This window comes from Nicotiana sylvestris, chromosome 5 (assembly GCF_000393655.2).
Source record: "Nicotiana sylvestris chromosome 5, ASM39365v2, whole genome shotgun sequence".
Classification (NCBI taxonomy): Eukaryota; Viridiplantae; Streptophyta; class Magnoliopsida; order Solanales; family Solanaceae; genus Nicotiana; species Nicotiana sylvestris.
Window position 1 is genome coordinate 152,102,447 of NC_091061.1, and position 72,089 is coordinate 152,174,535.

Sequence of the window (72,089 nt, forward strand, 5' to 3'; positions counted from 1 at the left end):
ATCACTGTTTTTAGCCGAAGATTAGTCTTGTTGCTTATTGAGTACATTGGGTCGGTTGTACTCATTCTACACTCTGTATTTCGTGTGTATATGCAGTACATCTGGACCCAGTGGTTGCTAGACTTGGAGCATTACCTGCTTGGAGACCATTGAGATAGCTGCTTGACGTCCGCAGACCTCGACTCTCATTCATTTCAGTTTATTTAGCACTGTCCTATCTTTCTACACACTTGTATTAGAAGTATTGACCATGTTATCATTTCGTAGCTCACGTACTCAGTGACACCCGAATTTTGAGGAATTTTGTATTGCTTAGCAGTATTTCTTATCGGTTATTTATGAGATTTTTATTGTTAAACATATTTCATAATGTTTTCAACTTAAAATGCATGATTTTTTTTGGTTGTCAGCTTACCCAGTACTGCGATAGGCGCCATCATGACATGTTGAGCTTTGGATCGTGACACTACGACATGGAAAGCATAGTCATTGAAGCCACAAAATACAATAAAAAAAATTTCCACCTGCATGATGTAACCCAATGACAATGCATATATACTCGTCACCTTACATATACGCCATCCCCACACATAATTCATGTGGCAAATAGACCAACAAGTCCTAATTCTCTCAAGTCAAGTTTAACCACGACACTTACTCACTCTGCAACCAAGTCAATCAACCAACCACGGTCTTGCCTTTTGAACAAGCCTCTAAACCAACCAAATCTAATCAATTATTGATCAAACATTTCAAAAATAAGCTTTAGAAACTACTTATGAGTGAAAAAGATTCGATCTTTAATAAATCTGAAAAAAGCCACCAAAAGTCAACCCCGGGCCTGCTTGGTCAAATCCAAGATTCGGACCAAAACTTGATTACCCATTCATCCCCCCAGCCCGGTTATGTGATTTATTTTGAAATCCGACCTCAATTTGAGGTCTAAATCTCAATTTTATAAGATCCCCAATTTCTTCACAAATTCTTAATTTCTACTATGAAAATCCTAGATTTGAAGTTGAAAACGCATGAAAAGTATTGGGTAATTGAAAAAAAATAGATTAAAGTTGGTTACCAATAAATTGTGGAAGAAACATATCTTGAAAAATCGCCTCTAGAGTGTTTAACTTTGAAAAATTGTGTAAAGTGAGCTACGTCCCAATTTTCTCCTTTTTTATCCAGCTGCAAATGTCGCAACTGTGACCATTGCAAATTCAACACACAAGTCGCAAATGGGAACTATGCGTCAAATGCCCATAAGTTTCAAATGCGATAATTTGTTCAAAAATGTGAATTGCCCCCTTCGCAGAAATGGCCAAAGCATAGCAAATGTGAAGCTAGCCTATGTTGCGAGGAGTTGCAAATACGATCAAAATTCTCGCAAAAGTGGCCCTAGCTTGTTCGCAAATGCGAACCATTTCCTTGAACTTGCAAAGTCACCTAGTCCTTACTCGCAAATGCGAAATCATGAGCGAGGATCGCATTTGCGAGCCACTGAAAGCACACTGGCTATTGCATTTCATCCAAAACTCATCTGTGACACCTCCGAAACTCACCCGAGCCCTCTGGATCCAAACTAAACGTGCACACGTCTAAAAATATCTAAAACCACAAATCAAATACCAAAACGTATGAAATTCAAAGGAAAACTGAAGAACCTCTAGAATTGTAATCGAGCGTCTGAATCCTATCAAACCAAGTCCGAATTGCTCCAATTTGTAGATAGTTTCAAATATAAAAATGGACCTATTCCAACCTTTAAAACTAAAATCCGAACCCAATAATCATAAAGTCAACCTACAGCCAAACCTAGGAAATTTCCAAACTTTCAAATTGCTAACCTTCGGCAAAACAAGCCAAATCAATCTAGGGACCTCTAATTTCAATTTTGGGCATATGCCCTATTAGGAAGCATGTCAGGCTAGTAGAAGGGAACAAATATTTAAAAGAGAAAAGCAATAAACTGCACAAGACAAGATTTACGTGGTTCGACAATTTTTGCCTACTCCACAGTCACACAAAGAATAGCTCTTTATTAATTGAAGAGAAAGAATAAGTTGAGGGATGATCAGCAAATGAAAAGGTAGACCCCTTTATAGGCATTTGAATGCCATGCTGACATAAGCACTTATGTCATAAGAAAAGAATTCAACATGCCGACGTAAGCGCTTACATCATAAGAAAACCTATCGTTTTTCTTCTCTCTTTGACTTTTCTTTCTTTGTTTTGTCTACTTTTCTTTCTTTCACATACAACAACAGGTTTGCTCCTATCAACCTCCCCCTCAAACCTATGTTACATCAAGATAAAAATTTATAGTAAAAAATGATTTGCTATTCTCTGGTGGCGTCATCATGTTATCAGTCTTAAAGGTTAACTGAGGCAATACACAGCCTTAATTTGTCAACACCGACAACTTTGGTTAACATGTTTGACGGGTTCTTTGATCCCGGTATCTTCTACAGGGAAAGAGTTCCTTCACTTATCAAATCTGGGATATGATGATACCTCAATTGGATGTGATTTGATCTTCCATAAAATACTCGATTCTTGGCAAGATGAATTGCACTCTAGCTATCGCTGGAAAGCTCACAATCATCCTGCTCTTTACCTAGCTCTTTAAGTAAATTCTTGCGCCAAATCATCTATTTTCTAGCTTCTGAGATTGCCATGTACTTTGCTTCAGTGCTAGATAGAGCAACACTTTTCTAAAGTGTGGACATCCAGCTAACAACAGTACTACCCGAGGTGAAGACGTAGCCTGTGGTACTTTTTCGACTATCCAGATCGCCGCCTAAATTTGCATCAGCAAAACCTTGTAAGATAATATTGTTCTTTTTAAAATAAAGTGTCATACCTGAGGTGTATTGGAGATATCGCAATATCCATTTTACACCATCCCAATGCTCCTTTCCTGGATCTGACATGTATCCACTGACAACTCCACTGCATTGGCTATGTCAGGTCTAGTGCAAACCATAACATACATCAAACTTCCTACTACTGAAGCATATAGAACTTTGGACATGTACTTCTTTTCTTCATCTGTCTTTGTGATTGGTCCTTTGGCAGATTAAGATGGCTTCCGAGTGGAGTATTTCTGGTCTTTGCATCATGAAGACTGAACCTTATTAGTACCTTCTGAATGTATTTTTCTTGAGACAACTTTAAGGTTCCTTCCAACAATTTTTTGCTAATCCTCATCCCAAGTATTTGCTTAGCTGGTCCTAAGTCTTTCATTTCAAACTCATCCACTAGTTGTTTCTTAACCCTATTTATCTCATTTATGCTAGATCTTGCAATTAGCATATCATCAACGTACAACAGTAAAATGATATAGGATTTATTAAGATTTTTTATATAAAAGCAATGGTCCATCTCACATCCTGTGAAACCATTGTTATGCATGAATCCATCAAATTTCTTGTACCATTGCTGGGAAGCTTGTTTCAAATCGTACAAACTTTTCTTCAACTTACACATAAATTTTTCTTTACAAAAAACTTGAAAACCTTTAGGTTTTTTCATGTAGATGTCTTCTTCAAGGTCACCGTGCAAGAAAGTGGTGTTTACATCTAGCTACTCCAAATGCAAATTTTCTACAGCTATGATACTTAGCACCAACCTAATAGTAGTTAATTTGACTACAGGAGAGAAGATCTCGGTGTAGTCAATTCCTTCCTTCTGCTAAAAGCCTTTTACTGTTAATCATGCTTTGTATATCTTCTTACCATCATGCTCTTCCTTGACTCTGTACACCCACTTGTTCTGCAATGCCTTCTTTCCTTTTGGTAACTCTGTAAGTATCCATGTTTTATTCTTTTGAAGAGAATTCATCTCTTCTTTCATGGCTAGCTTCCACTTATCAAAGTCTATCACCTGCATTGCTTCAACAAAATGCTCTGGTTCTCCAGCATCAGTCAGAAGTAAATAGTTAAGAGAGAGAGAGTTAACCTATCTGGAGCATTCGTGACTCTTTTATGTAGGTTCAAGAGTAACTGATCCCAAATTTAATTCAAGTCCTTACTCTAGATTTGGTTCTGCATTTGATTTTATCTCTTGTTCCGATTCTGGTTCTGATCTAGATTCGGCTTCTGGTTCTTCATCTTCAATTTATGAATCAGTTGTAATCCCTCTAGCCACTTTATTTTATGAGATTTCTTCTCACTCAACTGTTTCACATGTCTGTTTGCTGGTGCTGGTTGGTTCTTCTTCAAGCTTGTCCTTGTACATCACATTTTCATTAAATGTGACATTTCTGTGTCTTAGAATCTTTCTATTATGATCATCCCAAAATAGATAACCAAAATTATCATCACTATAGCCAATAAAGAAATATTTTTGGCTTTAGGATCAAGCATATCTCTATCATTAGATTTTACATGCACATATGTAACACAACAAAAAAAATTAGATGTGAGAGAGTTACCTCCTTTCCTGTCCATACCTCCTCAGGAATTTTAAAATTCAGCGGTACAAAGGGTCCCCTATTTATGAGGTAAGTTGTCGTGTTAATAACCTCGGTCCAATAATACTTCGACAATCCAGAATTTATTCTCATACTTCTGGCTCGTTTATTCAGGGTTCTGTTCATCCTCTCATCAATCCAATTTTGTTCTGATGTTCTAGGAACTATCTTAATCATTCTGATCCCATTCTCATAGCAGAATGCTTTAAACACTTGTGTAACGACCCGGCCGGTCATTTTAAAAATTAATGCCCCGATCCCCTATTAACTACATTCCCCATTTTTTTCTGCTATTTTGAGTGCCGGGATGATTTATTTGGAATTTCGAAGAGTTTTGGGACACTTAGTCTCTAAATGAGAGTTTAAGTTTTAGAATTTGGATTGTAGTCGAAACAGTGTGAAAATAACCTCAGAATGGAATTTTGTTGGTTCCGTTAACTCCGTTGGGTGATTTCAGGCTTAGATGCATGTTTGGATTGTCTTTTGGAGGTCCGTAGCTTATTTAGGCTTGAAATGCCGAAAGTTGAATTTTTAAAGTTTCCGGTTCGATGATGAGATTTTGATCTAAGGGTCGGAATAGAATTTTGAAAGTTGGAGTAGCTCTGTAGTGTTGAATGTGATGTGTGTGCAAAATTTTAGGTCATTCGGACGAGGTTTGGTAGATTTTTTGATCGAAAGCGTAATTTGAGAGTTTTGGAGTTCTTAGGCTTAAATCTGATGTTAAATTGGTGTTTTGATGTTTTTTTGAGCATTCCGAAGTTTGGAACAAGTTTGAATGATGTTTTAGGATTGGTTGGCATGTTTGGTTGAGTTGCCGAGGGCCTCGGGTGAGTTTCGGGTGCCTAACGGAAGTTGAATTGGACTTAGGAAAAATTTGATGTTGGCTGAACCTGTCATAACCGCACCTACGTGAATGGGACCACAGGTTCGGCGCTGCAGAAGCGGCTAGGTGACTGCAAAAGCAGAATTTGGTCCAGGCTCCGAAAGCCGCAGGTGCGAGAAGTGGAACGCACCTGTAAGACCGCAGGTGCGGAAAGGCAGTCGCAGAAGCGGAAATTTGGGTTTAATGAAAAGTCGCAGGTTCAACTTGGTCTTCGCAGAAGCAGGACCGTAGGTGCGGTCCCAGAGCCACAGATGCGGTTTCACTAGTCAGAAAAGGGGCAGAATCGAGGGTTTAGTCTCAAAACCTTGGAAAATTAATTTGTGAGCTCGGGATTGGCGATTTTGAGAGAGATTTTCATCTGGGTGTTTTGAGTAAGTAATTCTTACTCGGTTTTGATTAATTTCCACGAATCTATGCTTAAATTCATCTTTTAAATTCGAATTTGGGGTGGAAAACTTGGAGAAAAATTGGAAAAGTTCTTAGGCCTAATTTTGGAGTTTTAATCTAGATTTTTATGTCAGATTGGAATAATTTTGGTATAAATGAACTCGTGAGAGTATGAGGATTCCGAATTTGTAAATTTAACCCGATTTCAAGACGTGGGTCCGGGGGTGTTTTGGTCATTTTTTCTAATTTTGTGTATTAACTTAGAATTAATTAGTGGAATCAGTTACTTGAAGTTATATTTACATTATGCAATTAATTTAAATAGATTTGGGCCATTTGGAGTCGAGTACTCGTGACAAGAACGTGGTATTGAGTTGATTGAGCGGGTTTGAGGTAAGTGGCTTGGCTAACCTTGTGTGGGGGAACTCCCCTTAGGATTTGGTATTGTTGATATTTGAAATGCCTTGTACGCGAGGTGACGAGTGCGTACTTGTGGTAATTGTTGAAAATCATGTTTTCATTAAGTAACTATAATTGTGTTTCCTTTCCTGTTTATATTACTTGCAATTTAAGCCTGCTGTTAGCTTAGGGAAGCATGTCTAATTGACTTAATTGCTTTACTTGCTCAAACTACCTTATTTTGATTATGTGCAGCATGCTAGGTTAGAAATACCTTTTTTGCCTTGGCATGAAATTTGAATTGAATTGAGTATTCTTCGTGTTGCTGATGTGTATTTACTTTGGGACTACGGAACAGTATCCCGGGAGATCCCCTGCCTGTTTACTTTGGGACTACGGATTTGTATTCCGGGAGATCCCCTGCACATATTGAGGATATTAAGAGATCCTCAGGATGCCAAGAGATCCCCAGCACATATATTGAGGATACTAAGAGATCTTGGGATACTGAGAGATCCCCAGAGCATATATCGAGGATACTAAGAAATCATCGGGATATTGAGAGATCCCCTGTTGTTATCTCTGTATTAAGTTGTATTTCTTCTATGATTATTTTGTCTCTGCTGTAGTCGTTATTATTCTTATTATTCTGTTTTACTTCATACTGTTAGCATTTAATTATATTGTCGTATTCTATACTGTTTTACCTCATTTTTCAGCTATAATCAGTAAGGCCCTGACCTTCCTCGTCACTACTCGACCGAGGTTAGACTTGGCACTTACTGAGTACTGCTTTGGTGTACTCATGCCCTTTTTGTGCATGTTTTTCATGTGCAGATCCAGGTACTTCGACTCAGTCCTACCAGCCTTGAGGCGAGGAGTCCCTTTCCATTCTCTCTTATAGTTTTAGCCCTTCTGTATCTTGATTTAGACATTTTGGAGTTAGAGCACAATGTAGTATTCATAGATTGTGATTTCATGAGATTTCGGATTTTGGGAAGTTGTTCAGTTTTGAGATCTTGTATTAGTATATGCCGAGCGACATCTTAAACTTTTCTATATTTGCTTATCTTCAGTTTTATTAGTTTTTCCGCATTTTTTTATTTTTCCGCAATTGTTAGCTTACCTAGTCATAGAGACTAGGTGTCGTCACGACAGTTCATGAAGGGCGAACTTGGGCCGTGAAAAGTTGGTATCAGAGCTCTAGGTTCATAGGAGTCATGAATCACAAGCTAGTTTATTAGAGTCTCTCAGATCGGTACGGATACGTCTATACTTATCTACGAGAGGCTATGTAACCGTTAGGAAAATTCCACTTCATTTGATTTCCCTATCGTGCGAGATTTTTGACATAACAATCCTAAACCTCTATCTTCCATTCTGTCACAGATGGTAAGGACACGTGCTACCGGAGGTGAACAGACACTCGCGCCCCCTACAAGAGCTGTCAGAGGTCGGGGCCGGGGTAGAGACCGAGAACGCGCACGCGGTGCAGTCAAGGCACTCGCGCGAGCTGCTGCAGAGGAGCCCTCAGCATTTCCAGCTGGAGCCTAGGCGCCTTATACGCCTACTGCTACTACTACTCTATCACTTCAGGAGACCTTAACACAGTTCCTAAGCATGTTTGGTACATTGGTTCAAGCGAGATTAATTCAGGTTATAACAACTACTTCACAGATCGGGGAAGGGACCCAGACTTCCTCCGCCCCCACTCTAGAGAAGTGAGTTCGCATTGTTCAGGTTCCAGGTGCCATGGCGACATAACCTGTGGTCCCAGTTTAGCAGGTGGTGAGGATCTCTCGCCGAGTGGAGGACAGGTAGGTCCAGGAAAGAGAGTACACACGAGGTCAGGAGAGAGAGTATAGGTAAGTGAGGAGACCTCGTAGACCGGAGAGACCCACTGGTCCTTATTTTGGAGGAAGATTACGGCATGGTAGAGGTTTTATGGGTCAACCAGTTTAGTTTGTGTCTCAGGCTTCACACAATATTTTAGGTGTTCAGAGGTCTCAGAGTACCCGTACCGCACAGTTCTCACTGCCACGTCAGCCGCAAGGTTGTTTTGAGTGTAGTGACATACGTCATGTGGTGAGGTATTGCCATAGACTAGGGAAGGGTGCACCTCTACAGACTTCTCAGCCACAGTGTGCCTCGCAGAGTTCTCAGGCTATGGTTACAGCTCCAGTTGCTACCCCACCTACTCAGCCAGCTAGAGGTGGAGGTCGGGGAGGTATGGGTCGCCCTAGGGGAGAGGCCAGGCCAGATATTATGCCCTTCCTGCCCGAACCGAGGCCATCGTCTCTGATTTTATCATCATAGGTATTGTCCTGGTTTGTCATATAGATGCATCGATTTTATTCAATCCAGGCTCCACCTATTCTTATGTGTCTCTTATTTTGCCCTGCATTTGGGTGTATCTCGGGATTCTTTGAATTCCCCTATTTATGTTTCTACTCCTGTGGGAGATTCTCTTGTTGTGGACCGCGTTTATCGATCGTGTGTGGTTGCTCTTAATGGTTTTGAGACCAGAGTTGATTTATTATTACTCAGTATGGTAGATTTTGATGTTATCTTGGGCATGGACTGGTTGTCTCCCCATTATGCTATTCTTGATTATCATGCCAAAATTGTAACACTGGCTATGCCAGGTGTACCACGAGTAGAGTGGAAGGGTACCTTAGATCATACTCCCAGTAAAGTTATTTCATTCCTTAAGGCTCAATGTATGGTTGAGTAGGGGTGTGATGCGTACCTAGCTTATGTGATAGATTTCAGTATTGATACCCCTACAGTTGATTCAGTCCCAGCAGTACGGTATTTTTCTGATGTGTTTCCAAAAGACCTTTCGGGCATGCCGCCCGATAGAGATATTGATTTTGGCATTGATCTGTTACCGGGCACTCAGCTCATTTCTATTCCTCCATATCGTATGGCCCCTCCTGAGTTGAAGGAGTTAAAGGATCAGTTACAGGAATTGCTTGATAAGGGTTTTATTTAGCCTAGTGTATCACCTTGGGGTACTCCTATCTTGTTTGTGAAGAAAAAGGATGGTTCTATGCATACGTGCATTGATTATCGCTAGTTGAACAAGGTTACAGTGAAGAACCGTTATCCTTTGCCTCGTATTGATGATTTGTTTGACCAACTTTAGGGTGCACGAGTGTTTTCTAAGATTGACTTATGTTCAGGTTACCATCAGTTGAAGACTCGGGAGCCAGATATCCCGAAGACTGCTATCAGGACTCGGTATGGTCATTACGAGTTCCTTATTATGTTATTTGGGCTGACCAATGCCCCAGCAGCCTTCATGTATTTGATGCATAGTGTGTTCTGGCAAAATCTTGACTCATTCGTCATTGTATTTATTGATTATATTCTGGTATACTCCCGAAGTCGGGAAGATCATGAGCAGCACCTGAGGACAGTGCTTCAGACTTTGAGGGACAAGAAGTTATATGCAAAGTTCTCGAAATGTGAGTTTTGGTTGAACTCCGTGGCATTCTTAGGTCACGTGGTATCGAGTGAGGGTATTCAGGTAGATCCGAAGAAAGTGGAAGTAGTGCAGAGTTGGCCCAGACAATTCTCAGCTACAAAGATCCGTAGTTTTCTTGGCTTGGCAGATTATTATCGTCGATTTGTTGAGGGGTTTTCATCTATTACAGCCCCTATGACCAGGCTGACACAGAAAGGTGCTCCATTCCAGTAGACGGAAGAGTGTGAGGCAAGCTTTCAGAAGCTCAAGACAGCTTTGACTACAACCCATATTGCCTACAGGTTCGGGGTCTTATACTGTCTATTATGATGCCTCGAGGATTGACCTTGGAGCGGTATTGATACAGGACGGTAGGGTGATTGCCTACGCGTCCAGACAGTTGAAGGTATATGAGAAAAATTATCTTGTCCATGATCTCGAGTTAGCTGCTATTGTTCACGCCTTGAAGATCTGGCGTCATTATTTGTACGGTGTGCCTTGTGAGATTTATACTGACCATCGGAGTTTGCGGCATCTGTTCAAGCAGAAGGATCTTAATTTGCGTCAGATGAGGTGGTTAGAGTTGCTGAAGGACTATGATATCACTATTTTGTATCACCCGGGCAAGGCCAATGTGGTGGCCAATGCTTTGAGTCGCCGGGCAGAGAGTTTGGGGAGTTTGGCTTATTTACTAGCAGTCGATAGACCTATGGCGATGGATGTTCAGGCCTTAGCCAGCCAGTTTGTGAGATTGGATCTTTCGGAGCCCAGTCGAGTTCTAGCTTGCGTGGTTTCCCGATCTTCCTTATTCGATCGTATCAGAGAGTGTTAGTTTGATGACCCTCATTTGCTTGTCCTCAAAGACAAGGTTCTGCACGGTGATGCCAGAGATGTGACTATTGGTGATGATGGGGTATTGAGGATGTAGGGTCAGGTATGTGTACTCAATGTTGATAGGCTTCGGGAGTTGATTCTAGAGGAGGCCCATAGTTCGCGGTATTCCATTCATCCTGGTGCCGCGAAGATGTACCAGGATTTGAGATAGCTATATTGGTGGAGGCAGATGAAGAAAGATATAGTTGGGTTTGTAGCTCGGTGCCTCAATTGTCAGCAGGTGAAGTATGAGCACCAGAGACCGGGTGGGTTGCTTTAGCATATAGAGATTCTAGAGTGGAAGTGGGAACGGATCACCATGGACTTCGTAGTTGGGCTCCCACAGACTTTGAGAAAGTTCGATGCCATTTGGTGATTGTGGATCGACTGACCAAGTCCGCGCACTTCATTCTTGTGTGTACTACCTTTTCTTCAGAGCGACTGGCGGAGATTTATATCCGGGAGATTGTTCGTTTGCATGGTATTCCAGTTTCCATCATTTCAGATAGAGGTACTCAGTTCACATCACGGTTTTGGAGGATCGTATAGCATGAGTTGGGTACTCGGGTGGTGTTGAGTACAGCATTTCACCCTCAGACGGACGGACAGTCCGAGTGCACTATTCAGATTCTTAAGGATATGCTCTGTGCATGTGTGATTGAGTTTGGAGGGTCATGGGATCAGTTCTTGCCATTGGCGGAGTTTGCCTACAACAACAGCTATCAGTCCAGCATTTAGATGGCACCGTACGAGGTCTTATATGGTAGGCGGTGTAGATCCTCGGTGGGTTGGTTTAAGCTGGGTGAGGCTAGATTATTGGGCACAGACTTGGTTCAAGACGCTTTGGAGAAGGTTAAGGTGATTCAGGATTGACTCCGTATAGCCTAGTCCAGACAGAAGAGTTACACGGACCGGAAGGTTCGTGATGTTTCCTATATGGTTGGAGAGGGGGTTCTGCTTTGGGTTTCGCCTATGAAGGGCGTTATGAGATTTGGGAATAAAGGGAAGTTGAGTCTGAGGTTTATTGGTCCTTTTGAGATATTGCGGCGTGTTGGGGAGGTTGCTTATGAGCTTGCCTTACCTCCCAGCTTGGCAGGAGTTCATCCGGTATTTCATGTTTCGATGCTTCGGAGGTATCACGGTGATCCGTCGCACGTGTTGGATTTTAGTTCAGTCCAGTTGGACAAGGATCTATCTTATGTTGAGGAGCCAGTGGCGATATTGGACAGGTAGGTTCGAAATCTGAGGTCAAAGAACATTGCATCAGTAAAGGTTCAGTGGTGAGGTCAGCCGGTCGGGGAGGCAACCTGGGAGACCGAGCAGGATATTCGCAGTTGTTACCCTCATCTTTTCACTACTTCAGGTATGTCTCTATGCTCGTTCGAGGACGAACGAATGTTTAAGTGTAGGAAGATGTAACGACCCGGCCGGTCATTTTAAGAATTAATGCCCCGACTGAGGAGTCCCTTTCCATTCTCTCTTATAGTTTTAGCCCTTCTGTATATATCTTGATTTAGACATTTTGGAGTTAGAGCACAATGTAGTATTCATAGCTTGTGATTTCATGAGATTTCGGGTTTTGGGAAGTTGTTCTGCTTTGAGATCTTGTATTACTATATGCCGAGCGGCATCTTAAACGTTTCTATATTTGCTTATCTTCAGTTTTATTAGTTTTCCGCATTTTGTTTCTTTTTCCGCAATTGTTAGGCTTACCTAGTCGTAGAGACTATGTGCTGTCACGACAGTTCATGGAGGGCGAACTTGGGCCGCGACAACTTGACTATTATACTCTCCTCCATTGTCAGACTTCAGATATTTTAACTTTAGACTTGTCTGATTTTCAACTTCAGCTTCTCATCTTTTAAAGGTAACAAACACTTTATATTTATTTTTCAGAAAATATACCCATACCTTTCTTGTGGAATCATCAATGAAGGTGACATAATAGCGTGAGCCTCCCAGAGAAGTTACAGGAGCTGGTCTCCACACATCTGTACGCACTAGTTCTAGCTTCTCTTTCTTTGGCGTCCTTCCCACCTTTGAGAAACTAACTCTCTTTTGTTTCCCGTAAATACAATCTTTTCACAAACCTAATTCAACATGTTTTAGGTTTGACAACTTTTCTTTGAATGCCAACAACTTCATTCCCTTCTCACTCATATGCCCGAGTCTCCGGTGCCACAATGTTGTATCACGACCATGATCAACTGTTGCTATATTATCTCTCTATATTGCAATTGCACACAATGTTCCCTTCTTAAAGCCTCGTACCACAACCAAATTTCCTTTGGTTATCTTCCACGATCTGTTACCGAATGTTGTTTTATATCCTTTACAGTCAATCTGACCCATAGATATCAAATTTTTTTTTAGGCCAAGAACATGTCGGATATTTTGCAATTTTCATAGTGTGCCTTGTGAAGTCTTTATATGAACTTCACCTTTCCCAACAATGTCCAGAGGTTGCACAACAAATTAGTGCATCACCAACTTGTTCAGCAATTGCATTTGCTGAATTTTCCTCCTTCTTCTTCTTTGGTTCTCTACATTAACTACTGTTAGAGGTGATAGTAGAATCAATGTCTTCTTCGTCATCAAGTGTTATATTAACATAACTCAATTGAGTTAATATTATATTACACTTATTGATATGTTCCGTGACAGATCCACCTTTTGTCATCTTTAAGTTGAACAATCGACGCATCAAATAGACTTTATCTAAAGTAGATGACTTCTCGCACATATTTGATAACGCCATCATCAGGACTACAGTGGTCTTCTCGTTAACGATGTTAAACACCACATTTCGTGCTAGCGTCAAACAAATCACACTAAGAGCTTGGCAGTCTAATAGATCTTAATCCGCTTTGGCCATATTCTCTGGATTTACCTCGATTAGAGGTAAGTATAATTTTTTCTAGTACAAATAATCTTTTATTTGCATTTTTCAGAATCTAAAATCTTTGTCATTGAACTTGTCAATTTTAACCTTCCCTTCTTCTGATGCCATTTTCACAAAAACGATTTATGTGAGTAGTGTCTGTGAATAGTAATGATGATCAATAGTGTCACACTATTCTTGTGAATAGTACCTACACCAATACTGTACTTTTCTACCAGATTTACATTGTCTATGCTCTGATATCAGTTGTTGGGGATCGTATCAGGCTAATAGACGAGAATTTTTTTTTAACAAAAAGCAATAAATTGCACAAGACCAAGACAAAATTTATGTGGTTCGGCAATTTTTGCCTACTCCACGACCACACAAAGAATAGTTCTTTATTAATTGAAGAGAAAGAAGAAGTTGAGGAATGATCTGCAAATGAATATTTAGACCCTTTTATAGGAATTTGAATGACATGCTGACGTAAGCAATTACGTCATAAGAAAAGAATTCAACATGTCGACATAAGTGCTTATGTCATAACAAAATAATTCAAATATGTCTATCATGTTTCTTCTCTCTTTGACTTTTCTTTCTTTTGTTTTGTCAACTTTTCTTTCTTTCACATACAATAACAGGTTTGCTCATATCACGCTGAAGTCAACATCACAATACGAACCTACCAGAATAGTCACAACACCGATCTAGGGTCATTTAATCAAAATATTGACCATAGTCAACTCTAGTCTCATTTTTAGTTAAAATTTTTATTTTTAAAAAGATTTCATATAAAAGCTTTTCAAAAAGCTATAACGATCCAAAAACTACCCCTATCGTGATGGCGCCTAACGGGGTACTAGGCAAGCGACACATAATCAAAATAAACTGATATTTGCAGTTCAAAGATAATCCCATAGCTATTTAATATAAAACCTTCATAAGGAAGTTCAAAACAAAACAAAAGTACGGAAAGGAAAGCCCGACATGGGGATGTCACTAGTCATGAGCATCTACTACAATTTGTCTGACAATATAGAGACTAATATAGTCTGGAAAATAACTAAATATAGCTAAAGGAGATAAGGGGGACAAGAGCAGGGCTGCGATCGTCAGGCAGCTACCTTGCTATCTCCGAGAAACCTGCAACTGGAATAGTCAACAACTGCTACCGTGTCCAGATACGCTTGGATCTGCACACAAGGTGCAGGGAGTAACGTGAGTACGCCAACTCAGTAAGTAACAACAATAAATACAGGCTGAGAAGTAATGACGAGCAACAATGCATGTAAGGTTCATTTCACAATAACTCAGTAAAGTACAGTATGCCTTTAAAACCATAGTTTAAATCAAATCAACTTGTTTAAATCCAGTTCCCATAAAATAAATTTGAAAACATCTTTCAACAGTTTTAGAACAAGGTTCAATGCTCAAGTGAGAAAAATGGTGAAAACATAAATAGCCCATCGGGCGAACATATCTTGTAAACAGCCCCTCGGGCAAACCTCATCATCACTCATATACATCCCCCCGGGAAAACCTCACCATCGCTCATGCCTCCCAGTCACTCGGCACTCGACACTTGGCATTCGCACTCAGTAGGTATCTGCACTCACTGGGGATGTACAGACTCCGGAGGAGCTCCTTTAGCCAAAGCGCTATAACAAACCAATCATGGCATAAATCAATCAGGACCTCGGCCTCACTTAGTCATGAATCAGTAAAATATGTTGCAGCGTGCAACCCGATCTCATAAATATCCTCACAAATCAGGTCCTTGACCTCACTCGGTCATAAATCTCTCCAGCCTCTCGGACTCTCAAAATAACAAAGTTTTCAGCCCAAACAACATTTATATGATGCATCAAAAGTAGAGTAATAGAGGTTGAGTTATGAAATCAATAAGTATAAACATGACTAAGTATATATTTCCAATTGAAACAATGAGAGGATAGCAATAAAAGACCTCTACGGTCCAAACAACACTGGCATAAGGCCTAAACATGGCATCCAGCCTAATTTACAGAAATTCTTTCTAAAACAATTGAGTGGCATGTAGTTTCAACAAAATATTCAACTTTACAAAAGATACAGGATGGACCAAGTCACAGTCCCCAACGGTGCACGCTCACATGCTCGTCACTTAGCATGTGCTTCACCTCAAAATAGTCACATGACACAAAATCTGAGGTATCATACCCTCAGGACTAGATTTACAAACGTTACTTACCTTAAACCGATCAAATCTCTACTTTGCGATGCTCTTGCCCCTCGACTCGGCCTCCAAATGCTCCGAATCTATTCACAACCAGTGCAATACCATCAACATGTGCTAATGGAATGAATTCCACAAGAAAAACTATCAAAATAGACCAAGAACCCAAAATTGGTTCAAACCCGGCCCCCAGGCCCATGTCTCAAAATTTATTCCACTATAGGTTAGAATCACTTACCCCAATATTGCTCCTTGAAATCCTTCGAAAAATCGCCTCTCTCTTGAGTTCTTCAAACTCAAAATCAAAAATGGAGAACAAAACTCGAGCTGGGGTTTTCTGCCCAGTAAAACCGCAACTGCGGTCCCATTTCTGCATCTGGGGATCGCTTCTGCGAAGACCTCTCCCCTTTTGTGGAATTTCATTAACAGTCTGCTTCCGCTTCTGCGATTACCTGACCGTTAACCATCCAAAATTTCCAAATTTCCAAACTCTCCGTTAACCATCCAAAATTATCCTGAGGCCCTCGGGAACTCAACCAAATATACCAATACATCCCATAACACCATTCAAACTTAGTCGAGCCTTTGAATCACTCAAAACAATATCAAAATACCAAATTACCCTCGGATTCAAGCCAAAGAACTTCTAAACTTTCAAATTCCGCAAACGACGCCAGAACCTACCTAATCACCTCCGAATGACCTAAAATTTTGCGCACACATCCCAAATGTTACTACGAACCTACTCCAACTTCCGAAATTCCATTCCGACCTCGATATTCAATTTTCCACTGCCGACCAAAATCGCCAAATTTCCAACTTTCGCCAATTCAAGCCTAATTCTACCACGGACCTCCAAATCACATTCCAGATGCGCTCCCAAGTCTAAAATCACCTAACGGGGGTTACTGAACCATAAAACTCCAAATCTGATATCGTTTACTCATAAGTCAATATTTGGTTGACTTTTCCAACTTAAGCTTCAAAATAGGAGACTAAGTGTCTCATTCCACTCCGAACTCACTCCGGACCCGAACCAACCAACACGATATGATAAAATATAGCTAATGAACACAAAAAAAAAAAGCAGAAATGGGGGAAACGGGGCTATAACTCACGAAACGACCGACCGGGTGGTTACATCCTCCATCTCTTAATGAAACGTCCGTCCTCAAACGAGTCTAGAAACATACCTGAAGCCTCAAATAGGTATGGATATCTGCTATGCATCTCCTCCTCGGTCTCCCAAGTAGCCTCATCCATTGACTGACCTCTCCACTGCACTTTCACTAAAGTTATACCCTTTGATCTCAACTTTCGGACCTGCCGCTCCAAAATAGCCACTGGCTCCAAATCATAAGTCAAATCACCATCTAACTGAACCGTGCTGAAATCCAAGACATCAGACGAATTGCCGATATACTTCCGGAGCATAGAAACATGAAATACTGGATGCACACCCGACAAGCTAGGTGGAAAAGCAAGCTCAAAATCCACCTCCCCAATCCTCCGAAGCACCTCAAAAGGCCCAATAAATTGAGGGCCCAGCTTGCCCTTCTTCCCAAATCTCATAACACCCTTCATGGGTGAAATCTTTAGTAGAACCTTCTCCCGAACCATATAAGACACGTCACGAACCTTTATGTCAGCATAACTCTTTTGTCTTGACTGTACTATACGAAGCCGCTCTTGAATCACATTCACCTTGTCCAAAGAATCTTGTACCAAGTATGTACCCAAAATCCTAGCCTCGCCCGGCTAAACCAACCTACTAGAGATCTACACTGTCTCCCATATAAAGCCTCATACGGAGCCATCTGAATACTCGATTGATAACTGTTGTTATATGCAAACTCCGCGAGCATTAGAAATTGGTCCCGTGAACCCCCAAAATCAATGACACAAGCACGTAACATGTCCTCCAATATATGAATAGTGCACTTGGACTGTCCGTCTGTCTGAGGGTGAAACGTTGTGCTCAACTCAACCTGAGTACCTAACTCTCGCTACACGACTCTCCAAAATTGCGATGTAAACTGAGTACCTATATCTGAAATGATGTAAACTGGGACACCATGCAGGCGAACAATCTCTCAGATATAAATCTTAGCTAACCGCTCTGAAGAATAGGTAGTACATATAGGAATGAAGTACACGGACTTGGTCAGCCCATCCACAATCATCCAAATAGCATCGAACTTTCTCAAAGTCCGTGGGAGTCCAACTACAAAATCTATGGTGATCATATTTCACCTACTGACAATTGAGACACCGAGCTAAACCCCACTAAATATTTCTTCATTCTCTTCCACCAATAATGTTGTCTCAAATCCTTGTACATCTTCGCGACACCCGGATGGATGGAATACCGCGAACTATGGGCCTCCTCTAGAATCAACTCCTGAAGCCCATCTATATTAGGCACACATATTCGGCCCTGCATCCTCAATACCCCATCATCACCAATAGTCTCATCTCTAGCATCATCATGTAGAACCTTGTCCTTGAGAACAAGAAAATGAGGATCATCATACTGACGCTCTTTGATACGATCAAACAAGGAACACCAAGAAACCACACAAGCTAGGACCCGATTGGGCTCCAAAATATCCAATCTCACGAACCAATTGGCCAAGGCCTGAATGTCAACTGCCAGAGGTCTCTCCCCAACGGGAAGGAATGCAAGACTACTTATACTCACTGTCTTTCTACTCAAGGTATCGACCACCATATTGGCCTTTCCCGGATGGTACAAGATGGCAATATCATAACCCTTTATTTGCTCCAACCATATTCGCTGCCTCAAATTGAAATCCTTTTTCTTGAACATGCGCTGGAGGCTACAATGATCAATAAACACCTCACAAAACACACCATAGAGATAATGTCTCCAAATCTTCAATGCGTGAACAATGGCAGCCAACTCCAAATCATGAACAGTGTAGTTCTTCTTATGGGGCTTCAACTGACGAGAAGCATAAACAATCACTCTACCCTCCTGCATCAACACACACCCAATGTCAACCTGAGAAGCATCACAATATATCGTATAAGAACCTGAAGCTGATGGCAAAACTAACATTGGAGTTGTGGTCAAGGCAATCTTGAGCTTCTGAAAGCTCGCCTCACACTCATCCGACCACTTGAAAGGATCACCCTTTTGGGTCAATTTGGTCAAGGGTGATGCAATAGATGAAAATCCCTAACTGAACTGATGATAATAACCCGCCAAACCAAGAAAGCTACGAATCTATGTGGCTGAGGATGGTCTGGGCCAACTCTGGACCGCCTCTATCTTCTTCAGGTCAACTTGAATACCCTCATTGGACACAAAGTGCCCCAAGAACACTACTGAATTGATCCAAAACTCACACTTGGAGAACTTTGCATGAAGTTTCTCCTCCCTCAACCGCTGCAATACAACTCTCAAATGCTCGGCGTGCTCCTTCTGGCTACGAGAGTACACCAGGATATCATCAATGAATAAAATAACAAACGAATCGAGATAAGGCCGAAACACGTTGTTCATCAAATGCATGAACGTTGCTGGGGCATTGGTCAGCCCAAAAGACATCATAAGGAACTCATAATGACCATATCGGGTCCTGAAAGTTGTCTTAATAATGTCTGAGTCCCTAATCATCAGCTGGTGATACCCTGACTTGAATCAACTTTGGAGAACACCCTCGCTCCCTGAAGCTAGTCAAATAAATCATCAGTACGAGGCAATGGATACTTTTTCTTGATTGTGACTTTGTTCAACTACTTGTAATCAATGCACATTCTTATAGTGCCATCTTTCTTCTTCACAAATAGAACAGGCGCACCCCAAGGTGACATACTATGTTGAATAAATCCCTTATTAAGGAGTTCCTGAAGCTGCTCCTTCAATTCCTTTAACTCCATCGGTGCCATACAATACGGTAGAATAGAAATGGGCTGAGTGCCCAGTACCAAATCAATACCAAAGTCAATATCCATGTCCGGTGGCATGCCCGACAGGTCTGCATGAAACACATCCAGAAAATCCCTCACCACCAGAACTGGATCAATGGTAGGAGTCTCTACACTCACATCCCTTACAAAAGCCAAATAAGAAAGACAACCCTTCCCAACCATCCGCTGGGCCTTCAAGTATGAAATTACTCTACTGGGGACATAATCCGACGAACCTCGCCACTCAATCCGTGGCACCCCGTGCATAGCCAATGTCACTATCTTAGCATGACAGTCCAGAATAGCATGACACAGAGACAACCAATCTATGCCCAATATCATATCAAAACCAACCATACTAAGCATCAAAAGGTCTACTCGGGTCTCCAAACCCAAAATAGTCACCACACAAGACCGATAAACGCATTCCACAACAGTAGTATCGCCCACAAGAGTAGATACATGAACAAATGAAACAAGAGAATTGCGGTGAGTATCCAAATAATGAGCAAAATATGACGACAAATATGAAAAAGTGGAACCAGGATCAAATAATATAGAGGCATCCCTATGGAAAATTGAGACAATACCTGTGATCATAGCATCTGAAGCAATAGCATCTAGTCTAGCTGGGAGTGCATAGAAACAGGGCTGACCACCACCTAATCGACCTCCCCCTCTAGGGTGACCCCTAGCTGACTGACCTCCACCCTACATGACTCGGTGGGTGGTAAGTAACTAGTGCTGAAGTCGATGGCTGACTCCTCCGCTGAGGTAGACCGCCATGACGACGAGGAAACTGCTTCTACATACGCCCCAACTCCCCACACTCAAAACAACCCCCTAGTGCTGGTGACGGGGACTGAAGGGAACCCCTAGCACCGAGATAACTGGTAGAAGAACCCGGCATGGAGGAGACCTAAATTGATGAAGCACGGGACAAACTCTAGGCTGGGAGGGCACTAAGTGATAAATGGTCCTGATGAGAATTGTGGGAACCATGGCCCAATAATGCACCACGGTGAACTGGGCGCGCTGACTGAGCATGTCTGAATAGAAGGCCTCTACCGTGCTGGAACTGACCCACATGAGGAGCACCACCAAAACTACCGGATCCACGAGGCATCTTAGACTCCCTCTCCACTCGCTCCTGATGGCTAATTGACACTATATCTCGAGAAATGTCAACAACCTCCTCAAAAGAAGTACCAGACACCCTCTCCCTAGTCATAATAATTCGTAGCTGATATGTGAGGCCATCAATGAACCTCTTGATCCTCTCTCTGTCTGTGAGAACCAACCAAATAGCATGACGGGCTAACTCAGAGAACTTCATCTCATACTACATAACAATCATATCATCCTGACGCAATTGCTCGAACTGCCAGCGCAGCTCCTCTCTGCGGGACTACGACACATACTTCTCCAGAAAGAGAACGGAGAACTGTTGCTAGGTAAAAGGCGCTGCACCAACAGGCCTACGCCTCTCATAAGCCTCCCACCAAGTAAAGGCAGCTCTAGAGAACTGAAAGGTAGTGAACGAGACCCCACTGGTCTCCAGAATACCCGTTGTACGGAGAATCCTCTAACACTTCTCCAAGAAACCTTGGGCATCCTCGCCCTCTATACCACTGAATGTCGGAGGCTGAAGTCTACCAAACCTTTCCAATCTACGTTGCTCGTCATCAGGCATGACTGGTACCACATAATCCTGAGCAAGTGCAACTGGTTGGGGCTGGTGGTGCCTCCGGTGTCTGAAGTCCCTGACCAACCTGCTCGAATGTACGGGCGGCGGGAGTCTGAGTGCCTCCCCTGGACTGGGAAGTATCTGCTGTGGTAGAAATAATAACCGCCTGAACAAGACTGGTGCACACGATCATAATCTGAGCTAAGGTCTCCTGAAGACCTGGGATAACAATAGGCACAGCCGGTGCCTGGGCTGGTCCCACTGGTGCATCCACAATTGGGACCTGATCATGAACTCGGGTGGCTAGTGGATCTGTAAATGCTGCCCTAGCTATTGTACATGCTACACCCTTGCCCCTACCACGGCCTCGACCGCGACCTCGACCTCTCTCGGCCCTAACTGGTGGTACTGGTGGACGTCTGTACTAACCGGTGTCACATGTCCTCACTAACTGTGAGAGAATAAAATAACAGAAGTTTAGTTACCAGAATCAACAGATTTGCACGACAGGAATTCAAGAATGTGAAGTTTTCCTAAAGGTTCTACAGCCTCTCGAGGGTAAGTACAGACGTCTTCGTATCAATCCGCAAGACTCTACTAAACCTGCTCATGATTCGTGAGACCTATGTAACCTAGGCTCTGATACCAACTTGTCACGGCCCAAAAAGCAACCCTATTGTGATGGCGCCTAACGTGGTACTAGGAAAGCCAACGCATAATCAAAACAAACTGATATTTGCAGTTCAAAGATAATCCCAAATCTATTTAATATAAAACATTCATAAGGAAGTTCAAAACAAAATAAAAGTGCGAAAAGGAAAGCCCGATATCAGGGTGTCACTAGTCATGAGCATCTACTACAATTTGTCTGACAATATAGAGACTAACATTGTATGGAAAATAACTAAATACAACTAAAGGAAGATAAGGGGGAGAAAAGCAGGGCTGCGATCTTCAGGCAGCTACCTTGCTATCTCCGAGAAACCTGCAACTGGAACAGTCAATAGCCGCTACCGTGTCCAGATACGCCTGGATCTACTCACAAGGTGCAGGGAGTAATGTGAGCACGCCAACTTAGTAAGTAACAACAGTAAATAAAGGTTGAGAAGTAGTGACGAGCAACAATGCATGTAAGGCTCATTTCACAATAACTCAATAAAGTACAGTATGCCTTTAACACCATAGTTTAAATCATATCAGTTATTTAAATCTAGTTCTAATAAAATCAATTTGAAAACATCTTTCAATAGCATTAGAACAAGGTTCAATGCTCAAGTGAGAAAAATGGTGAAAACATAAACAGCCCCTAGGGCAAACATCTCTCGTAAACAGCCTCTCGGGCAAACCTCACCATCACTCATATACAGCCCTTCGGGCAAACCTCACTATCGCTCATGCCTCCCAGTCACTCGGCACTCGCACTCAGTAGGTACCTGCACTTACTGGGGGTGTGCAAACTCCAGAAGGGCTCCTTCAGTCCAAGCACTATAACAAGCCAATCATGGCATAAATCAATCAGGCCCTCGGCCTCACTTAATCATGAATCAGTAAAACATGTTGTGGCGCGTAGCCGATCTCATAAATATCCTCATAAATCAGGCTCTCGGCCTCACTCAGTCATAAATCTCTCAAGCCTCTCGGGCTCTCAAAATAACAAAGCTTCAACCCAAACAACATTTATATGATGCATCAAAAGTAGAGTAATAGAGGCTGAGTTATGAAATCAATAAGTATAAACATGACTAAGTATATATTTCCAATTGAAACAATGAGAGGATAGCAATAAAAGACCTCTAAGGTCCAAAAAACACTGCATAAAGCATAAACATGGCATTCAACCTGATTTACAGAAATTCTATCTAAAATAATTGAGAGGCATGTAGTTTCAAAAAATATTCAACTTTATAGAAGATACGGGGCGGGCCAAGTCACAATCCCCAACAGTGCACGGCCACACGCTCGTCACCTAGCATTTGCGTCACCTCAAAATAGTCACATGACACAAAATCCGGAGTTTCATACCCTCAGGACTAGATTTACAATCGCTACTTACCTCAAACCGATCAAATCTCTACTCCGCGATGCTCTTGTCCTTCGACTCAACCTCCAAATGCTCCGAATCTATTCACAACCAGTGCAATACCATCGATATGTGCTAATGGAATGAATTCCACAAGAAAAACTATCAAATTAGACCAAGAACCCGAAATTGGTTTAAACCCGGCCCCGGGCCCACTTCGTAAAATCCGACAAAAGTCACAAAACTAGGAAACCCATTCACTCACGAGTCCATACATACGAAATTTATCAAAATCCGACTCCATTTGGCCCCTCAAATCCTCAAATCCAACTCTCCAATTTTCAAGCGCTAAATTCTAAAATTTCTAGCTCAAATTCTAATTAAATGTTTAATAAAGCCATAAATTCATGAAATTTATACCATTGTAGGTTAGAATCACTTATCCCAACGTTGCTCCTTGAAATCCTCAAAAAATCGCCTCTCTCCTGAGTTCTTCAAACTCAAAATCGAAAATGGAGAACAAAACCTCGAGCTGGGGTTTTCTACCCAGCAAACCCGCACATGCGGTCCCATTTCCGCATTTGCAGGACCGCTTCTGCAGAATTTCATTAAAAGTCTACTTCCGCTTCTGCGATTGGATGACCGCATCTGCGGTCATCACAGATATAGGAACCAAGCCGCACATGCGATCTTAGCTACGCACCTGCGCCTCAAATCCACTTCTGTGAACCTCGCACCTGCGGTTCCCACTCCACAGGTGTGGTTAAGACAGAACCAGCAGCTTCAGCTACATTTCCAAATTTCTAAACTCTCTGTTAACCATCCGAAATCATCCCGAGGCCCTTAGAACCTCAACCAAACATACCAATACATCTCATAACACTATTCAAACTTAGTCGAGCCTGCGAATCCCTCAAAATAACATCATAATACCAAATTACCCTCGGATTCAAGCCAAAAAACTTCTAAACTTTCAAATTCCGCAAACAATGCTGAAACCTACCAAATCGCCTCCGAATGATCTGAAATTTTGCACACACATCACAAATGATACTACGAACCTACTCCAACTTCCGGAATTCCATTCCGACCCCGATATCCAATTTTCCACTGCCGACCAAAATCGCCAAATTTTCAACTTTCGCCAATTTAAGACTAATTCTACCACGGACCTCCAAATCACATTTCGGACGCGCTCCCAAGTTGAAAATCACCTAATGGAGCCAACCGAACCATAAAAATCCAAATCTGATATCGTTTACTCATAAGTCAACATTCGGTTGACTTTTCCAACTTAAGCTTCTAAATAGAAAACTAAGTGTTTCATTCCACTCCGAAACCACTCCGGACCTGAACCAACCAACACGATACGACAAAATATAGCTGAAGAACACAAAAGAAAGCAAAAATAGGAGAAACAAGGCTATAACTCACGAAATGACCGGTCAGTCGTTACAAAAGCGACATGAACCTTGTACGCAAACCAAGAAACATCAAATAAAGCTAAGGGAGGTCCCAGAATACGAAATTAAAGGCTAGTGCTCAAAACGACCTATCGGGTCATCACAATTCAATTGGAGGCGAACATAAAGCACAACCACAATTAAACCTAAAATTAACACATTACATTAGATACTATTTTTTCCCAAAACTCCTACAATTAATTATCCATCCAAGATTAAAACATCATGAGTAAACTACATAAAAAACTTAGTACAAACTATAAGAATTTAATATGGAGTTTTAATATATAGAAAAATATAGTTCGGGGATTTTGGGGACACTAGATAGTTTAAGTTGGTAACTGGAAAAAAAATAGCTTAGGAGGTTTTAGGCTGAGTTAAATAGCCACGCGTAGTGCCACATAGTATATTTTTTAGATAATTAGGAGCGTGTACTAGATGCACCTCTAAAAATACAACGAGAGATTTTTAATATGAAGGACAATATAGTTCAAGGGGTTTTGGGGACACCGAATAATTTAAATAGGAACCTAACAAAAATTTGATAGTTTCACGATCTATTCATTCTCACTTTCCCTATGTAAACTAAACAAAGTTAAAAATGTTTGCTCCTTGAGTTTCTCTTTTTTATTCTACTTCCACTCATCTTCCTTTCCTAAGGTTCGAAACACTCCAAATTAAATGCTTTGATTAGATGTGAGTTTGCAGAAAAAATGTCTCGCACTCTTAATTAGTACGTACTACAAGTACAGCACAAGTTTTGAAATGTCGGTTCAGATTACTCACCAACCCATTACTATAAAGAGAGATATTGTTCAGTACTTAGTTATCTTTATATGATTAATTTTTTATGTACCACTAGTTGAAATATTTGCCCTCCACAAAGGCACAAATAACATCCTCTTCCTCCCTCTAGCAATATGTGCGTGTGGACACAATCTTCCATTATTAGACGTCATTATTTTTGTATTAATCTATATTATATTAAAAGCACGAAGGCCCTTAGCGAAATATCGTTCGCTTTTTTTAATATTTAAATTTATATTTCACATTGGACAAAATTGTAATTTTAGTTTTTTCCGAATATTTAGAAGTTTTAAATCAACTACAATATTACGTATTAAATTTTTCCTTATTTGAACTACTCCTAATAATTGTGAGTTCAAAATCAATTAGGATTTACCTTATATAAATTATTCCTTACTTGAACAACAAAATTACTAATCTATGTGTATGTATAAAGGAATAGTCGGACAGAATTTCCTCATGGCCTTCATGTACTCTAAAGTAAAAGAACCACCAATGTAAGTAATTTTTTACACCTTTTCTTATTTTTTATTTTTTGTTTTTATCAAACACTACGTCTTATAACTTTAATCTGGTATAATACTTGAATGTGTATCCGGTTTTCTGTCTTGTTCTTCGATATTCTCTAGTTATTTGTTTGTTTCTTATTTATTATTGTTTGTTTTAATTTTTGATTCTATATACAACAATACTTTCAAAAGGTTAAGGAAAATTAATGATGATTTAATATCCGTGAATTGAGACGAAAAGGCAGGTAATCTTTATACAAGAAAGCTTAGTTGGTTATCAACTTTTAATTGATTATCTTATTTGGTGATTGTAGTTTGCCCGAGGAAGTTGGGAGCTATAGGTTGCTATATTAATGTTTGGATATTTTAGCTATGTGTTTTTTGTGGAAGCATTGATGGATATAGAGTAGCTTTTTGGGAGCGTTTTATCCCTCAATGTGAAATTTTTCGTTGCTAATTCAAATTTCATCGGACCTTAATGCAATCGGAGCGAAAATTAAAAAAAAATTAATATTACTATTGTTGAAATATTTCAATCATGTTTTCTTTGCTGGTATATTTTAACTATGTGTTTGTGCAGTCGTAATACGTACCCGACTTTAGTTTCTTCTCAATTTTCGATTTACTCGCACTTGGACAATAATGTTGGAAAACGTAATATGATGTATTATTTGTACTTTTATGTTTTATTCAAATAACTCTTTAAAGAATTATAATAAAAATATTTTTGTATTCTTTATTTAGTATTAGATCACAAAATAACAACATGGTTCATAAAATATTCCTTTATAACTCATCCGAAATCACAATAAGACATATGAGAATTCAATGCGACAAGATTTCTTTCTTTATTGAGCTAGTTAGATTGGATCAAATTATAATTTTCATAGATTTTGTTAACGGTATATAGTGATTCTTATTTCTTTAAGATTTACAAAGAATTTCCATTTGCCCTTGTTTTGGGAACATGTCCCGCATGAATGATTTTTCACCTATTAGACTTTTTTACTATTTGAAAAAAAATTCTTAGTGAATAAAAATATAATTACAATTAAATACTTAAATATTTTTCAGGAATTTACACTCTATTTTATAATTCAAATATAATATTTTAAATTCTTTTACTCATTTAGATAGGTTACACGCGCAACGCGCGTATCATAAGATTAAGACTAGTTTATATGAATAGGAATAGGAATGAATTGCTACCATTGAAGCTAAAGATGGAAGCAAACGATTATTTTTTTGGGTATAAAAACGATAGAACTATATATAGATATTTTGCATCATATATAACAAAATACTGGGTTCGAGCGAGTTTCTGGTTGAGTAGCTATTAGTTACAAAAATATTAGAACCGTCTAAAACTTGTCTGTAGTTCCTAACATGTCTGCTAGATACATTTCATAGACAAACACGGGAGGAACTTTTAGATGTATTATACGATCACACAACTGTCTTTTGACTTTTTCTTTTGCAAGTAAGTCCGATACCGTTTTCTGCTCCCTCTAGTTAACGCTGTAGCTCAGGGTCTCCAAGGAACTTCATCAAGTGCCTGCATTCATTATTTCTATTATATAGAAGAGGCAAAGATGGTCAACCAAGGGCAGAATTGTCATTATACCTGCCACCATCTTTGCCTTTTTGGTAGAAATAATAATAATAATAATAAATAATTTTTTCTGCAGACCTATACAATATTCTAGAAATCTCCCCAATTTCATCTGCTTTTTTCTCCAACCAAACCCAACATACAAGAAGTCTCCCCCAGTAGAAATATATTTATCCCAGTCAGTACATTTTGAAGACTTGTGTAGGATTAATTCATCTTCTCCCCAAGGTCAGTTCTTTAATTTTCTTCCAGTTCTTCCCAAAAAAATAAAATAATTTCATGTTCAATGAGTGTTCCAATTCCAGACCTGATTTTCTTCCAATTCTTTCTCTCAATTTTTTTCCCAAACCTGCTACCATTTCAAAATTTCATGACTGAAATATATGGATCATTGTATTTGAAAGAGATTATTTATGTCAGATTATCTCCCCAATGTTCTTTGGCTTAACCCTCTTTCTTCTGTTATTTTTGTATGATCTTAATTTATGTTTTGAATTTTAGTATTAATAATGTCTACTATATAGAAAAGACAAAGATGGTAGAAATTCGAAAAAAACATAAGTATGAGGGAATTGCTAAAATTAGAGGGAAAAAAGGATTTTTCTAAAAACTTTTCTATTAGAGATCCAAAGAAAGAGTTTTAACCAAAAGAGAGAAAAAAAAAAGACTCAATAATGACTGGGGGAACTACTTTTACGATGGTGGACTTTGTAGAAATCCTAATTGTCCATGACCATGGTTCTAAGTGTTTCTAATTAAAAAAATTTTTAGTCTTTTGATGTAGTAAAATTGGTAATGTAGACATTGAGTACTTTGTATGGTCATTGTTTTATTCTTTATAAAACTTTTATTTTTTGGGAGCTAAGTTAGTGCAAGCAAATGTATATCGTCTTTGGACTTTGTATGAAAAGTTTTTCACCTTTCTTTTTAGGCTTCCCGTCTTTGCATAAAAATGTTGTTGGGAAGAGAATGGAGCGGTGATAATCCCTCTTTTAGATGTAACATTGTAGCTGTTTGTTTGCTCCTGTCTTAGGAGCCATATGTTTATCAATGTAGGAGATTCAAATGTTGTGGTTTTCCCTTTTAGTATTTGGATTTTTGGAAAACATGAAGACTTCTCATGGTAAACATCTAAAAAATTAAGTTATTGTGACGACCTGGCCCGTCGTCTCATGGGTTACCGCTCCATTTTTTTTCCCATTCTCAGCTTCTTTATGCTTTATTATCCGTATCTTATGTGATCGAGTTGGTTTGGAGTGGTTTTGATAAGAAATGAGACACTTAGTCTCTTTTAAGAAGGCTTAAGTTGGAAAAGTCAACCTGATGTTGACTTATGAGTTAGAGGGCTCAGATATGAATTCTGATGATTCGGTTAGCTTCGGGGATGATTTGTGACTTATGAGTGTGATCGGAAGTAATTTTGGAGGTCCGGTGTAGAATTAAGCTTGAATTGGCGAAGTTAGTATTTTGGCGAATTCCGGTTGATAGGTGAGATTTTGATCCAAGGGTCAGAATAGAATTCCGGGAGTTGTTGTAGCTTCGTTAGGTGATTTGGGATGTGTGTGCAAAATTTCAGGTCATTCGGACGTGGTTTGGTCAGGTTTTTGATCGAAAGTGTATTTCGGAAATTTTTAGAAAATTAGGCTTGAATTTGATGAGTTTTGGGTAATTTGATGTTGTTTGAGGTGTTTTGATTATTGGAAGAGGTTTGAATAATATTATGAATTATGTTGGCATGTTTGGTCGGGGTCCCATGAGGCTCGGATATGTTTTGGAAGAGTTTTTGGAAGATTTTTGCCGTTTGAGCATAAGCATGTAATGATCCAAATGTCCATTTTTAGTTCTAGAGATCGAAATTTTATTTCGAGATTTCCAGAATTTAAATAATGAATTATAGGAGTGATCTGGAAAGTTTGGTCTAATTTCATCAAGTCGCGATACATGAGTTAATTGTTTAACGAGCGAAATGGATATCGCACTGAACAAACAAGCTCCGAATTGAGTTTCGATTGAAGGACTATGTTCGTATCATTATTTGTGACTCATAGGAACAAGAATCATTGAATTCCGAGTTCGTATGATGGAGTTAGAGCCATTTTAGTAAAAAGAAAAGTGCTGCAATTTCCTTGGCTGCTGCTGTTTTTTTTAGCAGCGTGAACAGTAACCGCGCGGGTGAATAATACTTCCGAAAAATTCTGGGCAGTGAGTTTAATAAACATTTCACCCGCGATCCAAGTCCCATTTCCTCTATTTTTGAGCAACCTTGAGAGCTTTTGGACGAGGATTGAAAGGGGGTTCGACAGGAAGTGATTGGAGGTAAGTCCTATGAACTAAAAACACGTTTATTGTGAAATTGATCTTGGAATCCATGGAAACTTAGCAAAAGAGGAAGAACTAGGGCTTGAGTTTTAATATTTCAAATTTGGATTTGAGGGGTCATTTGGACTCCGATTTTGGTAAATTTAATATGTATAGACTCGTGGCGAGATAAGGAATCCGGTGATGTCAATTTTCCGATTTTTCGAGACGTGGGCCCGGGGCTCGGGTTTTGCCAAATTCGTGAATTTTGATATTTTTCGAGTGCTTTCGATTGGGTATTGCCTCTTTAGCATTATGTGACATATTCGTTGCGATTTTGGGCAGATTCGACGCACGTGGAGGCCAATTCGAGGGGCAAAGGCGTCGCGAATTAAAGAAATAGCCGGTTTGAGGTGAGTAATTGATGTAAATGATGTCCTGATGGCTTGAAACCCCGGAATTTCACATCGTAACGCTTTATTGAGGTGACTTGCACGCCAGATAATGGGCGTAGGGTAGAGCACCATTGGGGATTGTGACTTGGTCCGTCCCGAGAGATGTTTTTACCGTATTTTCTATTTGAACTAAATTGAAAATCATCCTTACTTGGATTTAATTGTTACATTTGGGCTTCTTGCCAATTATTTGAATCCTTCAGGGATTGACATCACTGTTTTCGCATACATGCATATCATTTGATCTCAGTCCAAGGTTTTAAATACTGTTTTGCAAACTCAGCCATCTTTCTAAGATTTGAAAACTTAAATGATATTTTGGGCTGAGAACTAATGTTTTACAAATGCCCAAGAGGCTTATGATGATTTCTGGACTGAGCATGGATCGGGCTGCGCGCCGCAGCAGTGTTATATTGATATTGAGGCCGAGAGCCTGGTTGATTACATTGATATTGAGGTCGAGGGCCTGGTTGATTACATTGATATTGAGGCCGAGATCCTGGGTAAGTTTACTTATATTGATATGAGGCTGAGGGCCTAGATTTGATGCCACGAGATAGCTTTATATTGCGCTTGGGCTATAGGAGCCCCTCGGAATCTGTACACACCCCTAGTGAGCACCGTCGACGATAAATAAAATGGATGGCTCGGGCTGCACGCCGCAGTGGGTACTAAAGAGTACCATCATATGCATTGCATTGCACTCATGCATAGAGTGTATCATCATATGCATTGTATTGCACTCATGCATTTGTTTTTATCTGTTATACCTGTCTCAGTAATTGGTACTCTGATTTAATTGACTTGTTGCTTCACTAATTGTTGTTCGAAACTGCCAATCATAGTTTACTTTGTATTTTTCCACGATTTCTTATTCTCAGCCTTTATTTATGTTTATTACTCACTGGGTCGGAGTACTCACATTACTCCCTGCACCTTGCGTGCAGATCCAGGTACATCACAGGCTAAGTGAGGATTTGTTAGCTGAGCAGCAGTATCCGGGAGTATTGAGGTAGCTGCATGGCGTTTGCAGCCTTGATCTCTCCCCTCTATCTCTATCTTTTATTCCGCATTTTTCCTAGACAGACTTGTAATAGGTGGATATTCTGTATTAGAGGCTCATATTCGTGACACCGGATTCTGTTGGGCTATGGTGTGGTATTTTAATTGAACTTCCGCAGATTTTATTATTAATTATACACTTGAATGAAATGACTTAGTAAATTCTCTGTGATATTTATCTATAATCTGAATAAGAATTTGGGATAATGTTGTTGAATGGTCGGGCTTGCCTAGCAGTGTGTTGGGCGCCATCATGACCGGGGTTGGGGTCGTGACAAGTTGGTATCAGAGCCTAGGTTAATTGGTCTCGCGAGTTATGAGCCAGTTTAGTAGAGTCTCACGGATCGGTACGGAGACGTCTGTATTTATCCTTGAGAGGCTGCAGAACCTTTAGGAAAACTTCATGTTCTTGAAATTCTTGTCGTGCGACTTTGTTGATCCGAACACTAAAAATTTCTCTCATTTTATTCTCTCGCAGATGGTGAGGACTCGTGCTACTGGACGAGGTGGACGACCACCAGTGCCACCCACTGATGCCACCAGAGGCCGTGGACGCGGTCGTGGGCGTGGCAGAGGTAGAGTAGCATGGGCAGCACCTGTTAATCCACCAGCTGCCCCAGTTCCAGATCAAGCTCCAGCAGCTGTACCAATTCAAGCACCTGCTATGCCTATTGTGATTCCGGGTCTTCAGGAGACCTTGGCTCAAATTTTGACAGTTTGCACTGGCCTAGCTCAAGCGGTCTCAGCCACTACAGCTGAGATATGTATTAGAGATCCAAAGAAGAGAGTTTTCTTTGTAGGCCACCTCTCTGTTCCTCTCTTACTCTGTTCTTTTACATAGTTACATGATTATTTTTACTTCAGGTCTTTATAATTAATGTTTCTTTGTCATCATTCTTCTCTGTAATATATTCAAATGTATTTGTTAGTGTTAGTTCTCAGAAAATAGTTGGCCTTAAAAAGTTATTGTTGGTTAGTTATTGGTAATTCTTTAACGTATTCATTGGCTAATTGTTGTTATGACTTCTTTGACCAAAAGTTGTTGGCTATATCTGATGAGTTCATACCTATACACTAATTTATTTTCTCATTACCCTGTAAATAAAATATATTTTTTCCCTCAGCATATAGAAACCACTTATACGATATCATTATTGACATTTTTATATTTTGGTTTGTTCTGTTTTAATTACAGGTTTTTCTCTTTGTTGTGTTATAATAGCTATCTGTTCGTGCGGTTTAGTAGCAAATCACTGGTGGTAAGTACTCATCTTTTGCGGGATTTAATTTTTCCCACTTTCCCTCTTCGTATTAAGGAGGTGTTGGTCATTTTATTTATTTCATGTCGTCTCAATCGTACTTTAACTCTTTTCGATTACAAGGTAATATATTCTATCCAAAATTAGTTATGTAGCTATGCATATAATAGAAATATCTTTAGTTGAGATTTTTTGCTTTATGGTATATGCCAATACAATTTAACTTACATACCTTGTACGCATATCATTCATCAATGATAAACATATAGCTAAAATTATAATTTTTTCCTTTTTTAAGCACCGGTCATTAAAAAAATACTCAGGCAATAGAAAAGCTGCCTTAATGGCGGATAGAAATCATGAAAATGGCCAGACCTTTGGAAAAACACACGATGACAAAAGGGCTAGGAGACGCGAATTATATAGACTTATGCCACCTGATAAAAAAGTGGCCCTTTTGGCACGATGACGTGCAAACGGAGCTGAATTGAAAAGACGGCGGCTTACTGAAAGTTCAATTAGTGTTGATGCTGCTAATGCATCATCATCTAATGCTGCCATGTTTCTGCCATCCAGAGGTCTCTTAATATAAAAGACTCATTGCCCTTTTCAAGAAGAAGAACAGGTAAGATTAAAATTCAAAATTTGTTTAAACTACATCTATTAAGAACAATAGTAATTACTTCTTTTCCAGGTTAATAATATCCTCATAACTAGAGTTCTCATATGCAGGGTATGTTTTCACAGAACCTGGTTGTTCGAGTAGTATGCAAGCAAAAAATACGTATGTCAAATTAAAGGATGTAACGAAATGCCAATTTTGTGGAGCAAAAAGGTTTGAATATGAACTGCCTGCATTTTGTTGTGGCAACGGTTCTATTCAATTAATATCCCATGAAATGCCAACAGAGTTAAGAAACCTTTATCTAGGAAATAGTGAAGAATCAAAATATTTTCGAACTTACATTAGAACATACAATAACATATTTGCGTTCACATTCCTTAGAGTAACATATGACAAAGAGCTAGCAAAGAGAAATAGTAGTATTTATACATTCTGTGTTCAAGAGCAGGTGTATCACTTTATAAATGACTTGATACCAACTGATCAAAAAGGAAAAAACCTTCAGTTATACTTCTTTGATAATGAAAATGAAGTAAGAAACCGAATGACATGTTCAAACAAACTGAATGAAAATATTGTAAAGAGTTTGATGGATATATTAAAAATTAATCCGTACTCAATGTTTTTGAAATCCTTAATAAATATTTCACAATTATCTGATTTTTATATTGCGCTTAAAAGTGATGCTGGTTTAGATCAACGAGTATATAATTTACCAACCGTATCAGAAGTTGCGAGTATATGGGTTCAACATGATATCAATAACTATATTCATTCACCACATATTCGTATATATACAAAAAGGGATAAAAGTCAACTGGTAAATTATAATTATGGCTGTTACGATCCATTACAGTATCCATTGTTGTTCCCTTACAGTCAAAATGGATGGCATTGTGGTATTAAAAAAATTAAATATACTACTGATAAATCAACAATGCGAATATACTGTGAACACGAATAAGAGTTAAAGTATGATTGAGACGACATGAAATAAATAAAATGACCAACACCTCCTTAATACGAAGAAGGCAAGTGGGAAAAATTAAATCCAGCAAAAGATGAGTACTTGCCACCAGTGATTTGCTACTAAATCGCACGAACAGATAGCTATTACAACACAACAAAGATAGAAACCTATAATTAAAACAGAACAAACCAAATATAAAAATGTCAATAATGATATCGTATAAGTGGTTTCTATATGCTGAGGGAAAAAATATATTTTATTTATAGGGTAATGAGAAAATAAATTAGTGTATAAGTATGGACTCATCAGATATAGCCAACAGCTTTTGGTCAAAGAAGTCATAACAACAATTAGTCAATGAATACGTTAAAGAATTGCCAATAACTAACCAACAATAACTTTTTAAGGCCAAACATTTTCTGAGAACTAACACTAACAAATACATTTGAATATATTACAGAGAAGAATGATGACAAAGAAACATTAATTATAAAGACCTGAAGTAAAAAGAATCATGTAACTATGTAAAAGAACAGAGTAAGAGAGGAACAAAGAGGTGGCCTACGAAGAAAACTCTCTTCTTTGGATCTCTAATATAGAAGTTTTTAGAAAAGTCATTTTTTCCTCTTATTTTCGCATTTCCCTCATACCATGAGAAGTCTTCATGTTTTCCAAAAATCCAAATACTAAAAGGGAAAACCACAATATATGAATCTCCTACATTGATAAACATATGGCTCCTAAGCAGGAGCAAACAAACAACTACAATGTTACATCTAAAAGAGGGATTATCACCGGTCCATTCTCTTCCCAACAACATCTTTAGGCAAAGATGGGAAGCCTAAAAAGAAGCGTATGCATTTTGTGGAGCAAAATGCCAATTTTATGGAGCAAAATTCACTATCAAGGATGTACCGAAATGCCAATTTTGTGGAGCAAAAAAGTTTGAATATGAACCGCCTGCATTTTATTGTGGCAACGGTTCTGTTGACAGTTATACTTCTTTGATAGTGAAAATGAAGTAAGAAACCGAATGGCATGTTCAAACAAACTGAATGAAAATATTCTAAAGAGTTTGATGGATATATTAAAAATTAATCCATACTCAATGTTTTTGAAATCCTTAATAAATATTTCACAATTATTTAATTTTTACATTGCGCTTAAAAGTGATGTTGGTTTAGATCAACGAGTATATAATTTATCAACTGTATCAGAAGTTGCGGGTATATGGGTTCAACATGATATCAATAACTATATTCCTTCACCACATATTCGTATATATACAAAAAGTGATAGAAGTCAACTGGTAAATTATTATTATGGCTGTTATGATCCATTACAGTATCCATTGTTGTTCCCTTACGGTCAAAATGGATGGCATTATGGTATTAAAAAAATTAAACATACTACTGATAAATCAACAATGCGAATATACTGTGAACACGAACAATTACCGAGTGTAATGAATATGTGCTCAATTCATGGATTGCTCGATATGGAAGCTGAAGTTATGCAAAAAGGAAAACGAAAAAGAGACACAGTTTCTTGTCGTGAATATTACTGTTACAAACTTCAAATAAGAGATGATGAAAATATACTTTTACATGCTGGCAGATTATTTCAGCAATATACTGTGGATGAATGGATTAAAATTGAAAGCCAAAGATTAGATTTTGCTTCTTTAAATCAGGATTTATTCAGAGTCGATTTATTAGGTGGGCTTTTAGATGTCCTACGCTGTGGGGAAAGAGAAGCTTCACATGTTGGAAAACAAAAAATACTCCCACTTAGCTTTACGGGAGGCCCAAGAGATATGCGCCGAAGGTATATGGATGCTATTGCATTAGTGCAACGCTTTGGAAAACCTGATATATTTTTGACTATGACCTGTAATCCTTCTTGGCCTGAAATAAAAGAAAACCTCCTATCAATAGATGAAACACAAAATAGACCGGATTTAATAAGTCGAGTATTTCGAGCAAAATTAGAAGAGTTGAAAAAGGATATTGTCAAAACACAAATATTTGGCAAAGTCACAGCATTTATGTATACAGTGGAATTTCAAAAAACGGGGACTTCCACGTGCTCATTTTCTTATAATCCTTGATGAAAAATATAAGTTACTAACTCCTGAAGCATATGACCATTTTGTATATGCTGAATTACCCGATGAAAAAGAAAATTCTACTCTATATTCACTTGTTACAAATCACATGTTGCACGGTTCATGTGGAGAATTAAATCCAACAAATTCTTGTATGAAGAAAAAAATAGGTCAATGTAAATTTAAGTATCCTAAAGAGTTTGCAGAACAAACAACTAAAGGAAAAAATTCGTATCCAATATATAGAAGGCGAAACACAGGAAAGAAAGTAAAAATTAGAGGACACCTTCATGATAATTCATGGGTTGTTCCTTATAATCCATATTTACTTTATAAATTCAATTGTCATATAAATGTTGAGATTTGTTCTGATATTAAAGTTGTCAAGTACATCTATAAGTATATTTGTAAAGGACATGATAAAATTGTATTTTATATACATGCTAATGATACAAATGTAGAAATAGATGAAATAAAAGAATACCAATCTGTTAGGTGGGTTTCACCGCCTGAGGCTACATGGCGTATATTTGCTTTCCCTATTAGTGAAATATTTCCAAATGTATATCATCTTCAGCTACATCTTGATGGACAACAACTTGTTTCCTTCAAGAGTACAGACAATATTAGTAAAATTGTGAACAATCCTATGATTAAGAAAACAATGTTAACCGAGTTCTTTTTAATGAATAGAGAAAACAAAGATGCTAAGAACCTGAATTTATTATATCGAGAATTTCCCGAATATTTGTATGGTCATCAACAGATAAAACATGGACACGCCGTCAACGAGGAAATGCTATTGGTCGCGTTGTGACATGTCATCCAACCGAAGGAGAAAGATACTATCTTAGGCTACTTCTAATGAATGTATGAGGACCAAAATCATATGAAGATTTGCGAACAGTAAATGGAGTATGTTGTACCACATTTAGAGAAGTTGCAGAAAGAAGAGGATTACTACTTTGTGATAATAATTTGATAGAATGCATGTCTGAAGCTGTAAGTTACCAAATGTCATCCAGTTTAAGACAATTATTTGCTATGTTATTGATCTATTGTAATCCAACTAATCCAAGAGAATTATGGGAAAAATTTGAAAGCCCAATATTCAAAAGAAATCTGAATATAGATGCAAGGGAAATTCGTTACAAAGTGTTAAACCATATTAATAATATTCTTCCTTCAATGGGGTGTGATATTAATGAATTTGAACTAATTTCAGAAGTGATAAAGCCATATGCAATAGCAAAAGAAGCTAAAGATGTTGATTTCGAGAGAAATATCATTGTTAGTGATGAAGATTTACTGTTGAAAAATAAATTAAACATTGAACAAAGAAGAGCTTACAATATGATTCTCGATAGAATATTTTCAAATAGATCAGGGGCATTCTTTATTGATGGTCCCGGTGGGACTGGTAAAAGCTTTTTATATCGTGCTTTATTAGCTACTGTGAGACACAAAGGATTTATAGCTTTAGCAACTGCAAGTTCCGGTGTTGCAGCTTCACTTCTTCCTGGAGGTTGAACTGCTCATTCTCGCTTTAAAATTCCTATTGATGCCAATGAGAACTTCAGCTGCAATATTAGTAAACAAAGCTCATTAGCGTCTTTAATACGAGATGCAAAACTAATTGTATGGGATGAAATTTCAATGGCCAAAAAGCAAACGGTGGAAGCATTTGATTTGCTTTTAAGAGATCTAATGGAAACAAATATACTATTTGGAGGAAAGGTAGTTTTCTTTAGTGGTGATTTTAGATAAACTCTTCCCATAGTTCGTAGTGGCAAAAAGGAATATTTCATTCGTGAAAGTTTATTATGCTCTGAAATTTGGAATCAACTTAAAAAATTACAACTATCTGAAAATATGCGTGCTAAAACAGATCTTGCCTTTTGTGAATATTTAATAAGAATTGGTGATGGAAAAGAACAAAAAAATGACCGTGGGAAAATTGAAATTCCTCATTCCCTCATTATTCCTTATACTTCTGAAAAAGAATCCTTGAATTTGCTCTTCCGAGTTACTTATCCCGATTTATACAAATGTCATTCAAATGCTTCCTTTATTACTTCTCGTGCTATTCTAACAACCAAAAATGATTTTGTTGATAAAATAAATGACATGCTGCTTGCTCAATTTCCAACTACTGAAAAAGTTTACATTTCTACTAATGAGACAATTGATCCAAAAGATCAGAGTGAGTACGAAGATTTTTTGTACACTTTAAATCATGCAGGTCTACCTCCTTATAAATTATCTTTGAAGAAAAATTGCCCCATTATGTTAGTAAGAAACCTGAATCCCAGTGAAGGTTTATGCAATGGAACACGGTTAATTTATAATGATTTTAAAACCCATGTTATCAGTGCAACAATATCTAGCGGCGATTTTAAAAATAAACATGTATTTATTCCGCGAATACCACTCATGACATCAGAAGATGAGAAATTACTTCTCCCTTTTAAACGAACGCAATTTCCAATACGATTATGTTTCGCCATGACAATAAATAAAGCACAAGGTCAAACATTAGATTTTGTGGGTATCTATTTGCGCGAACCTGTCTTTTCTCATGGTCAATTGTATGTTGCTTTATCAAGAGCAAAAAGTTCTAATTGTGTGAAAGTATTAATTAGACCACCTACTGCTGACGACGACGATGATCACTTTACATATAATATAGTCTATGATGAAATTATTAAAAAAGCTTTTTCCCGACCTCTTGCTATAATTTCTTATGGTAAATCTAATTATAACTTGATTTTCTGTATTCTTTCATTTTATATTAAACTCATTCTATCTTTATTGTTAATGTATACTCTTTTACTAATATTAGCATGTTGCAATTGCAGATTAATTCCAATATGGGTGAAAGGTTAACTATCAATGCAATCACTCCCAAAACGGAAGAATGGACTTGTAAGATCCAAGTAGTTGATAAAGGTTGTCCCAAAGACAACAAAGAGAAAACCAAAAAATATCAACTCATGACATTACAGGATGAAGAGGTATTCTTTATTAAATTCATAATTCTCCCAACAATAACCAAATTAAATCATCGTTAGCTCATATATGAGAGCTTTCTAATATTTAAATTTTGTTTGCTCTGGTGCTATAATTTCTGCCAATTTGTTTGAATATAATAATATTAACTGTATCTTATTTTCTTACAGGAAAATCAAGTCCAAGCAATCATGTTCAATGCTGATATAACACATTTTGAAGATTTATTTGATCCTTTCCATACTTACTTGGTGTCAGTTGCACAAGTGAAGGAGATCTTATTTGTATGGAAATCCAATTAACATTTTCACTTGGACAATTGATAGAAGCACCATTGTCGAGCCAATTGAAAAGGTCACTCCTCCAGAGGATCCATTACCGCCGCCAACGCGGCTAACTCTTACCGCATTTGACACCTTTGAGTATCAAGCCAAAGAATCTGAATTTGGTATTTAAAGATTTAATTGTGTATGTTTGTGCATATAAAATCCCTTTATTATACCTTTTCAATAGTCTTTATCTTATTATTATTATTATGACACAATATGTTTCATGATGTATTAACTTATTTGTTATTTGTTTTAATGCAAGATGTCCTTGCTATTGTGGTTAACGGAGGCCCTTCAACATATGCTGCAAATGGAAGAAGAATTCAAGAATTTATTATTATGGATAATCAGTAAGTATATATCTCCTGCTATTCTTATCCTCCATTTTTTCTGCTGCTCCTTTTCTTCCTGCTCATCTTCGACCTCCTCTCCTCTTTCGACTGCTTCTACTGGTTACTTCATACAACTGTCAAAACTTCAGTATTTTAACCACTTGTAGCATGTTAGTTTGAAATTTATTATTCAATGTGTTTGTCCAACATTCCATTTTTCATGAAGCTTTAATATTTTATTTGAGCATCTTCTTTTCATGATTTACAGGAAAAAACCAACAAAATTTACACTGTGGGAAGATTTTATTGATCTTTATGGGAATAAACTTTTGAAACAACTTAATGAATACCCAGTTATTCTTGCTAGAAAAATTGGCAAATCATTATCAGGTATACTGCACATATATTTTACCTTTTTCCTTTTCAAATGAAACAATGAAATTAAACCTTAATATTTGAATGCATGCAGGAGGATCGTCGAACAAATTCAATGGACTTTCAAGCAAATTTAGTACAACAATCCAATTCAATCCTCCATATCCACAAGCTACTGAGTTGAAGTCATGGTACTATGCATTTATTTCTTTCTGAATAATGCATATCGACAAATACGTTGTTCATATAATGCATGAATGTGTACAAGAACAAATTTTTAAATTTTAACTTGCTTGTAGGGCCAAAACAATTGAACCAATGCTTACTGCATACACGGCGAAGATACATCTTCATCAGGCTCTGTTATGGTGGTTCCCTTTGAGGATGAAATCATAGCTATTTCCAATATTCAAGCGCAACCTCGGGTAAGAACGACAACAAATTATGTTATTCTACAAAAAATTAATTATTTTTTGTGATCACAAAAAAGAAATCTGTTCCAATCTTGAATTTGCTAGGGACAAGTATTTTATGTCGAGGCTGAACTTTCTCTGCCAAATGAGAACCAACGCTTTTGTGTGTTAGCTTGTTCTGACTGTAAGCAATTGTTCACGAGATCTTTCTCTCAGAGAACAATTTACTGTACAAATTGTCAGCGGTCCACACATCTCATTCCAAGGTATAAATGCTACTAGAATCTTCTCTGATGATCAAAGTTTACAAATTATTTTGTTATTTATTCATCTAACCAACCATTTGCTTTACATCAAAATAGATGTCAATTTGAAGTCACTGTTAGAGACAATAGCGGTTCTGCAACAGCTATTATTTCTGACAAACCTGCAGAAAAAATATTATTCCTCAACTCAGAAGAAATTTATGACATCTACCATGTCAAGTTACATATTACATACCATTGTTAACTTCAAAAAGATACAGACAAGTATCATTGGCAAGATGACTCTCTTTTGATATATAACTAACTGATTTCGTCCTCCCAGAAACAACTTTTACCCCTTGCAGATGTGCAAAAGCAATTGTGCGGAAAAACATTCAAAATTCAAATGAAAAAATTGTTTACAAGAAGTCAGGATGCAATGCAAAAGTTATCCATTTTATCTTACATGAACAAGGAAAATGAGATCCACCAACAGTTTACCCCAACCACGATGGATGTTATCAAAGGGAGCAAACGTAAAATTGAACGTCTTGGCTTAGAGGAAAGAGAACCTCAAGATACAACCAAGCGTAGCTTGGAAATGAAAACTCCTCATTTGAAAAAATAATTTTAAAGGTATTTGAACTTTTTAATTTAGTCATTCCTTTATTTGCTCATATTATAAATTTTGAGATGTAATTAATACAATAGTTTTAAAAAATAGCCCAATACATGTATAGTTTCTACATACACCTGTTCTTACATCTTTTAGCATTGTTTAATTTTCTCTTGCAAAGTTCTAGCAATTTTAATTGATGTGCAGCATATTTACTTAGTTTTATTTGCTTTAATCTCAAATTACAAGTGCGTAAAGTAATAACTCTAAAACATTCCAATTATTAGTTTTATGGATTGGTTCATCGAATTTTAATTTTATAACTTTTTTATTAAATGCTTTGTTTTGTCCAAGGTGACAAAAACGATATAGATAAAAATGAAATTGCAACCAAGAATTATGAAAGAAAGAAGTTTGATTTCGTGTAACCATCGATCTCTAGCTTCTAATATAAAGTTATAGTGTTTAAAATAGTGCCAGATTACTACTAGCACAAAGGCACCACAGTAATGTGATCGGGTTTTTGTATATATATATAGATACATACATATATATATATATATATATATATATATATATATATATATATATAAAATATATGTGTGATGGAAGAGTACTGTCACGACCCAAAATCCCAACCCGGTCGTGATGACGCCTCTCGTGAGGACAAGGCCAGCCAATCAACAAAACAGTACATCTCTTTATAATTACTTAGCAGGAATAAGTCTAAATCATGGGCAATATAATCTTAAATGCGAAATAAACATGATAAAACAAGAAAAACCCTCCAAACTCAACCCGAAATCGGGGTGTCACAAGTTATGAGCTATTACAGAGTTTATTAATATTTTACAAAGTCTGGAATTATCATAAATAACAAAGATAAGGGATAAAACGGGGTTGCGGACGTCAACAGCTACCTCGTTACTCCTAGTCACCGCCTGGTCTGGAAAGAATCAACGCTCAGGAGCGAACTCAGCTCTGCCTGTATCTGCACACATGGTGCAGGGAGTAATGTGAGTACTCCGACCCAGTGAGTAATAAAAATAAATAACGACTGAAAACATGAAATCTCATAACGGCACAATATAGCGCTATCCCAAGCAGTAAAATCAGTTATACAGTAAAATAGTGAGTATCAGATAATTCTTCTTTTAAAACAGTAAAGACAAATAATTTCCACAGAAAGGATAAATCAAAAGCTTGCCCCTCGGGCTCAATATGTAAATCTCAGTATAGTATCAGCCCCTCGGGCTCACTCCCAACTCACCAACACACAACATCAGCCCCTCGGGCTCACTCCCAACTCACCACACACAAGCAACGGCCTCTCGGGCCCACTCCCAACTCACCTGGGTACCCTGCGCTCACTGGGGGTGTGTACAGACTCCGGAGGGGCTCCTACAGCCCAAGCGCAATATCAATAGGCCTGAAAGCCTTCACACATCACACACGAGGCCTGAAAGCCTCCTCATATAACACTCGAGGCCTGAAAGCCTCCTCACATCACTCAACATATCCTCACGTATGGCCCTCGGCCTCAATCAGTCCAGAAAATAATCATAAGCCTCTTGGGCATCAGTAAAACAATAGTGCTCAGCTCAACAGCATTATAAATATCATTAAATCTCGAGTTGAGTATAAATGTAGCTGAGTTCACAAAATAATATAATTCAATTGGACTGAGTTCAAATAATATTTCAATTCGTGAGGAAAATAGTGATGTAAATTCACAAAAGATTTCAGATAATTGGCACGAAGCCCAAATATGGCAATAAGCCCAATCATAGTGAAAAACAATAAATCTTTATCAATTACGCGATAAAAATATCAACTGGGATGGACCAAGTCACAATCCCCAATAGTAAATGACCCCGCGCTCGTCATACAATGCGTGTCTCATCTCAACATAGCAGTATGTTGTGCAATCCGGGGTTTCAAACCCTCAGTGCATCATTTAAAATCATTACTCACCTCAAGACGGTCCAACGTCTACTCCGCTATGCCCTTGCCTCTCGAATTTACCTCTTCGCGCGTCGAATCTGGTCAAAACCACAACGAATACATTACAATAGGCTAAGGGAATATAACCCAATCGAAAAGACTCGAAAAATATCGAAATTCACGAAATTCGCAAAAGCCGAGCCCCGGGCCCACTTCTCGAAAAATTACGAAAGTTATATCACCGGATTCCTCGTCTCGCCACGAGTCCGTACATATAAAATTTACCAAAATCAGAGTTCAAATGACCCCTCAAATCTTCAAATCTTATTTTCAAATCCCTAGGCCTAAATCTTCAATTTACTCCTCAAAAACATGTAATCTAGTCGGATTATTCGATGATAATTCAATATTATAGAGTAGAAATAATCACAAGTGACTTACCTCAAGATTTCCCAAGATTTCTTGCTAAAAATCGCCCAAAATCCGAGCTTGGAAGTCAAAAAAATGACCAAACTCGGACTGCTGGACATTAAATCTGTCCAGAAATTTTCGGTACAGTTCACGCGGGGGCACTGTTCATGCGCGTGAGGTCACTGTTCAATGTTCACCCGCGCAGTTACTGTTCACGCGCGGGTACTGTTCACTGCTGCAGAAAATACAACAGCTTTTAAGAAATTTGCAGCACAGCCATTTTTCACTAAAATGGCTCTAACTCCACCATACGATCAGTCCTATAATTCATGATTTAAATTCTGGAAGTCTCGAAATCAAATTTGGATCTCTAGAACTAAAAATGAACCTTTAGATCATTACATTTATGCTCAAAACGGCAAAAATCTTCCAAAAATGACCCGTTGGGCATCCGAAACACACCCGAGGCCCCCGGGACCCCGACCAATAATACCAACCAGTCCCAAAATACATTACGGACTTGCTCGAGGCCTCAAATCACATCAAACAACGCTAAAATCATGAATCAACCTCCAATCCAAGTTTTATGAACTTTAGAATTTCCAACTTCTATTTCCGATGCCGAAACCTATCAAATCACGTCCGATTGACTTCAAATTTTGCACACAAGTCCAAAATGACATAACGAAGCTACAGAAATTCTCGGAATTCCATTCCGACCGTCGGATCAAAATTTCACCTATCAACCGGAAATCGCCAAAATACTAACTTCGCCAAAATGAGCTAATTTCTTCACCGGACCTCCAAAATTAATTCCGATTGCGCTCCTAGGCCTTAAATCATCCCCCGAAACTAACCGAATCATCGGAATTCAATTCCGAGCCCTCTAACTCACAAGTCAACGTCCGGTTGACTTTTCCAAACTAATTCTTCCTTAAAGAGACTAATTGTCCCATTTCATACCAAACTCGATCCGAATTGACTCAAATTCACCAAGTACACATATTGAAACATGAATAAGCATTTAACGGGGAATACGGGACGAAAATACAGGAAACGACGGTTCGGGTCGTTACAAGTACTCATGTATGGAAGTTTTTCTTGAGGACTCATATATTTTATAATTGAAAGCAGTTCTGTTGTTGATTTGGAGTGTTGTGGCAGACCTATTTACAGCTATTTTTACCATTGTTGAACACATTTTTGTTGCCACTTCTAAATATTACAATAGACGCCTTTGCTGTTGTTTTGCGTTGTAGTTGAAGCCACTTTTTGCTGCTATTTTTGGATGCGATAAAAGTTATCCTGTTACTATTTTGGGATGCGGTTGAAGGCATTTTGGTGCTGTTTTTGGATGTTGCTAAAGCCATTTTTGCTGTTGTGATTAGGTAAGTTTACTTGATTACTATCTGTCTACAGTACTACCCTAGCTCTCATATTACTCAATTAACTCATTTTCCAAGTACCACATATTTTTTTTCAAGTGTTAGATTTACTATCGTGTCTCCATAAGAACATAATAACTTAGTCTTTAATTTTAATCTTAGAACTGCATCAGGCCATTCCATCTTTTTAGAGGCAAAGATTGACTTATTAGTAATGGAGTAAGCATTCTTCATATGTATTTATTGAACATTTGAATTTATGGAATGACTTAAAGTTATCATTTAATTAATAGATAAAGCTGTACTTGTCACTTTGAAAGTTGTCTTGCAGCTGACTCCTTTGTTTGTTGATTTGTTTGGCTTTTTTGGTATTGTCAATATTGTTGTCCTCTTTAACTTTTGTTGATTAAAGTTCTCAGCTCATTACATGAAATTTCTTTTTCAAACAGGCACAATTACAACTATATGTGCAAAGATAGACAATATTTTAAAAGGTATGTAATTCACAGCTAAAATGTGCAAACATCTATTACACTTCCGTTTATCTGAATAGATAGTTGTTACTAAAGAAGTTTTTTTAAAGATATGTGGAAAGATTAACCCATACTGCCATTATCTCTTCTTTAAAGATGAGAGGGAAGCTTAATAACACATACTACGATTATCCTATATTTACATACCTATTATTACTACCAAACATGGGAACATATTACTCCACCAACATAGAAACTGAAATCCAGGACGATGAAGAGGGAATATCTGAAATATTGTAAAAATAATTCTCATGGTTGTTGTAATTGAACATTTGTGATTGAAACAATGTTGAAAATAAGGTATTGAAGGGCAACTGTGTTTGAAAGTTTTAAAAGGATTTATTGATTTTCACTGAAAATTTTAATAAGGGACTAGATTATGTCAGCTTTCGGTGTTGAAGTTTGTTGCATTTTTATATTGTCTTCCAAGTGTTTACATCTGGTAGAGAGACCATTTCCAGATTTTTAAAAAAAAAAAATCAATTGCATTGCTATTGCCCTTAAACATAATACATTATGCTATATGGGTACTGAAACATGATCTTTTTCCTGTGATTTTGCAGATGTCAATGCAAATACTTTTGTTGCACTGCAAAGGAGAAGAACAATTATAGTATGGAGAAAAAATCACCTTTTATGAATATACGTTGTACTTTCATGGATGTAAAAATTGAGATACTTTCGTAGTAAAATGCATCTCATTTTGTCAAATATGTAAATAAATATATGTATATATGTGTATTCTCATTGATATGAATATTGTGCTACTTTCCAATGATGCCTCAATTTCCTGTCTTTTTTTGCAGTTTCATATTAACATAAAATTAATCACAAATAATGGTTCCAAACTTCATAATATTGGGCCCGTGCTATGCACGGGCAATACCTATCTAGTATTTAAAATAGAAGCAAAGAGAATTGAATAGTCGTGGATTAATATTAACGGGAGTATATATGTTTAAAGGAAATATTCTTTTCTAGATTAATGATCTCTAAGTACCCGATGAATTAATATTACAGGAAAATTTTGTCTAATTAAATCATGAATTCTTTGGCTCAAATGACCAATATATTGATTAACGATTTATTTTTATTTTTGTTCTGAGTAAAATAGTTGTAGATCGGACATGAGGATTATATAGACCTCTTTTAATTTATTAACGATATTTATAGGTAGATACATGAAGGTGGCCGGAGACATAATCTGGAGTATATAGTCAAGAAATATAGCCATTCCCATTCTATTGAAAAAAGTACTCTTTATGATTTACTAATGCGTCTTCACAATTGGATCAAGATTTCAGAAATCTAAATATATGACAACATCAATAGCATTTTAATGAGATAAAAGACCACCTCTATAATACTCACAAGGGAGTTCATTAAGTTTATTCTTCCATCTGTTCAAATTTTGATGGACACAATTATCCGATACTTTTATTGGTGGGAGTTAGTAAATACGGCGTGAAATTAACCGACGCATAAGGTGATCTAGAGACCACGATAATCATGCATTTGGAGTGCTTGTCCATGCTTAGCTAGTGCATTCACTACTTTGTTAGTTATCTAAGACAACGTTGAATTCAAGATCCTACTTGGTTGTGTGATGACCCAATAGGTCATCACTTGTTTTAAAAGTAAATTCTGTATTCCGAGGCCTTAAAATCTCTTTCTGTCTCACCTCAATTTGCGTGCGCAGTCCGGGCGCGTAGCCGGAAAGCCATTATGTGAAAATCTGTGAAAAATGATGAATTTTGACTTTAAATGAATTAAGTTGACTTCGGTCAATATTTTTGGGTAAACGCACCCGGACCCATCCCGGAGTGTCCGTAGAAAAATATGGGACTTGGGCGTATGCCCGGAATCGAATTCCGAGGTCCCAAGCCCGAGAAATGAATTTTTAAAGAAAATTATTTATGAAATATTTATGAGTTTTTGAAAGAGAAATGTGTTTAAAGATTGATGGTATCGGGGCCGTATTTTGGTTCCGGAGCCCAGTACAGGTCTTATATGGGATTTAAGATAAGTCTGTGAATTTTGATAAGAAACGGACTTGAAATGACGTGAACGGGTCGTATTTGAGAAAAATTAGAAAATTGAAGTTCTTAAGAAATTTCATGATTTTGATGCTAAATTCATAGTTGTTGATGTTATTTTAGTGATTTGAATGCACGAACGAGTCCATATGATGTTTTTAGGTTAGTGTGCATGATTTGGAGCCCCGAGGGCTCGGGTGAGTTTTGGATAGGCCACGAGGTGGATTTTGGACTTGAGAAATTGCATGCTTCAGCTGTTTCATTGCAGGCCTACAGGCTTCGCATTTGCGAAGTTTGGCTCGCAAATGCGAAGGCTGAGTCGCAAATGCGAAACAACCCAGGTCCGCCCTTCCTCGCAAATGCGAGACTTTTCTTCGCAAATGCGATAGCTCCCCATTTGGGCTTGTCTTCGCAAATGCGATAGGATGTTCGCAAATCCGACTTTGCAAATGCGAGTGTAGCAGATTCTGGGTTCGCAATTGTGAACCCTGGTCGCAATTGCGATACCTGCAACCTGTAAATTCATAACTTAGATGCATTTCAACCATTTTTCACACTCTTACCAAAACACTCTAGGGCGAATTTTCAAAGACAATTTCTTCCCCAAATCAACTGTAAGTGATTTCTAACTAGTTTTATTCAATCATTAACATCTTTTCACATAATTTCAACTCAAAATCAATGATTTTCATGGGGGGGGGGGAATTGGGTGTTTTGGGTAGAACCTAGGTTTTTTAAAAAAAATTGGAGATTTGGACCTCGATTTGGGGTCAAATTTCAAAACAAATTATATATTTGAGTTCATGGAGGAATGGGTGATCGGGTTTTGGTTCGAATCTCGGGTTTTGACTATGTGAGCTCGGGGGATTTTTGACTTTTTGGGTAAAACTTTAGAAAACTCATTTTCATGCATTAGAATTGATTCATTTAGCGTTTACTGGTGTAATTAAGTAACTTGTGGCTAGATACGAGCGAATTGGTGGTGGAATCAAGGGGTAAAGCGATAGTTGAGGCTTGAATTGTGTTCATGACATCGAGGTAAGTGTTTGGTCTAACCTTAGCTTGAGAGATTAGGAGTCGTGTCTTATTTGCTACGTGTTAATTGTGGAGTCGACATATAGGCATGGTGACGAGTATCTATACGTCGGTATCAAGCATGCCCATGAGTCTTGTATTGTAATAGTTATGACTCCGTTGTGGTTTATTGCGTTTCACATGTTATTATCATTATTGTTCCCTTGCCAGGATGTTATTATCATTATCGTTCCCTTGTCGGGATGTTATTATCATTATTGTTCCCTTGCCGGGATGTTATTGTCATATTATTGTTCCCTTGGCGGGATGTTTGTTTGATATTATTGATCCCTTACTGGGACCCTTTGTTTTTGATTGGTGTTGATAAAAGAAATGGGAGCGAGTTGTACTCCTGCAACGAGATATATGAAATGGGAGCGGGTTGCACGCCTGCAACGAGATATATGAAATGGGAGTGGGTTGTTGCACGCCTGCAACGAGATGTATGAAATGGGAGCGGGTTGCACGCCTGCAACGAGATGTATGAAATGGGAGCGGGTTGCATGCCTGCAACGAGATACATAAAATGGGATCGGGTTGCACGTCTGCAACAAGATGTGAAATGAAAGTGAATTCTGCATTTGTTTTCTTTATCCTTGTTAGCAATTGTATTATGGTTTCCTTATATTCCTCTTAATATTCTGTTGTTATATGTTATTCCCCGAAGCATGTTTTCCCCCTCCCATCTTTAACTGTAATTATCTGCTTTTATTTTTCCGATGTATATGATTTAACTGCACATGTTTATTTGGTAGTCTGGTCCTAGCCTCGTCACTACTTTGTCGAGGTTAGGCTAGGCACTTATCAACACATGGGGTCGGTTGTGCTGATACTACACTCTGCACTCTTTTGTACAGATCCCAGTGTTGTAGGCTTCGGACCGCAGTGAGGTTGCTGCCTTCAGTCCAGCAGGCGACCCGAGGTAGTCCTGCAGGCGTCCGCGGGCCTTGGTGTCACCTCATATCTTTCCTTTATCCTGTTTCCTTTACTTATTTCAGAAACAGTGTATCTTTTATCTTTCAGGCTTTGTATGTAGCATTCTTAGACCGTCTGTAAAACTGTAACACCAAATTTGGGTAGAGTTGTATTTAGACTTCCGCAGTTTGTATTAAGATAAATTATCAGATTTTGTCTTCCTCTTAATTATTTCCGCTATTTGCATGATATATACTCATCACTGATAATGGTTTAAAACTGAAAAAGGTTAAGTAATTAGAAAAATTTGGCTTGCCTAGCTTTCACCAGTAGGCGTCATCACGACTCTCAAGGGTGGAAAATCTGGGTCGTGACAGGTTGAGTCAAGTATTATGTCTTTTAATTCAATAAAATGGCAAGCTTATTTTAAAGTAGCTAGTTGAATAATGTCGACATGCTTAATTCAAAAAATCGTACTGAAAAATATGATAAACATTGTTAATTATTTGGTATGGAAGAAAATATTTTCTAGAAGCATCAATTCAATGATCATCCTTTTGTTTTTGTCTCTCTGGTGGTATATTATGCATCTGTAGATCATAACTCCATTGACAAGTTGAAATTAGCAAGATTTAATTATATTCTTGTAACGACCCGACCGGTCGTTTTGAGCTCTAGCGCGTCGTTCAGCAGTTGGAAGTCATGAACAACTTCATTTCAGGTATATTGACTTGTACGTATGGTCAGAGTTGAATTTCGGGAAATTCGGAGTCAAATTGGAAAGAAACTTTTCATTGCGGCAACCTTAAGTTGAAGAAAATGGCTAAGATTGGAATTTTGAGTAAACGACCTCGGAATTGGGATCTGAAAGTTCCAGCATGTTCGAATGATGATTTCGGACTTGGGCGTATGTCCGGATTTGGTTTTGGATAACCCGTGAGCATTTCGGCGTATATTGTGGAAGTTAGTATTTTAGAAGAATTTCATAAATTTGGGTTGGAAGGCATTTCAGAGTTATAGATGTCCGTTTGGGATTCCGAGTCTGGGAATAGCTCCGTATGGTGATTCTGGAGTTGGGAGCGCGATCGGAAGTGAATTTGGATGTCCGGAGGTCATTTTGAAGTCATTTGGCTAAATATAGAAATTTGAAGGTTTTTGAGAAAATTCGACCGGAAGTGAAAATTTTGATATCGGGGTCGGTATGCGATTCCGAAAGTTGGTGCAAGTCCGTAATGTCGAATGTGACTTGTGTGCAAAATTTGAAGTCATTCGGACTAGTTTTGGTAAGGTTTGAGACACTTAGTCTCTTTTAAGGAAACTTAAGTTGGAAAAGTCAACCGGATATTGACTTATGTGTTAGAGGGCTCGAAATACAAATTTTATGGTTCGGATAGCTTCTTTAGATGATTTGGGACTTAGGAGTGTGTCCGGAATATTTTTGTGATGACCGGTGTAGAATTAAGCTTGAATTGGCTAAGTTAGTATTTTGGCGAATTCCGGTTGATAGATGAGATTTTGATCCGAGGGTCGGAATGGAATTCCGAGAGTTGATGTAGCTTCGTTATATCATTTTGGACTTGTCTGCAAAATTTGAGGTCATTCAGACGTGGTTTGGTTGGGTTTTTGATCAAAAATGGAATTTGGAAGTTCTTGAGATTCATAGGCTTGAATCCGATAGTGATTTGATGTTTTGATGTTATTTTGGTTGTTCCGAAGGTTGGGACAAGTTTGAATGATATTGTTGGACATGTTGATATAATTGGTTAAGGTCCTGAGGGCCTCAGGTGGATTTCGGAAGGTTAACGGAATGAAATTCGGACCAAAAAAGAAAAGAAAAAGCTGCTGCAACTTCTACTGCTAAGCTGTCTTTGGACAGCAAATGTGCAGTCGTGGAGCGTACTTCGGAGGCCTATATCTTTTGATGTACAAGGAATTTTGAGATGATTCAAAAACGAAAGTTTTTATCCTTGGTGTCTAGTTTCCAGAAAGCTAAGGAAATCGTAATTTAGACATCTGTAGAGAAAGTTATGAACGATTGAAGATGACTGGTGGAGCAGTTTCTCCAGAATTTTCGTATTTCATGGAGCCAACTTTAGAAGCTCATATCTCGGGATATATAAAAAGTTATATGGTGTACAACCTATCACATTAAAGATTTTCGAGTCTAGTTTCTAAATATTCAAACTGTTTGTAATTTAGATATTTATACAAGACGTTATGGGTGTTTAAACAGAAGGTGTCCGACAAGGAAAAATTTTAATAGGATGTACAACTTGTATAGCACAAGTGCAAGGTACAACTCGACGAAGCACGGGCAGATTCTTTAAACACGGATTTGGCTTATTTCTTTCATTTCTTTCATTTGGCTTGGATCATTTTTGAGAGAATTTCAAGGGGGATTTTATCAAGCATCAAAGGTGAGTTATTTCTACTTATTTCCAAGTTAAATACAAGATTATATGTGAATTAGAACATGAAAATCAGTAGAAAAGTGGGGTTTTAGGGCTTGTGCTTTTGAGATTTTCTAGGGTCGATTTGAAGGGTCAAACGAGCTCCGATTTTTGTGTTCTTTATATGTACGGACTCGTGAGAGGACGAAGAACATCTTGGTATAAAAATTTCTGAGTTTTGAGATGTGGGCCTGGGACTCGGGTTTTGTCAAATTCATGAATTTTGATATTTTTCGATTGCTTTCGATTGGGTATTATCCCTTTAGCATAATGCGGCATATTCGTTGTGATTTTGGGTAGATTTGACGCACGTGGAGGCCAATTCGAGGGACAAAGGCGTCGCGAGCTAAAGAAGTAGCCGGTTTGAGGTGAGTAATTGATGTAAATGATGTCGTGAGGGTTTGAAACCCCGGAATTTCACATCGTAACACTATATTGAGGTGACTTGCACGCCGGATAACGGGCGTGAGGTAGAGCACCATTGGGGATTGTGACTTAGTCCATCCTGAGAGATGTTTTTACCGTATTTTCTACTTGGATTTAATTGTTACATTTGGGCTTCTTGCCAATTATTTGAATCCTTCAGGGATTGACATCACTGTTTTCGCATACATGCATATCATTTGATCTCAGTCCAAGGTTTTAAATACTGTTTTGCAAACTCAGCCATCTTTCTAAGATTTGAAAACTTAAATGATATTTCTAAATGATATTTTGGGCTGAGAACTACTGGTTTACAAATGCCCAAGGGGCTTATTATGATTTCTGGACTGAGCATGGATCGGGCTGCGCGCCGCAGCAGTGATTTGAAACAGTGGTAACAATGACATTGTATGATGTGACTTGAAACAGTGGTAACAGTGACACTGTGTGATATAAATTGGTCAGGTAACAATGACTGACCAGGACTTGATTGATGCCACGAGATGGCTTGTTATTGCGCTTGGGCTTTAGGAGCCCCTCCGGAGTCTGTACACACCCCCAGTGAGCGTCGTCGACGATAAATAAATATGGATGGCTCGGGTTGCACGCCGCAGTGGGTACCTGAGGGTACCGTCATATGCATTGCATTGCACTCATGTATTTATTCCTCATCTGCATTATCCGCCATAATAATTATGTGCTCTTATTTCATTGACCGGTTGCTTCATACTGTTCTGAGCCTGAGGGGCTGATACTGTTCTGAGATACTGAGCCAGAGGGGCAGATTTCTACTTATTATTTTGATACTGAGCTCGAGGGGCAGATTTCTACTTATTATTTTGATACTGAGCCCGAGGGGCAGATTTCTACTCGTTGTTTTGATATTGAGCCCGAGAGGTAGATTTCTACTCGTCATTTTACTACCAAATTACCTGTTTTTACTGGTTTTAAAGAAATTTCACATGATGTTTCACTGAATTGTTATTTTAAATAATTTCACTGCTTATGTATAGAGTGTTGTGTTCCTTAACGTGTTTTCTTACCCTCAGTTATTATTTATATTTATTACTGACTGGATCGGAGTACTCACATTACTCCCTGCACCATGTATGCAGGTACAGGTATTCCTGAGGCATAGAGCGAGTTTTCTGCTGTTCAGTTTTCATCGGAGTTATCGAGGTAGCTGCATGGCGTTCACAGACCCGTTTTCTCCCTTATCTTCTGTATTTATGATATCTTCAGATGTCATTCCTAATTCCATACCTTGTAGAATTTTAGTAAACTCTGTAGTAGCTCATGACTTATGACACCCCGGTTAGGGCTGAGTTGGGTTGGATTTCCGTATTTTATCTATACTTTCCGCTATTGGATATTATTAAACCATGTTTATACTATAATTGTGTTAATTAATTGTCTTAAAAGGATGAATTGGGTTGAATGGCTGGCCTTGTCTTCATGAGAGGCGCCATCGTGACCAGGTTCGGGAATTGGGTCGTGACAAGTTGGTATCAGAGCCTAGGTTACATAGGTCTCACGAGTCATGAGCAGGTTTAGTAGAGTCTTGCGGATCGGTACAGAGACGTCTGTATTTATCCTCGAGAGGCTACAGAACCTTTAGGAAAACTTCACATTCTTGAATTCTTATCGTGCGTTCTTGATTCAGCTTGAAAAGTAACTCTTGAAATTCCTTCCACGCGTTCGCATGTGCGCATGAGTGCTAAGTATCAGATGTGCCTTGATGGCTTATGATTCCCTAATTTAGGGGCGAGATGTGATCTCTATGAGTTGATGTTGGGCCAGTCTGAAGGACTTGAGGCCGGATCTTTTCCTACGGCTTAAGCACCAAGGTGCTGATTGTGTGAGCAAGTGTTTTGAACTTATATGTCCGGTATTGCCCCTATTAACGAGAATGGCGGCTGGGTAGCAATGTGATGGGTATGTTAGTACTGCGAGATGTTTCTATATGACTTGGAAGTGTCGAGGAAGATCTGCTGGATGATAGGTGAACTATTAAGTGTATGATTTCCATTGTGATTAGAGGTGTAGCTCCGAGTTATGGGCGTGAAGAATCTTTTCAAGTCTCCTGTTTGGAGTGAAGTGAATTTCATGTTACAGTATGAGTTTAGACCCAGGAAGACTAAGTGATTGTGTAATGTGTATGACGGTGGGAGGTATACAAAAATGTTAATTGGAGGCAAAGTAGGTGGGTTATCTCATGCGGAATAATCTACGTAGGTGTGTTCCTTATAATGTTGAGTAGAGAGTTTCTTTTCTACTAACAGGGTGTATGTGTTGAGATTTGAATTTGACTCTAATTGAGAAATTTGAGTTGATTTTCACGAGAATGAAGGTGATCTTAGTAGTGGAATTGAGGTATTTTACGGTCTGTGTTACCTAAGCTTGTGAAGAATTTTTGTTGAACTAGCTGTAGTAATATGGCAATATTTCTGAGTTTGATGACCTGCGTGGCCTGGTTGAATTAGAGGAATTTAGTTCTGATAGCTTGATTAGGAGAAAATGGATTTCCAAGTGTTCTTGATGGTTTCTACCATGGTTTAAAATAGATACTTTCTACAGGTATGGGGAACGTGTTGTGTATTGTGAGTTCCTGTATATTTCTTCATTATTGATGGGGTACGAAGGTTTTGGAGCGAGGTTCTGTTTAATGTGGGGTTTCCTACTGGTACTTGGCTGGGTTGAGTGGTTATGGTGATCGAGAATGGTGTTACGAGTATACGAGTTGTGTAGTATGTTATGCGATTATATCTAGGGTTATTGTTATGGCTTGACACAGTTTGTTTGGACTTATACAGTGTGTGTATGTGAGATTCGGGTCTTGAAAAGAATTCTGGATGTTAGAAATTGGGCTCCAAGGATTTGGGGTAAGGTTAAAGTAATATTTATTATTCACTACAATGGGTTTAATGTGTTTCGAAATAATTGGTTCCAACTTTTATTTTATGAATTATATGCCCTACCGGTATGAGGGTTCGTTATGTGCTATGAAAAAAAAATGTTTACTAAATTTATTGAGAAGAAGAAAGAAAGGAAATTGAAAACTGCAGTTGGCACAATATGAAATATTTAAACCGGGCTGCAAGCCACGGTGGAGGTTATGTAAGGACAAGGTCCTTGTGGTAAATAATTATGAGTTTAAAGTTTTCCTTTGTAAAGTTTAATTCGTACGACAATATTAAAGGGAGTCATGTCAGTTAGGTTGATTTGATAATTCTTGTATATTTTATGTTCATATTCAGCCATTTTCGTACTGTAAACATTGAGTTTTAGCTTATGAGATGAGTTCCCAGGTGGCGTTAAATGTGACTCATTAATCCGAGTAAGTAATAATGAGGTCTTCATGCCTCACATTTTGTTGTCAGTATTGTGAAAATTTGAAATGAGGTGGTGGTTAATATGAGATTTATTGATAATGATGGAATTATTTATGAACAACTATTAAGACCAGAAATGTGGTTATGATCATACAAATGATGCGTTTCATGTCAAAATATCATTGTGATAATGTCGGGCTTGTAATGCGGAGATTAGTGTTATTGATATACTTGTGGTACTTGTTGGGTTGTGGACATGCTGTTAGGAGTTGTTTTGGTGTTACTCTGACAGGTGGATAGACCCAATTACAAGGAAGACTCTGCCGAAATATTTGAAAAATCTGGGAGTTAGTCAAATTTTGGGGACTTAAGAAAGTTGAAATGTTGGAAGAATATCTAAGATCTATATGAAGTTGTTCGGTTCATTTGGTTGTGGATTGTGGGGTGTTGTCCCGGCTATGGTGGTAGTTCTTTCATGTTATGAGAAGAAATGACTTATTACGGTCCAGGAAAGGCTATCAGCCTAGTTCAGTGCGAGCAGAATCGACCTGAAGTGGGTGAATGGATTTAAATAGGATTATGGGCTTCATGTGAGTCAGATGTGTTCATTTTAGTATAGTGCTCCTCAAGGAGGGGTGTTGGAATATCATATGTTGTTCCGTGTTCGTCAACTCATGTAATATTGTGATTGTGCCAAGTGTGCTGTGAAACGGCTTGATAAATTCCTATTCTCTAGGGAAAAGTCCATATTAGTTGTGTGAGTTGAGTAGTCCATTCCTGAATCATTTCCTTATGTATCTTGTTTGCATTATGGCCTATTGGCGCATTTTTGCATCATGTGAGACCGTTGGTCATTGTCTGTGGTGATTGGTTGTCTGAGCATCTCGTACTAGGTGAGGCGAGACTATTGGTATCGGGGACCATTGCAGTGGGATTATGTGAGGTATATTACAGGGCAGTTACCAGTATTTGGGTAGTAATGAGGCGATGATTTTAGTCAAAAAGGAGAGAATTAATGTTTAGTTAACTCTGCAATTGGTTAGAAATTTTTGCACATCTCCTCCATTGTGGTTGTATCGTCAGCATTATAACAGAATGTATAGGTATATCATCATATGCATTGGTAGCATCAGAGTCGTAGAATTTTGGTTATTAAGGTTCATGGAGTGTCATTGTGGTTAGACGGTGAATTATGCGATGCATGGTGCTAATTCAACAAAGGTACGCAGTCATGTTCTGGTACCTTGTGTGGTAGTCGATACAGTGTTTATATACAGGGAACAGGTCTGGCAGAGAATTTCAGGTGTTGGAATTGGGTTCTGAGCTTATTGTATGGATAAAAGAGGATATCTGCAGATTTGATCAAACTAATGTGTCCATATGAGTTGTGGTAGCACGGGCAGGTGCATGAGGTGTTAAACAGTGATTTCAGATAACTTAAGAGCAGTTCTTGGAACGTTCGAGGACGAACGTCTATTTAAGTGGGGGAGAATGTAACGACCCGACCGGTCGTTTTGAGCTCTAGCACGTCGTTCAGTAGTTGGAAGTCATGAACAACTTCATTTCAGGTATATTGACTTGTACGTATGGTCAGAGTTGAATTTTGGAAAATTCGGAGTCAAATTGGAAAGAAACTTTTCATTGCGGCAACCTTAAGTTGAAGAAAATGGCTAAGATTGGAATTTTGAGTAAACAACCTCGAAATTGGGATCTGAAAGTTCCAGCATGTTTGTATGATGATTTCGGACTTGGGCGTATATCCGGACTTGGTTTTGGATAACCCGTGAGCATTTCGGCGTATATTGTGGAAGTTAGTATTTTAGAAGAATTTCATAAATTTGGGTTGGAAGGCATTTCAGAGTTATAGATGTCTGTTTGGGATTCTGAGTCTGAGAATAGCTCCGTATGGTAATTCTGGAGTTGGGAGCGCGATCGGAAGTGAATTTGGATGTCCGGAGGTCATTTTGAAGTCATTTAGCTAAATATAGAAATTTGAAGGTTTTTGAGAAAATTCGACCGGAAGTGGAAATTTTGATATCGGGGTCGGAATGCGATTCCGAAAGTTGGTGCAAGTCTGTAATGTCAAATGTGACTTGTGTGCAAAATTTGAAGTCATTCGGACTAGTTTTGGTAAGGTTTGAGACACTTAGTCTCTTTTAAGGAAGCTTAAGTTGGAAAAGTCAACCGGATATTGACTTATGTGTTAGAGGGCTCGAAATGCAAATTTTATGGTTCGGATAGCTTCGTTAGGTGATTTGGGACTTAGGAGTGTGTCCGGAATATTTTTGTGATGACCGGGGTAGAATTAAGCTTGAATTGGCAAAGTTAGTATTTTGGCGAATTCGGGTTGATAGGAGAGATTTTGATTCAAGGGTCGGAATGGAATTCCGAGAGTTGCTGTAGCTTCGTTATATCATTTTGGACTTGTCTGCAAAATTTGAGGTCATTCGGACGTAGTTTGGTTGGGTTTTTGATCAAAAATGGAATTTGGAAGTTCTTGAGATTCATAGGCTTGAATCCGATGATGATTTGATGTTTTGATGTTATTTTAGGTGTTCCGAAGGTTGGGACAAGTTTGAATGATATTGTGGGATATGTTGATATAATTGGTTAAGGTCCCGAGGGCCTCGGGTGGATTTTGGAAGGTTAACAGAATGGAATTCGGACCCAAAAAGAAAAGAAAAAGTTGTTGCAATTTCTGCTGCTAAGCTGTCTTTGGACAGCAAATGTGCAGTCGTGGAGCGTACTTCGGAGGACTATATCTTTTGATTTACAAGGAATTTGAGATGATTCAAAACGAAAAGTTGTATCCCTTCGTGTCTAGTTTCCAGAAAGCTAAAGAAATCGTAATTTGGACATCTGTAGAGAAAGTTATGATCGATTTAAGATGACTGGTGGAGCAGTTTCTCCAGAATTTTTGGATTTTATGGAGCCGACTTTAGAAGCTCATATCTCGGGATATATAAAGAGTTATATGGTGTACAACCTATCAAATTAAAGATCTTTAAGTCTAGTTTCTAAATCTTCAAACCGTTTATAATTGGGATAAGGGAAAATTTTAAACAGAAGGTGTCCGATAAGGGAAAATTTTAATAAGATGTACAACTTGTATAGCACAAGTGAAACGTACAACTCGACGAAGCACGGGCAAATTCTTTAAACACGGATTTGGCTTTTTTCTTTCATTTCTTTCATTTTGCTTGTATGATTTTGGAGAGAATTTCAAGGGGGATTTTATCAAGCATCAAACGTGAGTTGTTTCTACTTATTTCCAAGTTAAATACAAGATTATATGTGAATTAGAACATGAAAATCAGTAGAAAAGTGGGGTTTTAGGGCTTGTGCTTTTGAGATTTTCTAGGGTCGATTTGAAGGGTCAAACGAGCTCCGATTTTTGTGTTCTTTATATGTACGGACTCGTGAGGGGACGAAGAACATCTTGGTATAAAAATTTCTGAGTTTTGAGACGTAGGCCCAGAACTCGGGTTTTGTCAAATTCGTGAATTTTGATATTTTTCGATTGCTTTCGATTGGGTATTGTCCCTTTAGCATAATCCAACATATTCGTTGTGATTTTGGGTAGATTTGACGCACGTGGAGGCCAATTTGAGGGGCAAAGGCGTCGCGAGCTAAAGAAGTAGCCGGTTTGAGGTGAGTAATTGATGTAAATGATGTCCTGAGGGTTTGAAGCCCCAAAATTTCACATCGTAACGCTATATTGAGGTGACTTGCACGCCAGATAACGGGCGTGGGGTAGAGCACCATTGGGGATTGTGACTTAGTCCGTCCCGAGAGATGTTTTTACCGTGTTTTCTACTTGGATTTAATTGTTACATTTGGGCTTCTTGCCAATTATTTGAATCCTTCAGGGATTGACATTACTGTTTTCGCATATTTGCATATCATTTGACCTCAGTCCAAGGTTTTAAATACTGTTTTGCAAACTCAACCATCTTTCTAAGATTTGAAAACTTAAATGATATTTCTAAATGATATTTCGGGCTGAGAACTACTGTTTTACAAATGCCCAAGGGGCTTATTATGATTTCTGGACTGAGCATGGATCGGACTGCGCGCCGCAGCAGTGATTTGAAATAGTGGTAACAATGACACTGTATGATGTGACTTGAAACAGTGGTAACAATGGCACTGTGTGATATAAATTGGTCAGGTAACAATGACTGACCAGGACTTGATTGATGCCACGAGATGGTTTGTTATTGCGCTTGGGCTGTAGGAGCCCCTCCGGAGTCTGTACACACCCCCAGTGAGCGCCGTCGACAATAAATAAATATGGATGGCTCGGGCTGCACGCCGCAGTGGGTACCAGAGGGTACCGTCATATGCATTGCATTGCACTCATGCATTTATTCTTTATCTGCATTATCTGCCATAATAATTATGTGCTCTTATTTCATTGACTGGTTGCTTTATACTGTTCTGAGCCTGAGGGGCTGATACTGTTCTGAGATACTGAGCCCGAGGGGCAGATTTCTACTTATTATTTTGATACTGAGCTCGAGGGGCAGATTTCTACTTATTATTTTGATACTGAGCCCGAGGGCAGATTTCTACTCGTTGTTTTGATATTGAGCCCGAGAGGTAGATTTCTACTTGTCATTTTACTGCCAAATTACCTGTTTTTACTGGTTTTAAAGAAATTTCACATGATGTTTCACTGAATTGTTATTTTAAATGATTTCACTGCTTCTGTATAGAGTGTTGTGTGCCTTAACGTGTTTTCTTACCCTCGGTTATTATTTATATTTATTACTGACTGGGTCGGAGTACTCACATTACTCCCTGCACCATGTGTGCAGGTACAGGTATTCCTGAGGCATAGAGCGAGTTTTCTGTTGTTCAGTTTTCATCGGAGTTATCGAGGTAGCTGCATGACGTTCGCAGACCCGTTTTCTCCCTTATTTTCTGTATTTATGATATCTTCAGATGTCGTTCCTAATTCCATACCCTGTAGAATTTTAGTAAACTCTGTAGTAGCTCATGACTTGTGACCCCCCGGTTAGGGCTGAGTTGGGTTGGATTTCCGTATTTTATCTATACTTTCCGCTATTGGATATTATTAAACCATATTTATACTATAATTGTGTTAATTAATTGTCTTAAAAGGATGAATTGGGTTGAATGGCTGGCCTTGTCTTCATGAGAGGCGCCATCACGACCAGGTTCGGGAATTGGGTCGTGACAATTCTTGGTAATAAATAAAATGCAAATATAAGATAATATTCAGTAAAATATATGCTCAACTAGCCATATGTAATATTAATATATAGCTTCCTACCTTAAATAGCAATCAAGAAAATAAAATAAAAAAATATTCTAGTGTCATCGTCAAAGCTTATTAGTTAGTGGTATCAGTGACACTCTACCATGCATGTAATTGTTGTGAGCCTATTCTCGTTATTCCCTTTCCCTTGATCTCCTATCTAATATAATTTTTTTTTTAAATCTAGATCAATTTTCTTGCCTTATCTATATTACTAGTATTATCATTCGCGCGAATGCGCGGATACTAACCATGTAATATATTTGAGTTATTTGGATTATATGTAAATAATCTTAAAACTTAAACTTTCTCTATTAAATATAGATAATCATTGGATATTAATTAAGAAACACTACATGAAAAAGATTAACCATTTCTCAAATTTCCTAGATATAATTCTATTTTTATTCTTTGATACCATTCTCGCGGGTGTCATTGGATCCTAAAATTAGCCGAAAAACAAAATAATAACTCATTTTTATAAAAAACAATCAAAGATTGAGACTATGAAGGATTCTTTGGATACGACTTGACTCTTTTACTACTACTTGAACTCTTATGTTGTATGTTGATATCTTTCAAAAATTATTTCTATTTTAAAATTTCGGTTTCTAAAATATTATTTTTAAATAATAATTTATTTTATAATAATGTAAGTGAAAATATTATTCTTAATTCAAAACTAATTTTGGTCGGCTATCTAAGAATTTAAAAAATTATTTAGCCAGTAATTGTTTTTCTAGTGTGACTCCATTTTGATATTTGACATTAACCATATTAAATATCTGAGTTTTTTGAATGATATGTAAATAACCATAAAATTTAAACTTTCTAGATAATCGTTAGATATCAGTTACGAAACAGTACATGAAAAAGACTAATATTTTCTCAAAACTCGTAGTGAGAATTTTATTTTTGCACCATTCTCATTGGTGTCATTGGAATCTAAAAATAGCCAAAAAGTGAAATAATACTCGTATTTATGTCAAAGCACAAAGGTTGACACAATATGAACGATTCTTTGGTTACGACATGACTCTTTTACTACGACTAGAACTCTTATTTGGTATGTTGTTATCTTTCAAAAAATATTTCTATTTTGACATTCCAATTTCTAAGACTTTATATATATATATATATTATCTTTATAATGATGCAAGTGAAGATATATCTTTAATTTAAAATTCACTTTAGTCAGCTATCTAAGAATTTAAATGATCCTTTAGCTAGTAAAATTTATTTCAATATGACGTTATTTTGAGTTTATCGATATCTCTAGCCACATATTTTGAATTTGGAATACCCTATATACAGAGGCAGATCTATGACTTATACTTTATGGATTCAATTTTTAAGGTTTTAGCATTGAACTCATTATATTTTTAGAGTTATGAGTTCATATCTACTATTTTTATAATTTTAAGAATGTTTTATATATAAATTTTTGCTCAGCGTGAAAAGTTATGGATTCAATTAAACATGTTGTCAACACTCTACATCTGCCTCTGCCTATATAGATACAAATTTTTTGTTCTTTGAAGCACTAAATGTTAAATTAGTTGATTGTTATTGTATAACATTGCATATATTATTTTGAAATTGCAAGTACTTTTTTCTCGACAACATACTTGGCTTAACCTCAATGCAAACTACTCAAATTGCATTTATATTCAAATTCAGATATCATATCAATTTGTTAGTAATAGTAATTTTTTAAAAACGACACACAATTTAAATTAAAAAATAATTCTAAGATATCCTTGTCTTATAGTCTATGTATTTGAGTTGAAAAAAATATTTAAAATCGATGATATCAACTTCTAAATTTTTTATACTTAACATAGTTGAAATAGAAGAAGAAATTCGTTGTCATCTCTTATTTCTGGTTTTTAGATTTTTCAAACATCTTTTCTAAATTTATTTTCTTTTATCTTATTTTTTATGTCTTTTTTTTTTTTACAATAAATTAATTTATTTCTTTATAAAAATATGAGTTTAAATAGAAATTGTCTACATAGGAACTTTATTTATATTTTTAGTGTTTAGTGTTTAGTTGAAATTCTTCCATATTTTTCTTTTGACTTTATCTAATCAACCTAAATAAGTTCTCGACTTACCACTTAAATTAAAAAAAGTAAAGAATGTGTAATTTATATATAATTCATATATAATATGTGTATAATATATATATATATATATATATATATATATATGTATATATATATATATATATATATATATGTATATATATATATATATATATATATATATATATGTATGTATATATATATATATATGTATGTATGTATGTATGTATGTATGACTAACATAGTCAAATATAAAATAAAGTTGTCATATACTTTTTGCATTATATATATGTACGTATGACTAACATAGTCAAATATAAAATAAAGTTGTCATATACTTTTTGCATTATATATATGTACGTATGACTAACATAGTCAAATATAAAATAAAGTTGTCATATACTTTTTGCATTTATTAGCTTGCCACTTGGCTTACTTTCTTGCTTTAATATATATATATATATATATATATATATATATATATATATATATATATATATATATATATATATGCTTGGTAAGGATTACCTTAATCTTACTTCATCCTTTACTTGTTTAACCTAAAATTTGGTTATTAGAGTAAGTAATTAATTTAATGAAATTAGGCCACAAATAATTTGATTAAACCAAGGTAATTGAACCTTTAATAATAATAATAATAATAATAATAATAATAATAATAATAATAACGACGCAAGTAAAATAACAAAAAAAGATGACGATAAAGCAAACGATTATGTTATAATAATAGTAAAGAGAAAGAGAGATTCTTATTTGTTGAGCCGAGTTAGTAGACAATAAGTAGAGTGTAGCGTACATATTTGTGTTACAATAATCGGGAGAAAGGGGTATTTATTGGATGTCTTAATGGTAAATGTTCCCTATAATCTCTCATACATATGTTGCATATATTAAAAGTGATTATGATGATAAAATTGTAACTACTGATCTTGTTTTAACATAAAACCCCTAATATTTCGAAGCTTGCCGTTGTAAGGATGATGACTGTCCAGATGCTGCTTTATAGCGTGTTTGGTCAAGCTTATTTTTTGTCAAAAATATTTTTTTTTGCCAAAAGCACTTTTGGCAAAAAATTGAGGTGTTTTGCCAAGCTTCTGAAAGGAAAAAAAGTACTTTTGAGGAGAAGCAGAAGCAATTTTGGAGAAGCAGAAAAAAGTAGTTTCTCTCCGAAAGCACTTTTTTAAGAAGCACTTTTGAGAAAAATACATTTAGAAGCAGTTTTTTAAAGCTTTGTCAAATACTAATTGCTGCTCAGAAGTGCTTTTCGAACTAATTAGTCAAACACAAACTGCTTCTCACCAAAAGTACTTTTGAGAAAAACACTTTTAAAAAAAACACTTTTCAAAATAAACTGATTTTTGCAGCTTGGCCAAACGGGCTATTAAACTAGTCGGAGGGATCATTTCAGAATAGAGTTATTTGGTATAGGCAAAGCAATTGGGGACTAGTTTCTTGAACGGTCGAGAGTTCTTCGGTCTTCGGCCAATCCGGTATTGGTTGACCCCGAGTTGGCAATAAATCCTAATATGCTTGCCACATGTAGATTTTGTGCTTGTCACATGTTTTCTATATTTTTTACCAATAGAGATAGTTCTATTACTTTCTGGGCAATTTTCGGGATCTATCATGGAAGTGGAGATTTCTTGGCAGGAAATAAGGCATAAGTGGTACCATTCAGAAGTGATGGATGTCTATTCAATTTAATTCCTGGGACACGTGGTGAACTTGGATTGAATATGACGCCAGTATCGGTTACTGAAATTTGGTATGTTTAATAATGTTTCGAAAACAAAGAGTCACCTTCTTTGATTGTCGTTGCTCACGAGCAAGTTAAGATAGAATATCTTATAAAAATATGAGTCAATTTCAAGGCAAAATAAGCAGTCAAGACATGACGGAGTGAACCAATATCAGCCAATGGGATTCACAATGATCCAATAGAATGAGGAGCCAGTAAGTCCATCTCCTGCAGGTTCTTCTAAGAAGAGGAAGATGGTTACATGTAAGAAAGGGATTAACCAAAAGAAGGCCGGAGCATTTTCCAAGTTAATCTTCCGGTACTCGCCACCGCCTTACTGTTGAATCAGAGAGGAACTATTGTATCGTGGTGATCGTCAGCGATGAATAGGAGACTACCATAGTTATGGAATTTATCGGGACTAACAAGTAGCTGAAGTTTGACTCTGATTGACTGAGAGCTGAGGAGAAAACCGCTGTCCAAAGCTCAGAGCAGTTGGAGAAGGATTTGGAGGACCAAGAAGAGTTCTACTCCATCAGATTATCTAAGGTGATCTAAGAAATCTTGAATCTCGAAGCCTTAATGGTAGAGAATGAGGAACACGAACACCATTCGGTAGTGAACTATTTTTGGATACTTGATAATAACTTGGCATCCGAGGCCCATGTGAGGGATTTGGAGGCTGCTTTCAAATGCGTTCAGAAGAAATTGCTCATGCCAACAATGCTGAAAGAAGAACCGAACATGACAATCTGTCCAAATATCTGGAGAACTCTAGGTTCATGTGGCGATTGATCAGAATTGGGTGGTCATAAAGACTCGATTGAACGTTCTTCACGAGGTGCATACCGAGCTGGCAAAAGAAGTCCCAGAGATCTTGGATATACCATCTTCTGTAGGAGTACAAGACAACTCAGGAGAGGATGATGATCTCCTTGAAGACTCGGACGAGGGTGACGAAGAAGAGGATGCATTTACACATCTGTAACGATCCGGTCAGTCGTTTTGAGTATTGTAGCCCCGTTTCCCTATTTATTGTTTATTCTATGTTCGTTTATTATTATGTAACATGCCGGGGTAGTTGGTTTGGTTCCAAAAATATTTCAGAATGACTTGGAATACTTAGTCCCAAGGTTGGAAACCTAAGTTGAAAGAGTTCATCGGATATTGACTTATATGTAAACGACTCTGGAATGAAATTTTTATGGTTTGAATAGATTCGTATGGTAAATTTGAATTTAGGAGTATGTCTGGATATTCATTTGGAGGTTCGTAGATTGTTTTGGTTTGAATTAGTGAAAGTTGGAAAGTTGAAGATTTGAAAAGTTGAGAAATTTGACCGAGAGTTGACTTTGTTAATATCGAGCTCGGATTTTGGTTTCGGGAGTTGGAATAGGTCATTTGTATTATTTATAACTTGTGTACAAAATTTGAGGTCAATCAGAGTTGGTTTGGAGTGTTTCGGCATTGGTTTTAGAAGTTAGAAGTTCAATTGTTCATTAGGCTTGAATTGGGGTGTGATTCGTGATTTCGACATTATTTGATGTGATTTGAGGCTTCGAATTAGCTTCTATGATGTTTTAGGATGTGTTACGTTTGGATGGGGTCTCAAACGGCTCATTTTTGACTTGTTGGACTGTTGAAATAGCTGTATATGATTTCCTTATGCATGTTCAAGAAAGAGGTCTCGCGTTCGCGAAGTGTATTTGGGTGAGTGGTGAAGTTTTTTCATCGGGGGGGGGGGGGGGGGGTCTGACATAACCATACAATATTGAGTGATTGTGTGTGATGATGGGAGTTTGAGACAGACATATTGAGAACTATGAGAGTGTAAGTACCTGGGAATATCACTGTGATGCATTACTTTTGACATGCATATTTGACTTGTAGGCGTAGAGATGTAACATTCCTCATGCTAGTTGTACTTGACATATTTTATTAGTGTTGGGCTTAAATTATTGAACTTGAAAGCATGCCTAAATCTGTGTACTGTGTACGAGCTGAATATGGAAGTTCTTGGAGTTATTACTGTCATCATCTTATTATATATGTTTTGTCATTAATTGATTCGGACTGTATCTTTCTGATATCGTCACTACTTTCAGCCCAAGGATAGTCTTGTTACCTATTGAGTATATTGGGCTGGTTGTAGTCATACTAGACTCTACACTTCGTGTGCAGATCCAGGTACATCTGGATGTGGTGGTTGCTAGATATGGTGTTAGTACATGCTCAGATACCTCGAGCTAGCTGTTATGACGCCTGCAGACCATGACTCTCCTTCCTTTCATTATATTTCAGTACTGTTCTATATTCTCATACAGTTGTAATAGAGTTTTAGACTATGTTGACATTAGTACCTCATGTACTTGGTGATACCAGGATTTTGGAATTTGTTGTCGTTGAGTTTCAGTTTTTTTTTTATCAATTATCTATGAGATTTTTCACTGTTAAACTTGTTAAAAATCATGTTTTAAATTCAAATGCGTAGTTATGTGATTTTCGGTTTGTCTAGTAATATGATAGGCGCCATCACGACAGGTTAGGATTTGGGTAGTGACAAGTTGGTATCAAAGCAGTAGGTTACTTAGGTCTCACGAGTCATGAGCAGGTTTAGTAGAGTCATGCAGATCGGTACGGAGACGTCTGTACTTATCTTCGAGAGGCTAATGAACCATTAGGAAACTTCACTTTCTTGTACTCTTGTCGTGCGGATTTGTTGATTCTGGAAATTAAACTTCTATTATTCTATTCTCTCACATATAATTAGAACACGTGCGACTAGATCGGGCAGACGGCCACTAGTACCACCAATTAGGGTCATGAGAGGTCGAGGCCATGGTAGAGGCTGAGATGCAGCTCGTACTGCAACTAGAGCAGCACCTGTGGAGCCGCCAATTGCTCCAGCTCAGGAGCAGATACCAGATATGGTTGAGCTGGTGGGACCAACTCAGGCACCAGCTGTGCCCATTATGATTCCAGTCATTCAGGAGGCTTTGGCCCAGATATTGACAATATGCACTAGATTTGCTCAAGCGGTTTCAGTTCCGGCCACACCAACCACTTCTCAGACTAGGGGATATGCTCAGAATCCCACCGCCCGTACTCCAGAGTAGGTAGTTCAGGGACTTCAGACACCGTAGGTACTACAATCCCAGCCAGCTGCAGCTGCTTGTGCCTAGGTTGGTCCACCTATTAGTGACGAGGAGTAGAAGAGGCTAGAGCGGTTTAAGAGGCTCAGGCCTCCAGAGTTTAATGAGGTTGAGTCAGAGTGTTACACCCCATCTTTTCGTACGTGAAAGTGCACCATAAATAAATTAATGGAAGCTAAAAAATGAGATGTTACATCCTGCATTTTTGAACGTTAAAGTTTCGTCGTAAGTTAATCGACACAAGTTAGGGAATGAAATTATTCTGAGATTATAAGCATTATGCTATTTCAAGCAAGTGATGAGTAAATTTGTGAAGGTGAGAGGATAAGCAAATCGAAGAAAATGAGTTTCGTCGAAGTTTGACATTTTGGGATAAAATATGATCCGAGCTATAATACCAGTATTTATGGACTAATACCATATAAGGTACCCCATGGCCACGATAGTAAGGTGTATAAGGTATGTTAAAAGTAAGTAGTATTATAAGTAATCTGGGATAATTCTTAATTATGTGGATAATCGGGTAATTATTTAGTAGGAGACTAACAATTAATTAAGATGATTGGTGATTAATTTTTGGATAAGGATAGCATCCTTAACGTGGAAGCAAACCACCCAAATATACATATGACTCTTAAGTCATTATTGAGAGGTGGCAAGAGATAAAGACTAAGAATATGTGGTTAAGACACCACATAAGGTGGGGCCCACATAAATTATAACAAAATATATCTCTAACAAAGAGACACCATATGTAACATTTGGGCAAATGACATCTTTAACTTTAAGCCTATATCAAATGACAAGATCTTCAACAATTCACCGTATCTTGTCCCAAGATGTCTCATTTTACTAGTCCTATCTTGATTTCATGTAAAAGATTTGAGTTTCTTGAAATGGTTTCCTCTTATCTACATGTTCCATACTCAAAGATTTCCAATTTTGGTTTTTGATTTCTGCAGTCGTGTCTTTCAACAGTGATCATGCCTCAATCAAATCTACTTTCCTCATTTGGTTTTAAAAACCAACACCAAAAAAATTGTCATGGTTTTGCACAAACACATCAACTGTTTGATGGTCTTTGGATAAGAAACTTTCTAAATATGTCAATGTATGAAAATTATATCACGCATCTCTACTTTAAGCATATGTCAAATGCCAAAACATTGATCTACAAGAATATCATACAGATTTTTCCCTGCTTCGATCCGCCATTATGTTTTTGTTGCAATTGACGTATGTCAGAGGGATTTTTATGCAAATCGGCTCAGGTATGTTAAGTCTATCCCTTATTTCTTTTGGCATGATCCATACGACACAAGCAAAACGAGCAAATTTACAATTTTCATACATGTCTCTATTCATAGAAATATTAGAGATGCTTATTTTCTTGATTCCCCACGTGTTATATTATTCAATCACCTGTTCATGGGTCTCAGAAAATATGTAAGTTGATAAAGTTCATTTTGTAATATTAATCAAAGGCATAATGGTGTTATGACACTCCGAAAAATTTTATGGACGTACTTCTCATGCATTGCATTCATTTACATTGACCCATGACTAGATGACATTATATACGCGTATATATGTATAATATATGTATATGGGATATGGAAAAAGGTTATTGTGTTATATATGCATCACCGCCTGATCAGCTGGTATACGTTGATGATTTGCCCACAGTGGCCGAGATGATATGATGAGATGCCCTCAGAGGCTTGATGATCTTATGAACGCATATACTTATGCATGATATGGCATTTATATGCATATGCATGACATTTTAAATATTAAAGGATTCATAGAGCTATTCAGACTTACATGTCGAGTCTTACTCCACGTTTTTCTCATGTTTATTATTTACTGATTTTCATTCCTTACATACTCGGTACATTATTTGTACTAACGTCCTTTTTGCCTGGGAAGATGTTGGTGCACTCTATTTGATCCAGAGTTGCTTTTATGGTCAGTATGATTTAGATGTGGATTGTTTGGTATGGCAGGGATTTCTCCCGACCTTTATGACAATTATGTATCCGTAGAGGCTTGTAGACAGATGTCATGTACGTAAAAGATTGTATGGACTTGTTGACCTATGTTCAATGTACGAGTAGTTATTTTAGTCTTAGAGGCCCATATGTCTTATATATAAGTTCGTATTACATGTTGTATTCTACCTATTTTACGGCAGTCTCTCTGGTTCAGTTATCTATGATAGTATGATATGAAAAGATACATTATGTTGGTACTCGGTTGAGTAAGGTACCGGGTGCCCGTCACGGCTCATCAGTTTGGATCGTGACAAAAGTGGTATCAGAGCAGTTCTGTCCTAGGGAGTCTACAAGACGTGTCTAGTTGAGTCTTGTTTATGGTTGTTTTGTGCACCACACTTATAAGCAGGAGGTTACAGGGCATTTAGGACTGTCACTCTTTCTTCTTACTCTAGATCATGTGGTAGAGCTCAGTCGTAGGAACTCAAATTTCTAAATTCTATTTTATTCATAATACAACGATGCCTACGTCCAGAAAGACGGTTGGTAAGAGATATAGTTATGGAAGAGTTGAGTTAGAGGAACTCTATTTTTGCATCATGCTTATGATGGATAAATATGAGGTATTCAGCAGATCATGTGTGTACTAAGATGTGTAAGCTTCTTGATAAGGAGCCTTAAGGTAAGAATATCTATCCACTCTTATGGTAAAAAGCAACGACAGAATCAGAAGATAGATACAAGTTTCAACAACTAAAAGTAGCAAGGTAAGAAGGGTATGAGGTACCCAGTTAATGAAGATTAACAGTATTTACGATTCAAGCAAAGAAATATAAGTATTATGAGTTACCTTCAACAGTAACAGAGGTATATACAATTGGCCACACCGATCTAGGTTATGCCTTATGGGAGCTAACAAATATTGTTTAAGAGAAGGACCGAGTATAAGGATCCGGCTGGGGTTAGAGTAACCCAAAATGGTATATGAATTATTTGCATTAGTTGACATTTCCGAAGGATATTGCAAATATGCTAATAGATCTCCTTGTGAGACACTCAGATGGTGCACTCTAAATAATATAACTAGATATGAGCACTACAAAGATAGGCACTGGAAGCCTTCAGGGGATAAAAATTACCTTAGTGTGGCTCTCGTCCCTAATAAAGCGAGAATGCTAGGCAACCCGAAGAACCAATGGATGAAGCAAGGGGAGCTAAAGGCAAAAGAATGTCTTGTTGAAGTTTTCAAAAGAAAGTGATCGGCAAAAATATTAGCGGGGAAATAAGAAGAGATATAAGGAAGCATTATGACTAAGGTGTGATACATGGATGAGAATGGTAGATAAAAAAATAGTATTACAGAGTCTATAGTCAGGTGAAGGAAGAAACAAGAGGTGACAGGCCTTAAGACAACAAAAGAATATAGGCCATAAAATCATGTCCTCATTTCAAGAAATAAGCTCGTGACTCCAACGCGACTACCGGAAGGATAAGTCAGACTCTAGATTAATAGAAATTAATATGGGCTGGTGAACAAGATAAACTAAACATGAATTAGGGACTGAGTGATTTGATAATGGTCGGCATCATGAGAATTTCATAT

At 37.8% G+C, this 72,089-nt stretch overlaps 1 protein-coding gene across 13 annotated transcripts; it reads left to right on the forward strand.

Annotated features, from left to right (window-relative positions):
- The first annotated feature begins 27,633 nt into the window (after positions 1-27,633).
- On the forward strand, positions 27,634-46,744 carry LOC104214483 (uncharacterized). Of its 13 annotated transcripts, none has more exons than XR_011407715.1 (16): positions 27,634-27,840; positions 30,256-30,323; positions 31,313-31,377; positions 31,906-32,223; positions 32,623-32,686; positions 32,985-33,521; positions 39,247-39,402; positions 39,568-39,845; positions 39,989-40,076; positions 40,327-40,448; positions 40,528-40,624; positions 40,733-40,858; positions 40,952-41,727; positions 45,322-45,450; positions 45,897-45,941; positions 46,544-46,744. XR_011407715.1 is itself a non-coding variant. In XM_070174713.1 (12 exons), exons 8-11 carry the CDS (start codon positions 40,066-40,068, stop codon positions 40,827-40,829), a joined length of 327 nt encoding a protein of 108 aa, XP_070030814.1. In that variant the 5' UTR covers positions 27,653-27,840; positions 31,313-31,377; positions 31,906-32,223; positions 32,623-32,686; positions 32,985-33,521; positions 39,247-39,402; positions 39,568-39,845; positions 39,989-40,065; the 3' UTR covers positions 40,830-40,858; positions 40,952-41,112. The 13 variants fall into 13 exon arrangements, 4 of the variants coding, with proteins under 4 accessions (XP_070030814.1, XP_070030815.1, XP_070030816.1 ...); XR_011407711.1 differs by lacking the exon at positions 30,256-30,323 and having other exon boundaries at positions 27,636-27,840; positions 32,985-33,311; positions 33,419-33,521; XR_011407712.1 differs by lacking the exon at positions 30,256-30,323 and having other exon boundaries at positions 27,637-27,840; positions 40,952-41,112; positions 41,435-41,727.
- Positions 46,745-72,089: the final 25,345 nt, after the last annotated feature.

Coding starts and splice junctions, on each gene's coding strand:
- LOC104214483 (XM_070174713.1), top strand. Junction 40,449..40,527: donor AATTGGCAAATCATTATCAG/GTATACTGCACA, acceptor GAATGCATGCAG/GAGGATCGTCGAACAAATTC. Junction 40,625..40,732: donor GCTACTGAGTTGAAGTCATG/GTACTATGCATT, acceptor ACTTGCTTGTAG/GGCCAAAACAATTGAACCAA.